Source organism: Lolium rigidum, chromosome 6 (genome assembly GCF_022539505.1).
Source record: "Lolium rigidum isolate FL_2022 chromosome 6, APGP_CSIRO_Lrig_0.1, whole genome shotgun sequence".
Classification (NCBI taxonomy): domain Eukaryota; kingdom Viridiplantae; phylum Streptophyta; class Magnoliopsida; order Poales; family Poaceae; genus Lolium; species Lolium rigidum.
Genome location: NC_061513.1, coordinates 359,054,827 through 359,126,915, shown reverse-complemented (window position 1 = coordinate 359,126,915; position 72,089 = coordinate 359,054,827). Strand labels below are relative to the sequence as shown.

General features: G+C 44.7%; 2 protein-coding genes across 2 annotated transcripts; both read left to right on the top strand.

Annotated features, from left to right (window-relative positions):
* The first annotated feature begins 16,080 nt into the window (after positions 1 to 16,080).
* LOC124665021 (proline-rich receptor-like protein kinase PERK1) lies at positions 16,081 to 24,607 on the top strand. The gene is made up of 10 exons (XM_047202419.1): positions 16,081 to 16,600; positions 17,172 to 17,690; positions 18,295 to 18,381; positions 18,483 to 18,553; positions 18,805 to 18,881; positions 19,085 to 19,232; positions 19,386 to 19,547; positions 19,667 to 19,972; positions 24,025 to 24,393; positions 24,581 to 24,607. The coding sequence occupies exons 1-10, from the start codon at positions 16,081 to 16,083 to the stop codon at positions 24,605 to 24,607; spliced, it is 2,286 nt and encodes a 761-aa protein (XP_047058375.1).
* A 5,763-nt stretch (positions 24,608 to 30,370) lies between these two features.
* On the top strand, positions 30,371 to 34,271 carry LOC124660710 (ras-related protein Rab7-like). The gene is made up of 7 exons (XM_047198527.1): positions 30,371 to 30,528; positions 30,644 to 30,670; positions 30,769 to 30,868; positions 33,069 to 33,215; positions 33,297 to 33,377; positions 33,597 to 33,742; positions 33,861 to 34,271. Exons 1-7 carry the CDS (start codon positions 30,476 to 30,478, stop codon positions 33,931 to 33,933), a joined length of 627 nt encoding a protein of 208 aa, XP_047054483.1. The 5' UTR covers positions 30,371 to 30,475; the 3' UTR covers positions 33,934 to 34,271.
* The last annotated feature ends 37,818 nt before the right edge of the window (positions 34,272 to 72,089 follow it).

Below are 72,089 nucleotides of genomic sequence, written 5' to 3'. Positions count from 1 at the left end.
TTCCTATGCATAGGAATCTTGTACACAAATAGATTCATGAAGAACAAAGTGACAAGCATAAGAAGATAAAACAAGTGTAGCTTCAAAATTTTAAGCATATAGAGAGGTGTTTTAGTACCATGCAAATTTCTACTACCATATTTTCCTCTCTCATAATAATTTTCAGTAGCTTCATGAATAAACTCAACAATATAACTATCACATGCAGCATACTTTTCATGATTTCCAAACACATAATTTTTATCAAGTTCAAGAATAGTGGAATTAAAACTTTCAAACTTACTTTTATTAATAATGTAACAAGGTAGTTGATCAATCTCAAGAGATATGGGACTCCTAAATAAAGTCAATACTTCTCCAATCCCATTTTCATTAGTAGCACAATTAATATTGTCAAGTAACATAGGACCATCATCTAGATCTTTATCATAAACATTTGCCAAGCAAAATTCTTTAGTACCATGCATTTCGACATCAGGCACAAACAAAGCATTATCATAAGATTTATCAAAGTAGCATGGATTATCATAAATAACAGTAGCATAATCATTCTCACAAGTATTACTCATAGGTACTATTTCAAGAGAATCCATAGGAACATAACATTCAACCTCTTCCGGTAAGCATGGAGGACAATCAAATAGTGTAAGAGATAAAGAGTTACTCTCATTAGAAGGTTGGCATGGGTAGCTAATCCATTCTTCCTCCTTTTGTTCGTCGCTCTCCTCTTCTTTTTCATCCAATGAGCTTTCGGGTTCATCAATTTCCTCCTCTTTTTCATCCAATGAGCTTTCGGGTTCATCAATTTCTTCTTCCACCGGTTCTGCAAATTGTGAGTGCATTCTTGTGTATTAATGTGTCTCTCTTTATAATCAAGGATATAAGGATTCCTACTTGTAGCATTCTATGCAAGAATTAAGGATAGTAGAGACATAATCTTTAAGGCCCTTACAAACAACACAAGTTTCATAATTCTCAACCATGAAGGATTCTATCTCGGAGGCTCCCATAAATAAGACAAATTGTTCTACCTCTTCGAACCCATAATGAATATAGCAATTCCGATTATAGTTCTTAATTAAAAATTCCTCACTAAAGCCACATTGAAATTTAAGATGTTTAGTATCCTGTTGAGAGCAACAGTTTATATCATGGCGTTCAAGCAAGATTTTAGCAATTGTATTCAATTTTTCTATCATAGCACTCATTATTTTACCAGTTCTTGATTCTCTATAACAATTATAACATTCTATAAGCTCCAAGTAGGTTGTAGGTTCTCCCATAATAGCAGTTTTTAATTTTTTGATTTTTCAAATTTTTATGGATTTTTGGGTATATGAGGAAAATAAAACAAGACAAAAAGTAACTAGGCAAAAGTAAACTAAGCAAAATAGTACTAGACAGAAATAAACTAAGCACAAATAAACTAGACAAAAGTAAACTAAGCAAAACAAAATAAAATAAAATAGAGAGAGAGGTGGAGTGTACTCCCCAGGTGAACTTATGAGTAGAGCTATGCCTCCCCGGCAACGGCGCCGAGAAAATAGTCTTGATGACCCACAAGTATAGGGGATCGCAACGAGTCTTCGAGGAAGTAAAACCCAAATTTATTGATTCGACACAAGGGGAGGTAAAGAATACTTATAAGCCTTAACAAGCTGAGTTGTCAATTCAGCTGCACCTGGAAAAGCACTAGCAACAGGGGTGATGTGAAAGTAGCGATGGTATGAGAGCAATAGTAACGAGTAACACAGCAGCGATAATAGTGATATGAGAGCAATGGCACCGGAAAACGAGTTGACATGTAGAACAAGTATATGATGATGAAAGATGGACCGGGGTTCCCAGCTATCTACACTAGTGGTAACTCTCCAATAACAAGTGTTGGGTGAACAAATTACGGTCGGGCAATTGATAGGATTGAAATAGCATTAAGACAGAATATCAAGATCATTAATCATGTAGGCATGTTTTCCAATAATAGTCGTACGTGCTCGCAATGAGAAACTTGCACAACATCTTTTGTCCTACCAGCCGGTGGCATCCGGGCCTCAAGGGAAACTACTTGGATATTAAGGTACTCCTTTTAATAGAGCACCGGAGCAAAGCATTAACACTCCGTGAAAACATGTGTCCCTCACATCACCGCCATCCCCTCCAGGTTGTCCCGATTACGTCACTTCGGGGACATTGGTTCCGGACAGTGACATGTGCATACAACTTGTAGATACAATCTAAGCAATAAGTATAGAGCTCAAATCTAAGATCATGCCACTCGGGCCCTAGTGACAAGCATTAAGCATAACAAGATTGCAGCAACAATAACTTCATAAACTTTGTAGATAGACAATCATAATGTAACAATCCATCGGATCCCGACAAACATGACACCGATTACATCAGATGAATCTCAATCATGTAAGGCAGCTCATGAGATCATTGTATTGAAGTACATAGGGGAGAGAATACCAACTAGCTACAGCTAGAACCCGTAGTCCATGGGGGAACTACTCACGGAGCATGATGGAGGCGATGGCGTTGATGGAGATGGCTTCGGGGCACTTCCCCGTCCCGGCGAGGTGCCGGGACAGAGACTTCTATCCCCGAATTGGAGTTTCGCGATGGCGGCGGCGCCCCGGAGTCTTTCCGGAGTTTCGTCAAGAGTTACGGTGTTTTTAGGTCGAAAGGGATTTTATAGGCGAAGAGGCGGCGCGGGGGGCACTGGGGCTCCCCACCACGAGCCGACGTGGGCCCGAGCCAGGCCGCGCCGCCCTATGGTGTGGTGGCCCTCGGCCCCTCTCCGACTCTTCTTCGGTGTTCCGGAGCCTTCGGGAAAAATAGGAGGTTTGGTCTTCGTTTCGTCGAATTCGAGAATGTTGCCCGAACAGCCTTTCCGGAACCAAAAACGAGCAGAAAACGAGAACCGGCACTGTGGCATCTTGTTAATAGGTTAGTTCCGGAAAATGCATGAAATCATCATAAAGTGCAAGCAAAACATGTAAGTATTGTCATAAAACAAGCATGGAACAACAGAAATTATGGATACGTTGGAGACGTATCAGGGCCCACCTCATAGGCCGGCGCGGCCCAAGGCCTGGCCGCGCCGCCCTGTGAGGAGGGGGCCCACAGCCCCCTCTCGCCTCCTTTTTTTCGCGTATGTCTTCGTCCCGAAAACCTAAGCCCCAGAGGATAGTCGCGAAGAGTCACAGCCACCTCTGCGGGGCGGAGAACAACAGAGAGAAAAGAGCTCTCCGGCGAGCTGAAATCTGCCGGGGACATTCCCTCCCGGAGGGGGAAATCGACGCCATCGTCACCGTCATCGAGCTGGACATCATCTCCATCATCATCACCATCATCATCATCATCATCACCGCCATCTCCACCGCTGCACCTCGTCACCGCTGTAACAATTTGGGTTTGATCTTGATTGTTTGATAGGGGAAACTCTCCCGGTGTTGATTTCTACTTGTTATTGATGCTATCGAGTGAAACTATTGAACCAAGGTTTATGTTCAGATTGTTATTCATCATCATATCACCTCTGATCATGTTCCATATGATGTCTCGTGAGTAGTTCGTTTAGTTCTTGAGGACATGGGTGAATTCTAAATGTTAGTAGTGAATTATGTTGGTTAGTATTCAATGTTATGATATTTAAGTTGTGGTGTTATTCTTCTAGTGGTGTCGTGTGAACGTCGACTACATGACACTTCACCATTTATGGGCCTAGGGGAGTGCATATTGTATTCGTTTGCCAATTGCGGGGTTGCCGGAGTGACGAAACCTAAACCCCCGTTGGTATATCGATGCGAGGAGGGATAGCAGGATCTCAGAGTTTAAGGCTGTGGTTAGATTTATCTTAATTACTTTCTTGCAGTTGCGGATGCTTGCAAGGGGTATAATCACAAGTATGTATTAGTCCTAGGAAGGGCGGTACATTAGCATAGGTTCACCCACACAACACTTATCAAAACAATGAAGATTAATCAGCTATATGAAGCGAAAGCACTAGACTAAATTCCCGTGTGTCCTCAAGAACGTTTGGTCATTATAAGTAAACAAACCGGCTTGTCCTTTGTGCTAAAAGGATTGGGCCACTCGCTGCAATTATTACTCTCGCATTTTATTTACTTGTACTTTATTCATCTGCTATATCAAAACCCCCGAATACTTGTACGTGAGCATTTACAGTGAATCCTTCATCGAAACTGCTTGTCAACACCTTCTGCTCCTCGTTGGGTTCGACACTCTTATTTATCGAAAGTACTACGATACACCCCCTATACTTGTGGGTCATCAGCAGCTCACAAGATCTAACATGATAGCACAATGAGGAGAAGACAACCATCTAGTTACTGCTATGGACCCATAGTCCAGGGGTGAACTACTCACACATCAATCCGGAGGCGATCATGGTGATGAAGAGTCCTCCGGGAGATGATTCCCCTCTTCGGCAGGGTGTCGGAGGCGATCTCCTGAATCCCCCGATATGGGATTGGCGGCGGCGGCGTCTCTGGAAGGTTTTCCGTATCGTGGCTCTCCGTACTGGGGTTTTGGCGACGAAGGCTATAAGTAGGCGGAAGGACAGCGTTGGAGGGCTGACAAGGGGCCCACACCATAGGGCGGCGCGGGCCCCCCTCTGGCCACGCGGCCCTATGGTGGCGGCGCCTCGTCGCCCCACTTCGTATCCCCTCCGGTCTTCTGGAAGATTCGTGGAAAAATAAGACCCTGGGCGTTGATTTCGTCCAATTCCGAGAATATTTCCTTTGTAGGATATCTGAAACCAAAAACAGCAGAAAACATCAACTGGCTCTTCGGCATCTCGTCAATAGGTTAGTGCCGGAAAATGCATAATAATGACATAAGAGCATCTCCAGTCGCGTCCCCCAAACCGTCCCCCAAAGGGATTTGGGGCGCGCCGGACAAAAAAAGAGTTCCAGCCGCGTCCCCCAAAGCCCATTTTTGTCCGGCGCGGCCCGATACGGTGTCCGGCGCCCCGAGCCCGTCCCCGTCCCACAGGGGACGCTCCGGGGACGCCGGACACAACGAAAAGCGAGGCCAACCGACGCGGGCCCGACCCGTCGGCGGCACGGAAGGCTAAAACCCCGTCGCCTACCTTTGGTCAAGCGACGTTAATGGCGTCCCTGTTTTCCCAGGCGACGCAGGGACGCGTCTCGTCGTGCATGGCCGCGTGGCCGTCCGCGCCGGAGTTATTGCGTGCAACCACTCGTTGTCGCCGCTGTTTTAAGATGCCCTGCAGTTATCGCCGCTCACCATAATCCTTCTCGTCGCCGCCTCCTCCCCCCTCCCAGATCCTCTCCTCGCCGCTCAAAAAATGTCGAGCTCGTCCTCCCGCAAGATCGCCGCGGCGAACGGCCGGACGCGGCAGCCTCACCGTGGCGGAGGCGTGGGCGCCGTACCACGCCCGGTATCCGGTCCCCGCCGGACATGCGGCCGCCAGCGGCGGCGGGCTGGAAGATGGCCGTGAACGGCATTGGCGTTCCGCCGCCGCCGAAGCCGAAGACGGACCAATGGAGGGACGCCATCAAGGCCCGTCGGGCTCAACTCACCGCCGAGGAGCGGTTGGATCCGACGTGGGCGGTCAACGACAACGACGCTCGGTGGACGACGTACTTCCGGGCGAAGTAGGACGTCGAGATGCACAACGACCGACAACCTCGTCGGCGGCCCCAACAGCTGGAACAGGGAAGGCCGCGCCCTGTTCTGGGGCGTTCCGGGGCGCACCCTCGAGAACGTCATCTGCGGCCTCCGCAACAGCGCTCCAAGGCTGGAGATGCCATCGTCGCCGCCGCCGTATCCTCAATGGCAGCCGAGGAGGACGACGTACTCGTCCTCCTCGCACTCTTCTTCCTCGGGACCGGCGCGATCGACGCCGTCCTCGTCGTACCGGTCGGCACCCTACACCGTCCCCAAACGGGAGGTCAAGGAGGAGCCGGCGACGCCCGTCAACACGAGGCGTGGCGGTAGCGGCAGCGGGCGGCAGCAAGGGAGGCGCGGCGGCGCCCTCCTCATCCCGAGCCGGAGGTGAAGGAGGAGCCGGAGGAAGCATCGCGGCGGTGCTGCCGGCGGAGTACGAGCGGCAGCAGCGGCTCATCGCCGGCAGCCGACGACCCCGAGGACTCGCCTGGGGCTGCGGGCAGCGTTCTTGGCGTCCATGGACGACAAGGACGCCCGGAGGGGCGACCTGGACGCGGCGATCGCCATGTCCATCCGCGACCTCGGCAAGCCGCCGGTGGACCTCACCGACGACGGCGACGCAGACCAAGCGGCTTGGTGAAGGACGAGCCCGTGGACGAGCCCGTCGACGAGCGCGTCAGCGGGAGGTCGTCACCGACGAGATGTACAACTTCCGGCAGTACTACGACGCCTCCGGCCGCCGCAAGTGGTTCTAGATTAGGTTTAGTTTTAAAGCTAGTCAAATTTCGTTCGAATCTATGTAAGTTTGGACGAATCTAATCGAATCTAGTTAAGTTTAAAATTTGCGAAATTTTGTTTGGGGGACGCGACTGGGGAGCGACGTCCCCCAAACGCGGCACGAACGAAACACGTCCCCCAAACGCTCAATCCGGCGCGGTTTGGGGGACGGTTTGGGGGACGCGACTGGAGATGCTCTAAAGTGTGTATAAAACATGTGAGTATCATCATAAAAGTAGCATGGAACATAAGAAATTATAGATACGTTTGAGACGTATCAAGCATCCCTAAGCTTAGTTCCTACTCGCCCTCGAGTAGGTAAACGATAACAAGGATAATTTCTGAAGTGACATGCTATCATAATCTTGATCAATACTATTGTAAAGCATATGAGATGAATGCAGCGATTCGAAGCAATGGTAAAGACAATGAATAAACAACTGAATCATATAGCAAAGACTTTTCATGAATAATACTTTCAAGACAAGCATCAATAAGACTTGCATAAGAGTTAACTCATAAAGCAATAGATTCTTAGTAGAAAGCTTTGAATCAACACAAAGGAAGATATAAGTTTCAGCGGTTGCTTTCAACTTCAACATATTTATCTCATGGATAATTGTCAACACAAAGTAATATAACAAGTGCAATAGGTAAACATGTAGGAACCAATGCACACAGTTCACACAAGTGTTTGCTTCTAAGATAGAAAGAAGTAGGTAAACTGACTCAACAATAAAGTAAAAGATAGGCCCTTCGCAGAGGGAAGCATGGATTAATATTTTTGTGCTAGAGTTTTTCATTTTGAAAACATAGAAACAATTTTGTCAACGTTAGTAATAAATCATATGTGTTATGTATAAGACATCTTATAAGTTGCAAGCCTCATGCATAGATTACCAATAGTGCCCGCACCTTGTCCTAATTAGCTTGGATTTACATGGATTATCATTGCATAACATATGTTTCAACCAAGTGTCACAAAGGGGTACCTCTATGCCGCTCGTACAAAGGTCTAAGGAGAAAGATCGCATTTGATTTCTCGTTTTTGATTATTCTCAACTTAGACATCCATACCGGGACAACATAGACAACGAGATAATGGACTCCTCTTTAATGCATAAGCATTCAACAACAGATAATGTTCTCATAAGAGAATGAGGATTGATGTCCAAACTGAAACTTCCACCATGATTCATGGCTTTAATTAGCGGCCCAATGTTCTTCTCTAACAATATGCATACTCAAACCATTTGATCATGATAAATCACCCTTACTTCAGACAAGACGAACATGCATAGCAACTCACATGATATTCAACAAAGGTGTAATAGTTGGTGGCGTCCCCAGAAACATGGTTACCGCTCAACAAGCAACTTATAAGAAATAAGATACATAGCTACATATTCTTCACCACAATAGTTTTTAAGGCTATTTTCCCATGAACTATATATTGCAAAGACAAGGAATAGAATTTTAAAGGTAGCACTCAAGTAATTTACTTTGGAATGGCAGAGAAATACCATGTAGTAGGTAGGTATGGTGGACACAAATGGCATAGTTTTTAGCTCAAGGATTTGGATGCACGAGAAGAATTCTCTCTCAATACAAGGCTAGGCTAGCAAGCTTGTTTGAAGCAAACTCAAGTACAAAACGGTACAACAAAACTTACATAAGAACATATTGCAAGCATTATAAGACTCTCCATCGTCTTCCTTGTTGTTCAAACACCTTAACCAGAAAATATCTAGACTCTAGAGAGACCAATCATGCAAACCAAATTTTAACAAGCTCTATGTAGTTATTCATTAATAGGTGCAAAGTACATGATGCAAGAGCTTAAACATGATCTATATGAGCACAACAATTGCCAAGTATCAAATTATTCAAGATATTATACCAATTACCACATGAAGCATTTTTTGTTTCCAACCATATAACAATGAACGAAGCAGTTTCAACCATACCTACAGCTAAGAACACATGTGTTCATACGAAACAGCGGAGCGTGTCTCTCTCCCACACAAGGAATGCTAGGATCATATTTTATTCAAAAAAAACAAAAACAAAAACAAACAGACGCTCCAAGTAAAGCACATAAGATGTGACGGAATAAAAATATAGTTTCACTAGAGGTAACCTGATAAGTTGTCGATGAAAAAGGGATGCCTTGGGCATCCCCAAGCTTAGATGCTTGAGTATTCTTAAAATATGCAGGGATGAACCACGGGGGCATCCCCAAGGTTAGAGTTTTCACTCTTCTTGATCATATTGTATCATCGTCCTCTCTTGGCCCTTGAAAACTTCCTCCACACCAAACTCAAAACAAACTCATTAGAGGGTTAGTGCATAATCAAAAATTCACATATTCAGAGGCATAATCATTCTTAACACTTCTGGACATTGCACAAAGCTACTGAAAGTTAATGGAACAAAGAAATCCATCAAGCATAGTAAAACAGGCAATGCGAAATAAAAGGCAGAATCTGTCAAAACAGAACAGTCCGTAAAGACGAATTTTTCTGGGGCACTTAACTTGCTCAGATGAAAATGACCAAATTGAATGAAAGTTGCGTACATATCTGAGGATCATGCACGTAAATTGGCAGATTTTTCTAACTTACCTACAGAAGGGGCTGCTCAATTTCGTGACAGTAAGAAATCTGTTTCTACGCAGTAATCCAAATCTAGTATTGACTTTACTATCAAAGACTTTACTTGGCACAACAATGCAATAAAATAAAGATAAGGAGAGGTTGCTACAGTAGTAACAACTTGCAAGACTCAAATATAAAATAAAAGTGCAGTAGTAAAATAATGGGTTGTCTCCCATAAGCGCTTTTCTTTAACGCCTTTCAGCTAGGCGCAGAAAGTGTGAGTCAAGTATTATCAAGAGATGAAGCATCAATATCATAATTTGTTCTAATAATATAATAATAAGGTAACTTCATTCTATTTCTAGAGAAGTGTTCCATACCTTTCTTAAGAGGAAATTGATACTTAATATTACCTTCCTTCATATCAATGGTAGCACCAACAGTTCGAAGAAAAGGTCTTCCCAATATAATGGGACAAGATGCATTGCATTCAATATCCAAGACAACAAAATCAACGGGGACAAGGTTATTGTTAACCATAATGCGAACATTATCAATCCTCCCCAAAGGTTTCTTTATAGAATGATCAGCAAGATTAACATCCAAATAACAATTTTTCAATGGTGGCAAGTCAAGCATATCATAGATTTTCTTAGGCATAACGAAATACTTGCACCAAGATCACATAAAGCATTACAATCAAAATCATTGACCCTCATCTTAATGATGTGCTCCCAACCATCTTATAACTTCCTAGGAATAGAAGTTTCAAGTTTTAATTTATCCTCTCTAGCTTTTATGAGAGCATTTGTAATATGTTTTGTAAAGGCCAAATTTATAGCACTAGCATTGGGACTTTTAGCAAGTTTTTGTAAGAACTTTATAACTTCAGAGATGTGACAATCATCAAAATCTAAACCATTATGATCTACAGCAATGGGATCATTGTCCCCAATATTTTGAAAAATTTCAGCGAGTTTTATCACAAACAGTTTCAGCGAGTCTTAGCAGCTTTCGAGCAATTTTGCACGCTTTGCACCAGGAGTAGAAACATTGCCAACACCAATTATTTTACCATTGATAGTAGGGGGTGTAGCAACATGTGAAACATCATCATTACTAGTGGTGGTAATAGTCCAAACTTTAACTACATTATTTTCTTTAGCAAGTTTTTCGTTTTCTTCTCTTTCCCACCTAGCATGTAATTCAGCCATCAATCTAATATTTTCATTAATTCGAACTTGGATGGCGTTTGCTGTATCAAATGACTTAATATCTTTATCTTCATTAGGAATAACTTTCGATTTTAAAAGATCAACATCAGAGGCAAGACTATCAACCTTAGAAGGAAGAATATCAATTTTATCAAGCTTTTCTTCAACAGATTTGTTAAAAGCAGTTTGTGTACTAATAAATTCTTTAAGCATGGCTTCAAGACCAGGGGGTACACTCCTATTATTGTTTTAAGAATTCCCATAAGAATTCCCATAACCATTACCATTAGCAGAAGGATATGGCCTATAGTTGTTACCAGAATTATTCCTATAAGCATTGTTGTTGAAATTATTATTTTTAATGAAGTTCACATCAACATGTTCTTCTTGGGAAACCAATGAAGCTAAAGGAACATTATTAGGATCAACATTAGATCTACCATTCACAAGCATAGACATTATAGCATCAATCTTATCACTCAAGGAGGAGGTTTCTTCAACAGAATTTACCTTCTTACCTTGTGGAGCCCTTTCAGTATGCCATTCAGAGTAATTGATCATCACATTATCAAAAAGCTTTGTTGCCGCCCCCAAAGTGATGGACATAAAAGTACCTCCAGCAGCTGAATCCAATAGGTTCCGCGAAGAAAAATTCAGTCCTACGTAAAAGGTTTGGATGATCATCCAAGTAGTTAGTCCATGGGTAGGGCAATTCTTCATCAAAGATTTCATTCTTTCCCATGCTTGAGCAACATGTTCATTATCCAATTGCTTAAAATTCATTATGCTACTTCTTGATATAATTTTAGCGGCAGGATAACATCTACCAATGAAAGCATCCTTACATTTAGTCCATGAATCAATACTATTTTTAGGCAAAGATAGCAACCAATCTTTAGCTCTTCCTCTTAAGGAGAAAGGAAACAATTTTAATTTTATAATGTCACCATCTACATCCTTATACTTTTGCATTTCACAAAGTTCAACAAAATTATTAAGATGGGCAGCATCATCATCGAACTAACACCGTAAAATTGCTCTCTCATAACAAGATTTAGTAAAGCAGGTTTGATTTCAAAAAATTCTGCTGTAGTAGCAGGTGGAGCAATAGGTGTGCATAGGAAATCATTATTATTTGTGCTAGTGAAGTCACACAACTTAGTATTTTCAGCAGTACCCATTTTAGCAGTAGTAAATAAAGCAAACTAAATAAAGTAAATGCAAGTAACTAATTTTTTTGTGTTTTTAATATAGAGAGCGCAAACAAGACAGTAAATAAAGTAAATCTAGCAACAAATTTTTTTGTATTGTTGATATAAAGAGCAAACAAAGCAGTAAATAAAATAAAGTAAAGCAAGACAAAAACAAAGTAAAGAGATTGGATGTGGGAGACTCGCCTTGCAGCGTGTCTTGATCTCCCCGGCAACGGCGCCAGAAAAAGTCTTGCTAGCGTGTAGTCGACACACGTCCGTTGGGAACCCCAAGAGGAAGGTGTGATGCGTACAGCAGCAAGTTTTTCCTCGCAAGAAACCAAGGTTATCGAACCAGTAGGAGTCAAGGAACACGTGAAGGTTGTTGGTAGCGGAGTGTAGTGCGGCGCAACACCAGGGATTCCGGCGCCAACGTGGAACCTGCACAACACAATCATAATACTTTGCCCCAACTTAACAGTGAGGTTGTCAATCTCACCAGCTTGCTGTAAACAAAGGATTAAATGTATAGTGTGGAAGATGATGTTTGTTTGCGAAGAACAGAGAAAGAACGAGTTTGCGATAGATTGTATTTCGGATGTAAAGAATGGACCGGGGTCCACAGTTCACTAGTGGTGTCTCTCCCATAAGATAAATAGCATGTTGGGTGAACAAATTACAGTTGGGCAATTGACAAATAAAGAAGGCATAACAATGCACATACATATATCATGATGAGTACTATGAGATTTAATCGAGGGCATTACGACAAAGTACATAGACCGCTATCCAAGCATGCATCTATGCCTAAAAAGTCCACCTTCGAGGTTATCATCCGAACCCCTCCAGGTATTAAGTTGTAAACAACGGACAATTGCATTAAGTATGGTGCGTAATGTAATCAACACAAATATCCTTAGACAAAGCATCGATGTTTTATCCCTAGTGGCAACAAGCACATCCACAACCTTAGAACTTTCTCGTCACTCGTCCCGCATTTAATGGAGGCATGAACCCACTATCGAGCATAAATACTCCCTCTTGGAGTTACAAGTATCAACATGGCCAGAGCCTCTACTAGCAACGGAGAGCATGCAAGAACATAAACAACATATATGATAGATTGATAATCAACTTGACATAGTATTCCATATTCATCGGATCCCAACAAACACAACATGTAGCATTACAAATAGATGATCTTGATCATGATAGGCAGCTCACAAGATCTAACATGATAGCACAATGAGGAGAAGACAACCATCTAGCTACCGCTATGGACCCATAGTCCAGGGGTGAACTACTCACACATCAATCCGGAGGCGATCATGGTGATGAAGAGTCCTTTGGGAGATGATTCCCCTCTCCGGCAGGGTGCCGGAGGCGATCTCCTGAATCCCCGGAGATGGGATTGGCGGCGGCGGCGTCTCTGGAAGGTTTTCCGTATCGTGGCTCTCCGTACTGGGGTTTTCGCGACGAAGGCTATAAGTAGGCGGAAGGGCAGCGTTGGAGGGCTGACGAGGGGCCCACACCATAGGGCGGCGCGGGCCCCCCTCTGGCCGCGCGGCCCTATGGGTGCGGCGCCTCGTCACCCCACTTCGTATCCCCTCCGGTCTTCTGGAAGCTTCGTGGAAAAATAAGACCCTGGGCGTTGATTTCGTCCAATTCCGAGAATATTTCCTTTGTAGGATTTCTGAAACCAAAAACAGCAGAAAACAACAACTGGCTCTTCGGCATCTCGTCAATAGGTTAGTGCCGGAAAATGCATAATAATGATATAAAGTGTGTATAAAACATGTGAGTATCATCATAAAAGTAGCATGGAACATAAGAAATTATAGATACATTTGAGACGTATCACTTTACTGTCAGCTCGAAGACCCCGCAGGTGGACGGGACATACAGATCTATTTATCGACGGGGTCATAACACCCTATTGTTTGTGTCGGCAGTCAACACACACCTGATTCGTTCAACCATCTCCCGCATGACTATCCGTCACTAGGGTGAGGGCGTGGACGAGACATACTCGCCCACTCGAGCCTAACTATTGTCTTACCCATCATAGCTATCGAGCCATCAATTATGGGAGTGTGTGACTTGAATTATTCATTTGGCCATGCAGATAAAGAATCGGATCTGCCACATTAGAATTCACAACCAAAGGTGTCTCCGCATCCAATCAACACGTAAGTCTCCTACCCAAGAAGGATAGGCTGGTTCACTTGAGGAGAATATTTTCTATGATCATACCCCAATCATCTCATCCATGAGCAGGCTCCGTTTATGAAAAAAATTCATATAAATCAAAAAGATTTCCAACGCACAGCACCCTAAGGGTCAACTTAAGCCCCTTCCTTAAGGAAAGATCTTTTATTGTAATAGCGGTCAACCCCATGAACGCGTACCGCCTTGCCAATGAACATGGGGATGAACTTCCTGAACCTTGGAATGACATGTACTTGAAAAAGTACTACGCCTGACCGGTTTCCTAATAGAATTCTCATATTTTATTATGAGAATTCTATTAGGAAAAGTGGAGTCTTCTTGCAATAAAACTTACCACTTACATCTATTTTCTCCAAAATAATTGGTTTAAGGTTAGTAAATCCTATTACCAAAGAAAAAGAGAATGGAAGAATTCTTCTTATGGCATAATAAAATAAAGAAACCTTATAATTTTGTTTGTATAAGGTATGATACACCATATTATCGAAATCAAAATAGGGTATGTATGAGACAATTAATGACTTTGAAAACACGAAATAGCTGATGAGAGAAGTTATTGTTGAGAATTAGGAAAGTGGAATGAAATCTAGTCTTAGTCAAATATTTCATATCTCTTCTTGTCCATGCAGAAGGAAAATGATACAATTACAATTTGAGCTGAGCGGAAGAACGAAGTTATTCAAAAAGATACCCAATTTAACAAGTTGATTCTCTTTGGTAGGATCCCAATCCATAACACAACTAAAAGTGCAAAGATAGCTCGGTTGATCCTGGTCAAACATTTCATTCTATGAAGGTAAATGCGATGTTGAATTTGATCCGAAAAGAGTGCGGAGGAGGCAATAGAGGATGCCCTAGTTCGAACCATACTTTTTAATGGATTTCTTATGTGGAATACTAATGGATAGGAGTATAAGACCTCGTTGCTAAGTGTTACAAGATCTAGTGCACTGGAACTCGTGGTTATGGACCCGAATCCTTTAGTATGCAACATTGTCTTTTCCAAACGTACGAGTAGACCATAGAGCAGAGGACTGCTAGATCCGATCTTGCCCAATTTAGGAGTGATGCCAAAGTGACAGCTAGGATTATGACATATCCATCTCACTTATATAGGGTTCCTAGTTGGGCTCAACTCTTGAGGCTCATTAGGACTGTTGAGGTTATGCCTAATTAGGTATACCACGACATGACACTTGGCTTAGCAAGCATGGGTGGCCCATTGCGGTGGCTAAGGCAAACACATAATACATCCTTGTAAGATGTACTTTTGTCCATTACTTCCTCTATTTCAAAATAGTCTACATTCTAGCTTCAAAATTTGTTCTCAAATAGTTCACATTCTAGTTTTTAGTTAACAACAACACTGGAAACGGAGTGGTTTGCTCTTTTTATTGGATGTTGTTATTTTTAGTTTAGCTTAGATTAATTATTAACATATCTAAGTAGTACTAATAAATGAAACACTTATTTGCCTTTTTTTCTATACGTAGTATACTGAATTTTTAGCAGAACGTAATGATCCTCCATTGATGGGACGCAAACCTGGGTAGCTCGCCGACTCTCAGCATCTCATCGTCTAGTGCCACTACTAACCCTATCCTTGAGGACCCCCTGGATGGCACTATCTACATATTTGAGTAGGGCTCACAAGTCATTCTCCTCACATGCATTTTTCCACTCGCGTGACATACATGCCGCCTGACACGTGTCGTTTCCAAAACTGCTCCCCATGTCACCATGTGGCATCATCCTATGACAAAGTGGGTCCATACAGCCTTCCCCATCGCGGTGCAAACGCCAAGTCTTGAGCGGAAAGCAGCTGATTATGCGGGATCCACCGTCCTGTTAGAGCTCGCCCCACCACCAACCGCCGTATCACCTCTATACGTCCACCGCCCCTTTCACTGACACGCGGGATCAACTACACCGTGGCCCTCCGCCCAGCGGCGCGTGGTGGGTCGACGGCGGGTGGCGGAGAATATTGAGAATTGGGGTTCGCGGGACCGGAAAGCGCGGCTAGTCCGGGCCGCGTCAAGGTAGCGCCGCACGTTTACCGGCCACGGCCGCGCTGTCGCTCGCCGTGTCTGCAATCCTCTCCTCTCCTCCCGCTTTTATTCCGCCGTCGCGTCACCATTAGACTCCACTCCCCACCTCGATCGCGTAGCTACCTAGTGCTGCTACGTGCTAGTAGCACTTCTTCTCCAGCGAGTCGCAATCTCCGGAATTCCCCACCACCACCGCGCGAGAGTGAAAAGCGTCCCCTTCCTTTCCCGCTTATCTTTCCCTCCCCGGTGGTTTCTTGCCCAAGTTGGTGCAGCCAGCAGGAGCAGTGCTGCGGCACAGTAGTAGCAAGGAAGCAAAGCGAGCCAAGAAGGCGGCGGGGTTTCTGACGCCGCCTGCGCTCGCGCGGCGATGTCGTCGCCGCCCGCCGCGCCTGCGCCGGCTTCTCCGCCGACCAATCGCACGGCGCCTCCGCCGGCGGCATCGGCGCCACCTCCTGCCAATTCCTCAACCCCGTCGCCGCCAGCGGCCTCCGCGCCGCCCCCTTCTCCCCTGCCACCGCCGGCGACGCCCACGCCCTCCGCGCCGGCGCCGTCTTCCGGCAACACTCCCACGACCCCATCCACCCCTCCTCCCGCGACGCCATCTCCCCCGTCGACCACGCCGTCTCCGCCCTCCGACAGGTCCCCGCCGTCGCCCCCGGCGGCCTCGCCGCCGCCCTCGTCGAGCTCGGGGCTCACGACGCCCGTCGTGGTGGGGATCGCGGTGGGCGGCCTCATCGCGCTGCTGCTCGCCAGCCTGCTCTGCTTCTGCCTGCTCAAGAAGAAGAAGAGGCGGCACCACCCGCACCACCCGCCGCCCCCGCCGCCGCCCCACCACCTGCACTACTACGGCCACCAGCCGCCGCCGCCACCACCGCCGCACTTGAAAGGTGAGACAGCCACCCTTGACTTTCTCTCCGAGCAGATACAGATCTCTCTCTTTGTCTCACTACCAAGTCACATCGCTGTCGCTTGCAATTGTTTGCTCTTCTTGCCGTGACTTCTGACGTACAAGTGTGACTTACGTTCCTGTTTTTTTCCCCTTTTGAGAATCATTTAATCATCTTGTAATAATGTCTCTATGGAGATAAAAACATCAACAAATTCGGCAGAATATGTGTGTCTTAATTTGCGAGTCCTAAATATGGCTGATTTTAGAATACGGCAGTGATCATGTGGATTTTCATCCGTGTTTGAGATAACCCAAATCCTATTTGATAAGAAAAGAATACAATACGCACTAGGTCTGCATGTTGTGCCGTTGCTTTCTAAGGTTCATGGGATCTGTTTTATGTAAGCCTAATCTATGAGTAGTATTGTAAATGTGTTTACTTCAATCTCAAACTTTCTGCAATCATTTCTTCTTTATTAGATTCCGCAACAGGGGAATTCCTCTGTACTAACAGCTATTGTCAACACGAGTTACTCACATCTTTAAGTACCATCCTTGTTCTGCTGCAGGGGATCAATACGGTGGGGCGTACCAGAATTGGCAGCATAATGCCCCTCCACCACCACCACCTGACCATGTGGTGAAGATGCATTCGCATCCTCCGCCCAAACCGGCTCCTCCTCCTGTCAATGTAAACAGCAGCGGTTCTGGTTCAAATTACTCAGGTGGCGGTGAGAACCGAAACCCGCATTCGCCACTCGGAAACGCCCTCAGCTTCTCAAGGTCCACTTTTACCTATGAAGACTTGGCCGTGGCGACCGACCAGTTCTCTGACGCTAATCTTCTCGGACAAGGTGGTTTCGGATTTGTTCACAAAGGGGTACTTCCGGATGGCACGGAAGTTGCTGTGAAGCAGTTAAGAGATGGGAGTGGCCAGGGAGAGCGTGAGTTCCAGGCAGAGGTTGAGATTATCAGCCGAGTGCATCATAAACATCTCGTGACACTGGTTGGTTATTGCATTTCTGAAGAAAAGAGATTGCTTGTCTATGAGTTTGTTCCCAACAACACATTAGAATTCCACTTACATGGTATGATTTCTTTCTGTGTTTTAATCATTACCATGTCTTCTCTTTTAAAATGCCTTTTAGTTCTATCGATAGAAGTAAATTAGGACATCTTTTGTAAGTTTTGTTCTTTTTTTCGTAAATATCCTGGTTATTTCCTTTTTATGATTATCAGCTGCCATATGAGTTGTGAGCTAGTAAATATCCAGGTGAGTTACAAAGTTAGACCTATGATATTAGACAATTTTATTTACTTTTTGGCTATGAAAAAGAAACCTTGTTCGACTAAATTCGCAATTGATTGTTCAGAGAATAAAATAGCAGGCTGCCGGCCACTCCCTGAACTGTTAGAGAGTTTCATTAATGGTAACAATAAGCACAGTAGATATCAGGGTTAGCCCCACGTTTCTTCAACCTTTACCTTTTCTCAGATTTTCTCAAAAAGGACAATACTTTCTTATCTTTTCATGTAGATTCAGAAAGCATAGCTCTGAAGCTCATGTCGAAACAATCTGCATTACCTGTGCACATAACTCCTTTCATGCAAAACATCTGCTATACTCATTTGGTCTATATTCTCTTGAACATTTTTTTCAGGCCTTAAGGATTATTTTCACTTTCTTTTCAGGTAGGCGTGGACCAACCATGGATTGGCCTGCAAGACTACGTATTGCTTTGGGTTCTGCGAAGGGATTGGCATATCTTCATGAAGACTGTGAGCTCACACCCATACCTAGTTGTTATGCTTTTTAGTTTTCTTTCACCAAAAAGGTATGTAGCTGTTTGTCTCATGATTTTACTATTTTTATTTCACAGGCCATCCTAAGATCATTCATCGCGACATAAAGGCAGCAAATATTCTTATGGATCACAGATTTGAAGCTAAGGTACTATATGCATTTCTTTTTGTTCCATTTCTATGTAAAATGCCGTGCCTTCCTTTTCCCCCGGTCCCAACTAAGTAGCTGGTACAGGAGTGTAACCCTGAATGTCAAACTAGTTGATATAGGTAAATTCAGAAACTGATTACAGTTGCGATAAACTGATGTCTAACCAATCATTATAAATAGAGTCAATATCAGCATACTGATACAGACTGTTGGTTGCGTAATTCACAAAGTATACCTTCATTTTACAGGTGGCAGATTTTGGACTTGCAAAGTTAACTCCTGATAATGACACCCATGTTTCCACCAGAGTAATGGGCACCTTTGGGTAAGTTCAACCTTCCAGTGAAACCTTATCTTTTTTTTTTGGCGTGGTGGTGTTGTGGGTAGTGAAATATTATCTCAAATGCTTGAAAATATAGGCTCAATAAAGATGGTATATTTAGTAAGCAGTCGATAGGTTGTAGCAACTAACATGCAAGATCTGATGCATGAAAATTACTGCCCTGATAATCTTGACCTTGCCTTTAGGTACCTTGCACCAGAGTATGCTTCTTCTGGCAAGCTCACTGAGAAATCAGATGTCTTCTCTTTCGGAGTAATGCTTCTTGAGCTAATAACTGGGCGCCGTCCTGTAAGTTCAAAACAAGCGCATATGGATGACAGCTTGGTTGACTGGGTAAGTGAAATTTGTTGTCCGCCGTGCTGTTACTGCAGGGTCAACTTATTTCTTGTTGTAGTTTTACTCATTTTATTTTCACAGAAGGGTCTATTTGGAGAAGGAGTATTTCTTGTTCAATTTGTATTTGATGATGTCCCTTTCTCCCTGCAGGCAAGGCCTTTAATGACGCAAGCACTCCAAGACGGTAATCACGATGCTTTAGTTGATCCCCAGCTGGGGACGGAGTTCAATGATAACGAGATGGCAAGGATGATAGCCTGTGCAGCTGCATGTGTACGCCATTCTGGTCGGCGACGTCCACGAATGAGCCAGGTACATTCTATGCCGGTTTCTTCTTTTGTATCCTAGTCTCGTCAACACAATTCATCTCTCTACTTCGACCTCATTTCTGTTGTGTTCTGGAGTGAAGCTAACCTCGATGTAACAAACAGGTTGTTCGGGCCTTGGAAGGCGATGTATCACTTGATGATCTGAACGAAGGCGTTCGTCCTGGCCACAGTCGGTTTATGGGATCACACGCAAGCTCCGAGTACGACACCAACCAGTACAACGAGGACCTGAAGAAGTTCAGGAAGATGGCACTTGGTACCAGCAGCTTCCAGAGCAGCCAACAAACACCGTCCAGCAGCGAGCACGGCCACCAGGACCCGTCCACCGCAGGCAGCGATAGCCATCATCACACGCAGGAGATGGAGATGGGGACTAAAAAGAGAGACGGCGGCAAACCTGAAGCTTCAGTTACATGACCCCTTTCTTTTGCTGGAAAGTTTCATTGACAGGAAATGTGTAAATCCCCATCTTAGCCGAGTTGACATAAGCTGCTAGCTGACTTGCTTGCACCGAACAAAGAGAACATATGTTGTTGAGATATATAGTTTTTTTGTAGCCGCGTCTATGTTCTTTTATATCGTCACCGATTCATGCAGTGTCATTGGCATTGTTTTTTTTTTTTTGGTCTACCCTCCATCTCCTGAAGATTGTCTGAGATTTATCAAAATTTGGATGCATCTAGATTTAAATTTTGATAAATCTCAGACAACATTCATGGGACGGAGGTCTTACATTGGCTGTCGTCTGGCATAGTGTTATGCTTGGAGGAAAATTCCTAGCGAAATGGAAAGAAAAATATTTTTAGCATGACGTGTGGAAGGTTGATTGTCCCTCAAGGCCACATTTGGCACAAGAGCTTTTCCTGTGTTTGCATTGTATTTTCCCAGCACAACCGAATACTCCTGAAAACTCTACAGGGTTGTTTGGCAGGCCAGGCTTGGACGGGCTTAACACCAGCAACTAGCTGCAAACTCATCGACAAGGCTAGTCGATTGTTATTCCCTGACATACTGGTGTTGTTACTCTTGCCGATGTTGAATGACTGCTTTAATGGTTGCGCGCGTGCACGCAGCCTTGGTATTGCGGCTCAAATTAAAATTATAGAAGAACTTTACAGGTCTATGGTTCATTATCTATTTTTAGCCGCCTTCAGAAGAGTACACGATTATGTTCTGGAAGAAGAAAATTTTTGAAAACCTCGAAGATTTCTTTTAGTCTTTATTTTGTAATAGTTGGAGCCAGCTCGTGTATCTCTACCATGTACTATTTATTACTATGAATATATGTGGTATTGATTGTAAAAAAAAACTAGCTGAAAATCCGTCGTTTCCAAGCCCAACCGAATACTCCCAAAAACTCTCCAGGGGTCGGTTGACAGGCTTGGACGGCGGGCTGAACGCCAACAACCACTTGAAAACTCCTTGTGGGGACGAATCTACGAGCATCTCCAGCCGCGCCCCTCAAAACGTCCACCAAACGGCGCCGGATAGAGCGTTTGGGGGACGTGTTTTGTTCGTGCCGTGTTTAGGGGACGTTGCTCCCCAGTCGCGTCTCCCAAACGCCGCTCCAAACTTTTTTTATAGAGTTTTCGAAAACACAACCATTTATTAAATATAGCATACAAATAAATATGTTTGCCGAGATTGTTTTTAAACGAAAATACAACAAACAATAAAACAACTAAACAAATGTAATAAATGGGGCTAGATCAACGTGTCGCGGCATTTGCTGATAATCCTTTGATCCTCCACATATGATCAACAAGAGCATTTTGAAGTTACTCGTGAACATTGCTGTCACAGATCTCTGCGTGCATGGCGAGAAAATCAGCAAAATCTGCAGGCAACTCATGATCAACCTCCGCAAGAGGGCCCTGACACTCATAGGGACCAACATGTCTCCTGACATGATTCTTGTGGTCATCCTCGATGATCATGTTGTGCATGATCACACAAGTCTGCATCACCTCCCACATTTGGTCGTGAGACCAGCTTAGAGCAGGGTACCGAACAATTGCAAATTAAGTTTAAAGCACACCAAAAGCCCGCTCGACATCATTCCTGCAAGCCTCCTATCGTGAAGCAAAGTGGCAATTCTTCTGACCTGATGGAGCCGAGATTGTTTTGATAAAAATGGGCCATTTTAGATATATACCATCGGCTAAATAATAGACTTTGGTATATTGGTGGTCATTGATCTCATAGTTGCATGCAGGGCCAGTCCATAGATATTGGGGGCCCTGGGGCAAGACCGTATCAAGGGGCCCTTTGTTCACATACAAGGACTTCAACAACATATTTTACTAACTATATTGCAAACAATGCACAAATTCATAGTCTCTAGTGCAAACTACATATTTTCTGTCGACTAAAAGAACTATATCATAATACGTAGTACTTATTTTTTATGAATTGCTCCTTATCTACTCGCCTATCTACTCCTTGTTTTCCTTTTATCAGTAGTGGATAAATACTTTCTAGGAGACACGTGATCACGCAAGTTGCATACAAAATGGCACGACCGGTGCAGATTAAATACTTGCGTCCTTGATAAGGCAAACGAGCCGCGGCATTGTTCTTTGATCCAAAAGTCGAGGAATCAGGAAACGATTGAAGGAGTCAAGTTTAAGGCATTAATTAATGAAGTTGTATTCCCAGTCAGAAAAGCGTTACACAATTCCTAGTGGTGCCTCGTGCGGACTACAGCTTAGCCTTTGTAAATTTTTTAGTTTTACTGGAGTAGTGGGCCCCGGCAGTAGAAGTTCATGGTAGTAAGAGCATCCCCAGCCGTTGGGCTCCCCAGGCCGAAATCCGGCGTTATTTAGCGCCGGATGGATGTAGTTTTTGGCCTGGGGAGGCCCATTTTTCCAGCCGCGAGCCAATGGACGCGCACCCATCGCGTGCATAGCGACGGCGCAGTCACCGGGAAGGGCAATCTTCGGAGTTCCCTCGACGCATTGAACCGTCGCGAAGTGGTCTGGAGAGCCGAAACGACTCGTCGGGAACGGTCGAAGTGGCCTCGATGCGAGAACCGCCGTAATGGAGCACGAACTCCGCGGAAGAGCAACCGCCGCTCTCTTCGTCGAGAGACCTACATATACGGTTTCCGACGGCCGACGCCATTCATCCGTTCTCTCGTCACCATCCTCCGTCAACCATGAGCGATCTCTCTTGGCCATCGGACACCGACGGCGAGGGGAAGCCGCCTGGATGGCGCCATTGGTGGGATAAAGCTGCATCGTCCAGCAGCGACGATTCCCCTCCGCCGGCCAGCGAGGACGAATGGGATGACGACGAGGAGGACGAGGAGGAGGACGAAGATGCCAAGGAGCAGGCCGAGGAAGAGGCCGAGGAAAAGGAGGAGGAAGAGGCCGAGGAAAAGGAGGAGGATGACGAAGAGGCTGAGGACACTGACGAGGAGGAGGACTCAACTTCCTCCGACGAGGAGGTGACGAGCCGGAAGCGTCGCCGCCACGACGATGAGGCAGGGCCATGTAGGAAGAAGAAGTAGTTTAAGTTTGTTTTAAAAAAATTATATGTAATTTATATGTTTATTCGAATTATATTCAAAATATATATAATCTATCTATGTTGCACCACTTGAGAGTTCAAAGCTTTCGTTCGACGAGGGTATTGCCGTAGATCGGGAAGACGAGGGTATTGCCGTAGATCGGAGGCCATTGTCGCCGACAAGTTGGGGCCACGCGCGCTTTCGTTTCATCCGGACTCCCCGAGCGCTCCCCGGGGGTCCGGGGATGGCGTGGGATCGCCGGATGAATTTAGGCCCAAATCCGGACGAAAACGAGGAACCGGGGGCGCGACTGGGCCGAATTACGCCGTCCGGATGGAAAAAACGCTCGCCGGGGGCCTGTTCGGGGGGACGAGTGGAGATGCTCTAACAGGTAGGGGTGGGCATTTTACCCGAAAACCGAATTACCGAACCGATTGAACCGAGACCGAAGCCGAAGTGACCGAAACCGAGATATTCGGTAGTACCCTCGGTTAGCAGTCCTAGAAAACCGAATTTATTTCAGTGAGTTCGGTCTAACAGTCGGTCCACCGAACTGACCGAGGAACCGACAACCATACCGCATCGGAGTCTTCGACGAGCTCCATAGAGGCGCAGAGACGAGGCGGCCGCGTTGACTCCCTCCTCTCCCCCTAACTTAGCGATCCCCTAATGAATTCATTCGCCAGAATCTCGGCACCGACTGATTTTCGCCCTCCTGAATGCGTGATTTCTTTCCGAAATGGATTAATCTTTTCCTTTCCCCAGTTCGGCAGTTCCTTATGGGTCTGTTTGTTTTTCGGACCGGGTGGAATGGAATGGAACGGTTTCATTCCATTCCATTCCATCACATCTCATTCTGTTCCATTTTCTTGTTCGGTTGGTTTGAGAAAGAGTAGAATGGAACCAGATGTAACATGGAATTAATTAGCCTAACATAGCAATTAATTAGCCTAATGGCCTGGAGAGGAACAAGGAGGAACGCCGACCGCCACGCCTCGGCAAGCACGGAGGAGCAGGGGGAGGGCTGCGCCTGGCCCGGCCGTGGCGCCGCCGCCCCTGGCCACGAGCACGGAGGAGAGGAGGGCTGCCCCTGGCCCGGCCGTGGCCGCCGCCGCCCCTGGCCGCGAGCGAGCGGTTCCACCTCGCCGCGCTCGGCAACCTCCGCGCCGCCGCGCCCGACGACCTCCGCGCCGCCACGAGGCCGGCGTCGCCGCGCCCGATGACCTCCGCGCCAACGCGCCTCGCTCCGCCCAGCAACCTCCGGTCGTCACGCCTGGCTCCGGCGGCCTCCGCGCCTTGCTCCGCCCGGCTGCACGAGGTGAGAGAGAGATTAGGGATGAGAGAGAGAGGATTAGGGAGAGGTGAGAGAGAGGAAAGCGGCCCGTTCCACTCGGTCCGGCCGATTTGGCCTGACGAGTGCATTCCGCATCTAGATAGAATATTCCATTTCGTGGAACCGTTCCATTCCATTTTTCTGTCTAACCGAACACGAGAATGGGTTCCAGGTGTGGAACCGTTCCATTCCATTCTAGCTGGTTCTGAAACCGAATGGACCCTATAAGAGCCGAGATCTTCTACACAGATGTGTTTGTTCGTCGTTCGAATCGTAACAAAAGCTAGACGCGGCCGCGGGCGACGGCGCCGTTCGAAGGAATTCCACATCGGAAGACCACGGCTGGTGTGGAAGACATCCACGCCTAACTCTGCTGCTAGGCTTCAAGCTGCAAGGTTTGTGCTCTCTTCACTGTAAACTGAACGTTAGTGATGGCCTGTTGGATTGCTTTTGATTCAGCTTTACAAGTAGCCTATGAATCTATGATTATACCGCTAGTTTGTAACGAATTGAGATCGACATTAGAAGTAGCCAATAGATTTTGCTGTTAGTGTATCCATTGTAAACTGAATTTTAGCGATGGCCTAATGGGGATTCATTTGGTTCAGTACTACAAATCTACAATCAGACTATTCTTTGTTCTGTACTGCTCGTATACTTTGTCACTGGACTTTTCTGTCTATGCATTAGCTTTACGCTCACTTAAGATGGTTCAAGGTCGTAAATACTTCAGTTTGGTGGTATGTTGTATACTTCAGTATGGTTCAAGGTCGTAAATACTTAAGATGTCCGAAATCAGATTTTCAGTTTGTTATCAGTTTGTCTATTTCAGCTTCCTGATATATTGTTACTTATGATAATTGTGTCAAATATTTCTTTTTTTAGATGTCGTCCGAGATGGAGAATATGGGTACAGCAAACACTGCTGAGGCAGGGTCCCAAGCTGTTGTACCTATAGACATGGACACTGCCATTGTTGTCGCTGGCGAGGTGAACGCAACAGAAGTAGGGCAGTCCAGCGGTGGTGGTGTTGAGGAGATAGCAGCGGAAGCAGGGCTGGAGGATGATGACAAGGTCAAGGAGGGTGAAAAGAAGGAAGCTCGAAAGAAGATGGATTCAAGATCTGAGATGTGGAAGCACTTCAAGAAGATCCTGATTGATGGTGTTCTGCAGAAGGGAAATTGCAACTACTGTAAGACCGACATCGCTGCTCACACCGTTATGAATGGTACATCTGCCTTGCGCAAGCACTTTAATGTTTGCAAGCGCAATCCTCATAAGAATTTAGGTGATGATAAGCAATCTGTGCTGCAAGTTAATTCTGGTGATAGTGTACATGCTTGGAAATTTGATCCTGAGGCTCTTAGAAATTCTTTTGCTGCAAGGATAATAGTGGATGAACTGCCATTTGCATTTGGTGAAAAATCTGGGTTTAGAAGGTTCATGACTGTAGCATGCCCACGTTTCTCAGTTCCATCTAGGAGAACCTGCACTAGGGACACTGTTCGCATATATTTTGAAGAGAAGGCTAAACTGAAACTTTTTTTAAAAGAACAATGTGAAAGAGTATGTCTTACAACTGATTGTTGGACTTCTCAACAACAAGAGAGCTTCATGACAGTCACAGCCCACTTCATTTGTAGCGATTGGATACTTCACAAGAAAATCATTAGTTTTTTCAAGGTTAAGGGTCATAAAGGAGATGATATTGGGAAACACTTGCAGAAAACCTTGATTGATTGGGGTGTAGAGAAGGTGATGACAATTACTGTTGATAATGCTTCTAGCAATGATGGTGGTATTGTTTACATGAAGAAGGAACTTAATAAAGCTAATAATAGCATAGCTGCAGGCAAATATCTTCACATGAGATGTGCTGCTCACATTATGAACTTAATTGTTAGTGATGGTCTAAAGGAACTTGAACTTCCAGTCAAGCGTGTGCGTGCAGCAGTTAAATATGTGAAGAATAGCCCAGCTAGGATAACTAAGTTCAAGGAGTGTGCTGACCTAGAGAAGGTTGAAACAAAGGCGTTCTTGAATCTTGATGTCAGCACTAGGTGGAACTCCACATATTTTATGTTGAAGGCTGCTGTGAGCTGTGAGAAAGTTTTTGTAAGGTACACCGAACGAAGATCCTTACTTTGCACTTGATCTACTTAGTGATAAAGGTAAAGAGAAGTGCATTGGAGTTCCAGATGAGACTGATTGGGAGAACTGTAGGAAGATGGCAGACTAACAGGCCTAGGTCAGGGCCCCTTCCTCCTGGGGGCCCAGGGCGACCGCCCCGTTGCCCCGCCCTATGGGCTGGGCCTGGTTGCATGGTGGAGCATGACCTTCCACTAGTTTGCTGAACATCGGAGACTGCTGCAACACGTTGATGTTATTGTGTGATCCCGCCTTGCCAAAGAAAAAATGTCAAATCCACATGTCATAATCTATCACAACTTCAAGCACCACACTGCAATATCCATGATGTCCTTTGTATATACCTTGCTAGGCAAACGGGCAGTTCTTCCATGACCGAGTGCATGTAATCGATGCTTTCAAGCATTCCGGGAAATCCTCCGGCAGTATTTTGTGCCATGATCCTTGCGATCTCTTCTTCGATTGGCCCTCTCAAGTAGTATTTGCCAAACTTTCCCACCACAGCTCGGCAAAACTTGTACATGCACTCAATGGCAGTAGACTCACTCATGCGAAGGTAGTCGTCATGTGTATCAGCAGGTACTCCGTATGCAAGAATTCTCATGGTGGCGGTGCACTTCTGTAATATCCCAGGTTTAGAGACGATCGAGGGGTAGAACTTAGAAAGGGATGTGCATTGCATCGTAAAATCTGGGGAGATTTCGCGCTTTTAAAAGAAAAACTGCATCGAAGGGGGACAAGTTTCTCTCTCGACACCATATAGGGTTAGGGTTTCGAGAGTGCGATAAACTTGGACCTCAATTAACTCAATTAGGGGTTTCGAGAAGAGAGGGGAACAAATTCCATTTCAACTTAAGTTGTATGATTGAATTGTAACATGTTGTGTTTGAATTTCAAAATTCAAACATTAAACAAGAATATTATAATCCAAATTTGGATAATGCAATAAACAATTGAATAAATAAGAATTTGAAACAATAGAAATTATAAGTAAAGCTCACTAGAGAAAACCTTGAGCTTTATTGATTACCACACAATATACATTGTCATTTACAATATTCCAATTGGATTATGAATATTACAATACATTACAGAAATTGAATAAATGGAAAAATAGAAAAGGAAAAATACAAAGAATGGAAACTTGCTTCACTACACTAAATCTTCATCTTGTAGTTCTTGATCAATCTCTTGAAGGAGAGATCCTTGAGCATCTCATCTATCCCTGGAAAGAAAAACAACAAAGATAAATAAGAGTTAGGCCAAGTGGCAAAGCCACTTGGCAGGTTAGTGTAGAAATGAGAAAATGGAGAGGGATAATCTCAACTCTGCCGAGCTGAGCATGCCAAAGCCCAAGTTCCAAGCCACACACACACAGGCAGCTCACAAGGTCAGCTGCATGTCTCACAGCACACTCAGTTCAGGGGAGAGGAACCCAGGAAGAGCACTGCTGTCGATCAAGGAAGTGATGAGGGAGACAGTATAAAACCTTTTCACCATCAAACCCTGGATTCTCATCGACAGGATCATCACCAGGGTATGAACACAAGAACAGGAAGAACACATAGCCAACAAAACCATCCAGAAACAGTTCCACCAAGAACTGCTGACTGTTGAGCAACAAATCATAGAGTAGATCAAGCACCAGCTAGCCAGGAGGAGCAGGGCAAGCACAGAAACCATCCAAAAGCAAAACCTCTACACCAACACCATTTTCTAGGAGTTGGAGTGAGGTATACCATTATCATGAGCAAACCAGATGGTTTTGTTCACTATTTGCACAACCATGAATACACAGACACACAAAAGGGTGGAATAAACCAGTATTGATCATCACTTGGTCATAGACCAAGAGTAACCTAGTGAAAATGGCAAAGATCAGGGATCAATCAAAGCCTATGACCATGGTTATGCCTTACAATATCATAAGCCTAAAGATATGCAAGATGCAACTTGATATGCATGAAGGATCAAACAGTCTTAGCATGTTTGTTAGTAAACCAGTCTACTCCCTTTGTTCCTTATTACTTCGTAGATAAGGTTTGGTCAAAATCAAGCTTTGTAATCTTTGACCAGTTATTAATAATACGATATCAATTTCTGTAAAATTGATATAAATGATGTAATAGTATATTGCATTAAAGTACTAATGATATTATTTTGATTTTTAAATAATAATATATTTGTATAATTGGTTAAACTTGGCAAAGTTTGACTTCAACCACACCTTATATGCGGAGTAATATGAAACAAAAGGAGCATCAACTTGCTCGAAACCAAGTATATTGCGAGCCTACTAAGCAAACTGGTCCTCAACAAGGCCTTGCAAATATAACACATGAAGCTAGATTAAAAAATATTTGTTACAAGTGCAAAGAACTCGGTTTCGTGACCATAAGAAATCCGTCTACGTTTAGCACAAAAACACAAATTCAAGCTGTGTATGTTACTGAATATGACGAGGAGACAGATGAAGAAGCTGCCCTCCCTAAGCATGATGCTGCTCTCAAACTATCTATACATTTTTTTTGAAGTGAACTATCTATACATGTTGAGTGTTAAGAATCCATTGTCGACAATCATAGGTTGGTCACCGCTACTTACCGCTTCGCAACAAGGGCAAGCATCTGACGCCGTAGATAATCAAACGAACGGCCTGGATGGACCTATCGGTCGCTATTTGAATTCCGACAAGACCACCTTTACACCTCCAGATTTTCCCTACCCGCTCTCTTGCTTATCGCGATTCTATCTGATATATAGCTCGGATCTGAGCGTGTAATGGTTATGTCTTCTCCTTGGGTTGAAACCCTAGTCGCCGTGTTCTGGCTGGCGAGACATGCCTCTCTGTAATCGCTGAATTAGTTAACCTCCATGCAAGATTGGTGCTGCTCTGAACTTTTCTGAACATTAGCTGTTCTTATTCTGAATCCGAGCTCGACCCTATCAGGAAGATAGCTAATGCCGAACGAGATGCCGTTGGCTTCAGAGAAGGAGCCAGAGAGATACACGCATGGATTCGTTGGACACCAGCCTGTATGCTGCTCTGCTCTCTCTCATTTTGTTTCTTGCTGGCTGAAGCATCCCTATGCTTCTGGTCTGTATCGCTGCAATCATGCAGCTTCAGTTAGTTAGTTGGGATATGATACACTCCAAGACAAAACCAGGTACTAGTACTCGCGTAATATTTAGCATTTGGTTGACGAAATGTGCTGGCCGGTTGCTGAATACTTGTACGGTGTTGTGTTTCCCGTTGTATTATGCCAATTATTATTTTACTGAACTGACATTAGGTGCCACATGCTTAGCGTAGCCCCAGAACAAAACACAGCTACTAGTGTACTACATCTTAGCTCGACTTCCTTGATGACATTTGTAAGTCGCGTTATTTAGAGATATATCGCGATGAGTCGGCATTTCGTCACTCACTCCTCAAATCGAAGAAAAAGACAGTCGGCACTACAAGTGCTTATGTTCGTTACTTAGACGCGGATGACCCGCGTCGCAGTAGTAATTGTAGGTAGAACATGTCCATCATCTGGACAAATTCTACATCTTAGTATAGTTTATGTATTCATGACAGATAACAAAAAGAGTATCTCCTCTTTTCTTTTTGACCTGAGTATCTTCTTTCTGTTTTTTATCAGACAAAAACAGTATTTGCTGCTTGCTAACAGTACGGCTGTTGGAGTTTTCAGACCTGGAAACTCAGTTGACGGAATAATCAATAACTCTTCCCGGCAGCGCATCCATCCAAACAAACAGGTGGAACAGCCTTCCATCAAAACGCCCTCTGGCTTTTCCGTGACAACGGACGGCTGCCACTCCAATCCCAAAGCAAATCAGAAACCGAAGCGCAAAATCTCCCGAGATCCTCCTCGCTCGGACCTCAACCCTCTCTCTCCCCAGATCCGCGTCCATGGGGTCGCGCCGGAGAATGCTCCTCAAGGTCATCATCCTCGGCGACAGCGGGTGCGCCCCTCGATCACACCTTTTCCCCACCTTTTTATCTTCTGTGTTTTCCGGGGTGATTTTCCCACTGTTTTCTGATCTCTCAATGCGTTTTTTCTTCTTTTTCCGTTGTTAGGGTCGGGAAGACGTCGCTGATGAACCAGTAAGGCCAAACCCGCAATCCCGCCTCGTCTAATAATCCGTCTAATTTCGGTCGTTTCTATCGGAGGGTTTCGCGGCTCTGAACGATTGTATGCGCAGGTACGTGAACAACAAGTTCAGCAACCAGTACAAGGCGACCATCGGCGCGGATTTCCTCACCAAGGAGGTGCAGATCGACGACCGGCTCTTCACCTTGCAGGTCAGGCGTTAACTTCATAGCTCAATCATTGCCTTCTACTAGTTTTTTTTTTCTGTTGGGCAGTGTGTTGTGTGTTCTTACAATTTTGAAGGCAATAATGGATTTTATGCTGTTTGAGATGTGTTGCATTTGCGCTCCTGTCAATGGAGTTAGATTGCCAAACCATGAGGCACTGATGGTTTTCTCTAGTGCTCTGATTTTTTTTAGATAGGCTCGACGATTATCGATGTATAGTTTGTTTATGACAGGCTAAGTAGGCTGCCACATGAGTGAGTTACTTTGGTCATATTAGTGACTTTTTTAGTTTGTTTTTTATTCTGAAGATTACTACTTCTTCAAACTCCCTATTGGCTTGCTTACTGGGGAAGTCAATGCAATGATCATTGACTAGAAAATAAACTAGTTTTTTTTTCTGTTGGGCAGTGTGCTGTGTGTTCTTAGAATTTTGAAGGCAGTAATGGATTTTATGCTGTTTGAGATGTGATGCACTTGCGCTCCTGTCAATGGAGTTAAATTGCCAAACCAGGAGTGAGTTACCCCGGTTTTGTTTATGACAGGCTAAGTAGGCTGCCACATGAGTGAGTTGCTTTGATCATATTAGTGACTATTTTAGTTTGTTTTTTATTCTAAAGATTGCTACTTCAGAAAACACCCTATTGGCTTGCTTACTGGGGAAGTCAATGCAATGATCATTGACTAGAAAAAAACAAATATGAAAAGAGGGGAGCTGCTTTCTACGCTCGCTCAATTGGGCATTGAAACATGTTGCCAGGTTTTAGCATGCTGGGGTCTATCCCGTGGGGTGTTTTGCATTTAGCGGGTGCCAATTGTAAACTCGTCCGAATTCAATATGGATCTCACCTATCATCATATCATAATTTAATAATTGGTTTTCTTCGTTTAAGAAAGAAGCTTGTAGAAGGTTCCTTATTACTTTGCCTAGCTAATTTGAGGGGCACATGTCATGATAAGTCCTGTTGATACACTACGTGGAGCATTAAGCACGATGCGTAATAAATCACATCAAGTCAGCTCTAGTCTGCAGTTCTGCACTGCCTATTATGGCGCAACTTCATAAAAGATGAGGACTAGGACTTAATTGCCCACAGGGAACAAAATAGAGACCTTGCATGAGAATTGCAAGTCAACAGATTTAGATAGAAAAGAAAGCTGGCGAATGCTGAAAACAGCGCAACACCAGCACGTTTGATGGAACAAAATTAAAACTGTGCAAGCCCATATGAAACATGACTAAGCTAACTCTTTGCATTGACCAAGGAAAACACATAGGTACTGTTACCTAAGTTTATGGACCATTTACTTAATCTTTAGTTAAGACTGAGATTTGAGATTTTTATGACCTGGCATTAATCATTATGTAGAGCTGTTATCTGCTGGTAATCAACATTCCTTTAAATCCGAACTAAATATTGATATTGAAAAATTCAGGCCATGACATCCTTTTTTATTGACCAAAACAGGGAATGTATGAGCCTGTTCGTGTGCATTGTTAGTGACATTCATCGCTTATTCATCATATTCAATTCAAGGATGTGGCCATATGGGATAGTCGAACTATTATTTTATTACATATACCTGTTTTCTTATTCTAGAAGACGGAATTGAATTGGTCTAATTTAGGACTTTCCAATCTATTTTTATCATGCATCTGTTTTTTGAGCTTTGCCTGCTAGTTCAATAAATAAACAAACAAGTGCAATGTGTGTTATGGTCTACTTGTAAGTTTTTTTATACTTAGTTTGCTGCCTTATTCCATTGCAGCTGGCTGAATTTATAGACCACATACTTGATGATTATGGATAACTGTTCAGTCATGATAATTCTAGAATATGCATTTCTGAGATGAGCTGAACCAGAGTATGTAGAATAATCTTTAGTACAAATGAAAACATTTGTACCTTTCTCATCTTTAAGTAAAGATGGGGAAGACAGTCTATATTGTGCTGTAGGTTTTGTTAATATTTGTCCAGGGATGTTACAACTTATTTTTTGTTATTCACATGATTCAGTGAAGCAACTCCAGATATTTCTGCTCTAGTTAACTAATCATTACTTTATGTCTGTAGCACGTTAAAATTTCATATCTTGCAATTATAGCACTAGAATGTATGGCTATCAACTTGGTTCCTTCTGAAAAATAGTTTCCACTCACCCACACTTGCATTTTCCTGAAACTCAGATATGGGACACAGCAGGACAGGAACGTTTTCAGAGTCTTGGCGTGGCATTTTATCGTGGAGCTGACTGTTGTGTTCTTGTATATGATGTCAATGTAACCAAGTCATTTGAAAAACTCAACAACTGGCGCGAGGAATTCCTAATCCAAGTAAGCCACTTGCTTAGTTCGAAATAATATTGAAGTGTACTGCATCATGTTGTATTGAAAGCTTGACTGTTCTTGTTACAGGCTAGCCCATCAGATCCAGAGAATTTCCCTTTTGTCTTACTTGGAAATAAGATTGACGTTGATGGTGGTAATAGCAGGACTGTAAGTATTTGTCATGATATTGTGCTATTCACTACTTCCTCCGTCTCATGATACTTGTCCGAGATTGTCAAAATTTGAATGTATCTAGATGTTATTTAGTATCTAGATACGTCCGAATTTAGATAAATCTCGGACATATTTCATGGGACGGAGGGAGTAGTATTTACTCTTGGTTTACTTAATATTGTATACTGATTTTGAGATAATTTGTTTTCTCAGGTCTCTGAGAAGAAGGCTAAAGCATGGTGTGCCTCCAAGGGAAACATGCCTTACTTCGAGACGTCTGCTAAAGAAGGCTTCAATGTGGAAGCTGCTTTCGAGTGTATAGCAAGGAATGCTATCAAGAATGAACCTGAAGAAGATGTGTACGTTTACTTCTTGAAGTAGATGCATTGTTTAGGCACAAAAATAATTTTTGCTTAATACAGAAATGCACTAACAATATTTTAGGCAGGTAGATTGATGCTTTGCTAAATTTTGTAGATATCTTCCTGATACAATTGACATGGGGGGTGCTGGAAGGCAACAGCGCTCGTCATCAGGCTGTGAATGCTAGAAGATATGGATCAAGTGATCTCCTCTGTTGGTTCTATTGGTACAATGATGCTTGCTCTTCGCTATCTGAGTTTGATATATTTAGTTTGAAAGCTGCTATTTGTATCAATCGCTACATATTGTTAGTCTCTCCAACGAAAATTGGAGAAATTGTTGATTAACTTATGATTCTTTGTACGAGCGCTAGATGGTATAGAGCTGGTATTATTTATAGTCTATGCGAGCTTTTGATTGTTGTGGTGCATATATATCTTGGAAGATCAGAATTTTTTATGAAGATTGTACATGAACAGTAGAGGGACCAAATCCTATTCTACCCATTTTGATGGTAGAGTCAGAACTGTATCTATATGGTTTGCATGTTGCCTACTTTTTGCTCCTTCGTTCTTGTCTTCTAGTGATGTACTCCCTTCGGTCGAAAATAAGTGTCACATATTTATCTATATTCACATATATCTATACGCCTTTTAGTGGTTATTATGGATACATACGGATCTAGTTAAATGTGCATCCATACTTTGAGTTAAGCGGAACGAGATCCTTTAACGGGTGAAAGAGAAAAGTCAGGGTGTGCTAGTATAAAATGAAGGCGGTGGGGTATGGCCGTGGATTCTAGCTGTAAGGTCGTGGGCCCAGACCTTGCCTAGTTTCGTGGAGCATGCAGGATGCCCATCTCCCCGGTGCTTAGCAGGCCAGCTAGGAGATGCCGCCAGAGGAGGGTTACTCCGGGCCGGTGAAGCGTAGCAGCAGGATTCGGGGGCGCTACACGGACAAAACACTTGTCCGCCAGCAGCAGCGTGCTCTGATGGTTCAGCTGGGCATTGCACGCGAGGGGGAGATCATCGGAGACGAAGCCCTCAATGCCTACATCGACCTCTTCACCAGGCCCTTCCGTCCGCAGCATCTCGACGTGGTTCTACGCCTCTTTAGATGGACTGCAGAGGACCTCCAGCTTTTAGTGGATGCACCGGTGGATTGCCCGATGTGATGTGATGTACCCAGAGCCCTTGTTTTATGCTTCGTTGACTCCCTAGTCTGCATCCGGTGGCCCATCTCATTGTAATAATGGATTTCTCTGATATTTGTGTTGCCATCTGGAATGCGCGTGGTTCAAACTCTGCTGCGAGACGACTTGTTGTATATCAGGCCATTTTGTCCTCTAGGCTGGCTGTTGTGTGTCTCCAGGAGACGAAGATGGCGGTTATCTCCGACTGCGTTGTGAGGGAGTCTCTTGGCCCCTCCTTCGATGGTTTCGACTACCTGCCCGCAACGGGCACACGTGGGAGAATCCTTCTTGCCTGGCAATCTGTCTTGGTATCGATATCCAACCCACATCTATCAGAGAACGCAATCACTGCTCGGGTCACAGTGGGTGACGGGGATGGCTGGTGGTTTACCGGTGTGTACGGGCCACAGAGTGAGGTGGATAAGCGGGCTTTCCTACAAGAGTTGCAAGATATCCGTGACTTGCATGCCGGACCATGGATTGTTGCAGGGGATTTCAACATGATAGTGGATGCAGCTGATAAGAATCAGGGTGTCCTACACCGACGCATGATGGGCAGATTTCGGCGCTCTTTTTCTGACCTTGAACTTAAAGAGCTCTACCTCATTGGGCGCAGATTCACTTGGTCAAATGAGCGACAACATCCAACCCTGGAGAGATTGGATCAGGTCTTCTCGACCGTGGACTGGGAGGAGCAGTTACCTGACGCGCTCCTGACTGCTATCTCTAGTGGACCTTCGGATCACTTACCGCTAATCCTGAGCTTGGCCCCAGATCTTCTTCGAGGGCGTAGATTTCAGTTCCAATCTTTCTGGCCGAAGATGGACGGCTTCCTGGACGTGGTCCAAGAGGCGTGGACAACACAACCATGGGAGCCATGCCCTTTCAAGAGGTTGGACCAAAAACTGAGGGCCACGACCAAGAGGGCTGGCGAGTTGGAGCTCCAAATTTATCGGGAGTGTGAAGATGCAAATCTTGATGACAACGGAGCTGATTCTACGTTTTGATGTTGCCATGGAATCCCGTGACCTTTCACCAGAGGAAAGGGCCTTGAGACGACTTCTCAAAAAGAAGCTTCTGGGTCTTGCATCCCTGGAAAGGACGATCGCAAGACAGCGCTCCCGCATTCTCTGGCTTCAGGAAGGTGACGCATGCACACGCTTCTTCCACTTGCATGCGAGCCACAAGAGACACACAAATTTCATCAGACATCTCATCGTCGACAATGTGCGCGTAACAGAGCACGTGGACAAGGCTGAGGCTATGGATAGCTTCTTTGACGACCTCTTGGGTTCTGTGGCAGACCGACCCTTCACCCTTGATTTGGATTTCTTGGGGCTTCCATCCTTCGACCTCCAACACATTGATGGAGAATTTACTGAAGCGGAAGTGTGGAAAGCAATCAAAGACATGCCTTTAGACAAGTGCCCAGGACCTGACGGTTTCTCGGCGCGCTTCTTTGTTGTCTGTTGGGGGATCATCAAGGAGGACATAATGGATGCCTTCAGCTCCTTGTCACGGCTCGATTGCCATGGATTCGGGGCTGTGAATGGAGGACTGGTAACACTTCTTCCCAAGAAGCCAGGGGCCGAAGAAGTGCAAGATTTTAGGCCGTCAGTCTCATTCACGGCATCGCCAAGTGGGTGGCGAAAGTTTTGGCGAACCGGATTGCCCTAGTTCTCCCGCAGATGGTGGGGGCTCACCAGAGTGCCTTTGTGCGTGGAGGGTGCTTGCATGACAATTTCATGATGGTCCAGGGGATGGCGCGCAAACTCCATAGCAGCTCCATCCCGGCTGTCCTCATGAAGTTGGACATAACCAAGGCCTTTGATACAGTGGATTGGTCGTTCCTCATGGATGTGCTCCGGAAACTAGGGTTTGGGGAAAGGCTCATCACGTGCTTCTGTGCTCTTCTTTCCACGGCCTCGACACGTGTCTTGCTCGACGGCACTCCGGGCTCACGGATTGCAAATAGGCGTGGACTCAGACAGGGCGACCCGTTATCCCCACAGCTCTTAATTCTGCTCATGGAAGTCCTACACCTGATGATCCAGAAGGCCGCGGATGAGGGATTGCTGAGCCCGCTGGCGCCATCAGGCTTGCGTCACCGCACATCCATTTATGCGGATGATTTCATCACCTTCATACGGCCCTCAGTCATGGACTTTCTGACTTTCATGGTGGTGATCGAGGATTTTGGGACACCTCGGGGCTCCACACTAACATCGCCAAGTGCTCGGTGAACCTTATCAGATGCACGGACGCCCACGTGGCCTTATTAGTGGAGCAGGAGTTACGGAGTCATGTGGAGCCTTTCCCTCAACGGTATCTGGGGCTTCCGTTGTCTTTGAGGAAGCCATCCGCGGCTCAGCTACAATACCTCGTGGACAACGTAGCCAATAAGCTGCCGGGATGGAAGGCGTCGCTGCTCGACAAGGGGGGCCGATTGGAACTCGTCCGGTCGACGCTATCTGCGATGCCTATCTTCTCCATGATGTCCCTCGACATACCGGCCAAGACCATTCTTGCTATTGAGAAGATCATAAGGGGCTTCCTCTGGATAGGCCGGAAAGATGTGAAGGGGGCCACTGTCTAGAGGCGTGGGACAAAGTATGCACCCCTAAGAAGTGGGGTGGACTCGGTATTCCAAATTTGAGGATGATGAATGTAGCGCCGAGGACCAGATGACTTTGGCTCCAGCGGCTAGATGAATCCAATCCGTGGAAAGAGCTGAACATTCAAGTTCCTAAGCTAGCGAGACATCTTTTCGAAGGAGCTACCTTCTCAGTTTTAGGAGACGGAGCATCCACGCTCTTCTGGTCGGATCGCTGGCTGCCTGGTGGACGGATTAGCGATATAGCCCCAAACTTGTTTGCTGCCGTGCCAAAACGCGCGGTCAAGCAACACCGAGTCCGAGAGGGATTGGAATGAGGGTGGCTTGAGGACCTATCCCCAGATCTAGGTTCACCTGCACTTTTGGAGCCATTCGATGTGGCGGATCGACTAGTACACGTCACCCTTGTCGAGGGCGTGGAGGACAGTTTCAGGTGGAGGTGGGAAAGTAACAACTCCTACTCCACCAGATCTGCTATGAGGGGATGTTCGGGGCCGGAGAGGACATGGCCGGCGCGCTGCAGATTTGGAAGTCGCGCGCCCCACCGAACTGCAGAGTGTTCATGTGGCTTGCAGCGTGGAATAGATGCTGGACAGCCGACATGCTTAGTCGGCGTGGGCTCCCACACTCGGCATCCTGTCCTTTCTGCGACCAAGGGGGCGAGACCCTGGATCACCTTCTCATGGGTTGCGTCCTGGGGCGTGAGGTCTGGTCTGTTTTCCTACGCCTGTGGGGTAAGCTCCACTGGATGCCGCAACCAGACACCACACTCGTCCGTTGGCTGCAACAAAAGAAGGGAGGCCCAGGAGGCGACCGGGATCTTTGGACGACGACGGTGCTGATATGCTGGAGTCTTTGGCGTCACCGAAATGACGTGGTTTTTGAAGGTGTGACTCCTTCAAAGGACATAGTGATCCAGAAGATCTCTGAGGATACGGAGCTCTGGCAAGCGGCTAGGCTGTTTAGAGGTGCACTTGCGCCGGTAGAAAAGTGGAGATGTCGCGAGTAGTTGCTTTAGCCGTGTGTGCTATCCCATCGGGTTAGCGTGTGCTATCCCATCGGGTTAGCGTGGAGTTGTACCTGTGGCATCTATGTCAGGGGTATTTTGTACTTTGGCCTCTTAGCCTCTTCTTCTATGAAACCGATATCCTTGAAAATTAGTATAAAATGAAGAAGCAAATTCAGTACACTATAGCAAACATTGTATATCTCGTACCTTAGCAAATTACTTTAAGTAGTTACTGTTTATATAGATCTTCTACACTAAAAAAAGATAGCTGGTCAGAATTTTGATTAAGTAATTATTTTAAATGGATACCACCTAATTATATTGTGCATGTTAATGTAGATTAAATTAGTCCTAATTATATGGATACGAAGACTGGAGGTGCTCATAGGGGTAGGGTGTGCGTGTGTGCGTTCATAGGGGTGAGTGTATGCGCGTGTATGTGAGCGCCTGCGTTTGTACTGTGTTTCTCAAAAAAAAAAAAAAAAAAGAAGAAGGAATGTAGGTTACCTGACTTTGCTCCTTGACGTTACAGAATCTGGTGCATTCCATGTCTGTATACTTGCAATTCCTTGCAACTTGGGACCCACTTGTTCGCTGTGTAGGCCCCCGAACCACTTGTGTTAGACTGAAAAATTTTCTGCATCGATCGTGCTTACTTTAGACGTTGTCAGGCATGAGCGATAACGTCTTTTTTTCTTTTTTTTACCAACATCTTCCGTCTTAATCAAACTAGAAGGCGCATAAATGTACTTAGTTAAAATGCTACGACACTAACCACTCTGCTTCCCCGTCAATGCGACATACGTTGGGCCATGGGCCGGTTTATGAAGCCCAACGAAGAAAGGGTCAAGCCCACAAAGGAGAAACCCAAGTTATACGAGAAATGAGGCGGGCTCTGACTCGGGGTAAAACGGGTACCACTACATAAAGACCAACCTCTACGAAGGGAAGTTGAACCACCAATTAATGACGCGTGGCAACACACCGCGTGCGCGCGTCCCGTACTCATGCCGTGGCCCGTACATGCAGCCCCGCGTCGCGTACTCGTCCCGGCGCCGCGTGGTACTCGTCTCGCGCGCAGGACGGCCCTAGCTACCCAATCAGATTGATCAATCGATCAGCTAGCGCGCCTCGCGGGGAGCTACGCGGCCACATGCGCATACGTACTCCCTGGCATGCGTCACGAGATGAATTGACTCATGTCCGCCTCCAGCTAGCTACCTTGTACGTGCCATCTTTTTTGTACACGTTATACTACGAACTACACCTACACTAAGTACAATTATATATAATACACGAGTACAATTACGTATAAGACACGAGTACAGTTACGTCAAGACACGAGTACAGTTACACACATGAATGAGTACAAGTACAGTCCTGCACATGTGTAGGTATAGTCGCGCACAAGGACAGGTACAGTCGCGCACATGAGTAGGTACAGTCGCACACACGGGTAGGTACAGTCGCGCACAAGGGCAGGTACAGTCGCGCACACGAGTAAGTACAGTGACGCACACGAACGAGTACAAATACAGTCGCGCACACGGGTAGGTACAGTCGCACACATGGGCAGGTACAGTCGCGCACACGAGTAAGTACAGTGACGCACACGAGACAGGTACAGTCACGCACACGAACGAGTACATGTACAGTCACGCACACGAGTAAAGGGAAAACTGCACCGAATACACTAAAAACAGAAGTACATACTAGTTCAAGCACAGGTACACTTAGGTATACACCACGAGTACAATCACACTAGTATTAGAAGTACGAAAAAAAAGTGTCTCGAAACCTATCAACATGGGATCTAGTTTTGAAGATCTCGACGCGAGGATCTCAAAATTGAAAACGGTTCGTAATTTGGACTTATGGTTCGCAAGATATTTCATTTTTAAAAAATGAATCTACAAAATAAAGGGAAAACTGGACCATTCTCTCTCCTCTCCTGTCCTACCTTGCTTCCCCTTGCGACACTTGGCAAGCAGGGAGACAACTTCCCACCAAAAATCTGGCACCACAACGCACCACGTGTCGCATGCGGAGAGACTTTTAGACCTTCGCGAAGGTTGGCCTTTTTTTAGAGAATTCGGGGTAAAACCATACACCGACCAGGTCGGTGGCTACCGGCCAGCGCACACCCCCTGGTCGGGTATGGGCTAGGCCCATTTGGGTCTGTTTAGCTTGTAGTAGTTCGTTTTTTTCTTTTCTTTTTTCTTTTTCTGGTTTGTTTTTCGTTTTTCTTTTCTTTTTTTCGTTTCGGTTTCGTTTATATCTTTTCGATTCGAAAATTTTAATTTTAAAAATTGTTTAAATTGAGAAAATGTTTAAATTCAAAAATGTTCAAATTTGAAAACCGTTCAAATCTGAAAACCGTTCAAACCGTTCAAATTTGAAATCTGTTCAAAATATTTTCAAATGTGAAAATATAAACAAAATGTTTAAATGTGGCAACCCCGGGATCAGGGTTAGACAAATACCAGATCTTCGTCTGACATAAGCCTAACCTCGAGCTCGAGAGACTACAGTGAGGGAATCGATAAGACAACAGTGACTCTACGACTCAAAAGAATATATTACAACTCTTAACAGAGTAAAATCCAAATTATTACACATTCAACAAGCAACGGAAGCAAATTATGTTATTCTAAATAACAAGATAGCAAAGGGCTTAAGAAGCCATAACATAAAGCGACGTCCCAGCCCATAAGTCGCAGTGCAGCTGCTCGGAAACTCCAAACTAACCATCGATGTTAACGTAGAAACCACCTTCAGCTGTAGCGACTTCATCTGAAACAAAAGCATGCAAAGCTGAGTACAGGGACTCAGCAAGACTTAATACAACCTTTTAGCAAAGCCGGTATGCGGGCTTTCTGTAGATCTTCTTTTGCGTAAAGCCAATTTTCCTTTGTAAGACAAGAGAGAGGAGAAGTTTGACTACTCAGAGTCTTTAAAAGGGGATAAGAGAAAGACATCTCCATCTCTAATGATCATCATCTTGTATCCACCAATCTTCATCATCTCGAACCACTATCCTCGGATCACCCCCTCAACACCTGGAGAAGGTATCCGTAAACACACATTGGTTGCGAAGTTTTACGATCAGGTTAATGTTCTCTATGATCTCCACGTCAGTTCCCAAGTCGTCCGTAACCGTGGACACGACTTTTCGAAAAGATTCATAACCCTGCAGGGGTGCACAACTTTACCCACACGCGCCAACCGACTCTTAATGCCAATATATATTAGCCCTCTTCCTTGGAGAGCCGGCAGAGGGTGGTCGACCACGACCTTTACCTTGCTGTCGCCGAGACCATGAGTCACGCGCTAAGGATTGTTCCGTCGTAACGGGTCAAGTCCCGAAGTCGGTCCTTAACGATGTGTACCAAGGTGGGTTTCCCCAGAGGCAGCAACCCCCAGCCACCACGACCACGCTTACCTGCCTGTTATGTACCTTTAACCCCCAAGCAAAATGGAATGCATGTGACCAGGTAACACGCAAACTATGTGACTCATGGAATCTACTAGGCAAGTTAGTGAGTCGAGAGGGTACCATAATAGGGCCTCGTGTGGTTGTACGCTCGGTCTTGGTTCAAGAGGCGAGAACTCGGTTCCTAGGGTCGGCGAAACGAAACAACCCACCACATCCCAATGTGGCCTCTCGTCCGAGCCTTTAATCATATTTATCATCATCTCTACACTTACCACGCCAACTCTGTCATGCTAGATTCATTTCATTGTAAGGCTCCGGTCCGAAGACCGGAGTAGTAGCGTAACAAACTAAGCATGGCTAAGCATAAGAGATAAAGGCTCTCGCGACGCACACATGCCAAACCTAGTTATGCTAGGAGCGAGTGGATCAGGGTATCGAGCCTACAAAGGTCGGACATGCAACAGATAGGGTAACTCTATCTATCGATAAAAGATAGTTGAATCGTATGCGATATGTAGGAACCACAGATAAAAGCATTTCAAAATCATAGATGAACCAGGTTAGGGCTTGCCTTGTCCCTCGGCGGAAGAGTACTGTTCTTCGGTGGTGTTGACGTCGGACTCCGGCTCAGATCCTAGCGCGAAGAACCAAACACCGGAAAGGGAAACAAACATTCACGACATGGCATAATGCAATGCGCATACAATATGAATGACATGTCATGTGAATGGAATCGAGTAACCCTAGGTGTATCGTCAAATTAAAGGGGTTCCGGCACCGGATACCGCCATATGAAAGGGGTTCTTTTAGGGTTTCACTACATTTGCAAATTTAATTGTTGCAATGATATATGAATTGCTTATAAACTTGTAGAGAATGTTTTTCTGAACATTTTGGTATATTATACATCTTTTTCTGAATTAATATGAAAAAGATATGAATTATACAGAATTCTGAAATTGCTAAATAGTGAAAACAGAAAAAGAAAAAGATTTAATGCGTCATGCTGACGTCAGCACGACCTTGAGCTCTCAGGTCGAGCAGCAATCGGCCAGCTCGGGCCGCAATCGGGCGCGTGCGCGGGGGCGTCGGACTCAGCTCGTCGCGGGGAGTCTGTTGGTGGCGGCGCCGCCCCGAGATGGTCGCCGGAGTGACGACCACGGCGAGAAGCACGGCGGCCAGGGGGAGGCGCACGGTGCGGGGCCAGTGGAGGGAGGAATCGGGGAGGGGAAGGGCACCACGAGCATCAGCAGCTCACCGCGAGCACGTGGAGGTTGACGGCTTCGTCGGAGGTGGCCGGGAACGCCGGCGAGAGGCGAGGTCCGGCGGCACGGGCTCCGGCCAAATCGGCCGATTCCGGGCGCCTCCGCTGGTGGGGCTTGGCTGAGGAGGACGGGGGCGACGCGGCGAAGCTGATGGTGTCGTCGGCTTCGCGCGGGGAGGCGCAGAACGGCGGCGAGCGGTGGAGGCCGGAGCTAGGGTTTCGGCCCGCTCGACGCAGAGAAGAGGAGAGGGGGAAGAAGGAGGCGAAATGGGGGTTCTCCACGGCGGCGGCGGCGCTTTACAGGCGCTCAGGGGCGGCGAGGCCTTCCTGGCCGCCGGCGCCAGGCAGCTGTGCCTCTGCCTGTCGAAGAAGACGAGCCTTTAGCGCATAACCCCCTAGGGTTTGGGGTTTTCTCTGGAAAAATAAAAACAGGGCCAAATTTTGATGATTTTAGGGTATTTTGACCCAAATTTGGAGGGGATTTTTGCACAAAATTTTGTTAGAGCAAAATACAACATTTGGAACAATGTTTCAAAGCATTTGAGTGCAAGATTTCTCAAATTTTAAATGCAAATGCATGCATGCTTATGAGCAACTAACAACATTTATTTGATTAACAAAGTGGTTCTGTTACAACTCTACCCCCCTTACAAGAATCTCGTCCCCGAGATTCCTAAGTTTTAGAAAAGAAGGCAGGGTACTCAGATCGGAGACGATCTTCTCGTTCCCAGGTTGCTTCTGACTCAGAGTGATGAGACCATTGAACTTTCAGGAATTTGATGGTTTGACGCCGAGTTTTACGCTCAGCTTCATCAAGGATACGGATAGGGTACTCTCGATAGGTCAGATCCTCTTGGAGGTCAAGTGTCTCGTGATCAACACCACGGATGGGATCTTTGAAGCAACGTTTAAGTTGGGAGACATGGAAGACGTCATGAACTTCAGGAAAAGTTGGAGGGAGTTCCAACTTGTAGGCAAGTGTACCTCGTTTAGCAAGGATGCGGAAAGGACCAACATAGCGAGGAGCTAGTTTGCCTTTTATACCGAAACGATGGACACCTCTTAAAGGAGTGACTCGAAGATAAGCTTGCTCGCCAACTTCATAGCGAACTTCTTGATGATGACGATCATAATTGCTCTTTTGACGAGACTGAGCAGCTTTCAAACGCTCTCGGATAATGCCAACTTGATCTTCTGCTTCCTTGATCATGTCCGGTCCAAAGAACTGTCTTTCACCGGTTCTCGACCAATTCGGAGGGGTTCGACATTTCCGTCCATAAAGAGCTTCAAAAGGCGCCATGCCCAGGCTAGATTGGAAACTGTTGTTATAGGAGAATTCAGCAAATGGAAGGCACTTTTCCCAATTCTTGCCGAAGGATATAACACGGGCTCTGAGCATCTCTTCAAGGATTTGATTCACCCTCTCGGTTTGACCACCAGTTTGAGGATGATAAGCTGTGCTAAAGGAAAGATTTGTTCCCATGGAGTTTTGAAGACTTTCCCAGAATTTTGAGGTAAACAAGCTTCCACGATCAGAGATGATCTTCGTCGGAACACCATGAAGAGAGACTATCTGGGATATGTAGAGATCCGCTAGTTGACTAGCACGAATACTTTCCCGAACAGGAAGGAAGTGAGCAACCTTGGATAGATGATCCACCACTACCCATATGGAATCATTTCCCTTTGGAGTTTTGGGAAGTCCGGTAATGAAATCCATGACAATTTCATCCCATTTCCATTCAGGAGTAGATAGAGGTTGAAGAGTACCAGCTGGTCTTTGATGTTCAGCTTTTACACGACGGCAAACATCGCATTCAGCTACGAAGCGAGCAATTTATCTTTTCATCCGGGTCCACCACAACCTTTGGCGAAGATCCTGATACATTTTTGTACTTCCAGGGATGAATAGATAGAGGAGACTCATGAGCTTCTTGAAGGATAAGCTCTCTTAGGTTCTTTTTCTTCGGCACCACCAAGCGGTTACCAAAGTAGACACCACCTTGATCGTTGACGGAGAAACATTTAGCATCTCCGCTAGCAATGTTCTCTTTGATCTTAGTGATACCCAAATCACGCTTCTGAGCGGCTTTGATCTGGTCTTCAAGAGAGGGTTTCACCTCTAAGTTAGCAAGGAATCCCTGAGGAACAACCTCAAGATTAATTCGTGCAAATTCCTCATGGAGGGCAGGTTGATATTGCTTGATCATCAGATTGTTGCAATACGACTTCCGACTTAGCGCGTCGACAACGACGTTGGCTTTGCCTGGGCTGATAGTTAAGACCCAAATCATAGTCCTTGATGAGTTCCAACCATCTTGTCCGCCTGAGATTCAGATCCGGTTGGGTAAAGAGATACTTCGGGCTTTGATGATCCCGAGTATAATTCACAACGATTACCGTAAAGGTAAGGTCGCCATTGCTTAAGAGCATGGACCACAGTCGCAAGCTCTAGATCATGAGTTGGATAATTGAGCTCATGTGGCTTCAACTCGTCGAGAGGCATAAGCCACTACATGGCCATCTTGCATCAACACACATCCAAGCCCTTGAAGAGATGCATCACGGAAGATGACAAAGTCTTTGCTTGTGTCCGGAAGGACAAGTACCGGAGCGATAGTCGGCTTTATTTTCGGTGTCCGAAAACTTTCTTCGACCTTTCTCGACCACTCAAACTTCTTATCTTTCTTCAGAAGATCAATCATTGGTTTGGCGATCTTGGAGAAATTCTCGATGTATCGACGGTAATAACCCGCCAATCCAAGAAAACTCCGAATTTCTTTGGCTGACTTAGGAATCTTCCAGTCAAGAACAGATTGAACTTTATCTGGAATGACTGCAACATCTTTTACAGAGACCACATGGCCAAGAAAGATGAGCTCTTGTAGCCAGAACTCACATTTAGAAAACTTAGCATAGAGACTGTCACATCCCGAAATTTTCTAAATTTTGGAATGTAAGATAAAAATAAATTAAATGCTTGATTGTTTGAAATTGATTGAAAATTCAAAAAAAATTAAAACTTTCGAAGTTATTTAAAAGTAATTTCCAAAATGAAGTTTTCACAAACCTTAGTTTCAAAAGATTTTCTAACAATACTCTATCTTGTTCGGAGGTTTTGAAACTTATAAAAATATTTTATTTGAGAAAAACATTAAATCCTAAAAAGGCACTATAGCCACATAGACATGTATGTCAAATTTTGATTTTATAAAGTTTATATTTTTGTTCCAAATTTAGTCTCATATTGAAGTATTTTTCATAACGAATCCAACGGTACCTCATTTGTATTTTTCCGATTATTTTTAAGCCTCCAAATATGTATTTCCAATTTTGTTTAAAAAGAAAAAAAAAACAAAAGGAGCGGCCAGGCCGAAACGGCCCAGCTCGCCCCAGCGCAGCCTAGCTGCCGCCGCGCGCGACGCCCCAGCCTCCAGCTCGGCCCACTCCAGCCCAACTCGCCTCCCTGCCCTTTTCTTTTTTTTTCCGGCCCAGCAGCGCCCAGGCCGCCCCGGCCCAACGCCCGCCTCGCCTTAGCCCCGCGCTGCCGCCGCCACGAGCGCCCAGCTCGCACCGCCTCTACTTCTATTTGTCTTTAGTCCCACATCGTTCCCGTAGGCAAAATCCCTCCAACCCCTAGCCTATATAAACACTTCAACAGGCATCCCAAAAACACACCCAGCCGACGCCTCCTCTCTCTCCCTCTGCGCAGCACACACGGACAGCTGCTCTTTCTAGCGCGCAGCGCTGTCCCGCGACGCAGCTTGGCGACGCAACATCTGCAACGCAACGCTATTTGGGAAACGTCGTGACTCGACGCATTCCTCTTTGGTAATTAATCTATTTCCGCTCTTTTTTCTAGATTGTCTTTAGTAACTTCGCAATTTTATTTCCTTAGACCTATACCTCCGTTTAGAATAGTGGTTCTTCCGTTAAGTTTGTAATTAGATCCTCTACAACTTTCATGTAGAAAGTTTTTACATCCGAGCAACTTGTTCGGACAACTTTTCGGACACCATTAGAATTGCACTCAATTCTGTTTAGTTTTGTAAAATTCATATCTTAAGTTCTATCCGTCGGATTTCGACAAACTCTATACCGTTGGAATCAGCAAGACCCGTAGATCATTTTAGACTTTTTGCATGTCAGTTTTGCCCACTTTATTTTCACGGTATCCATTTGATGCGCAACATCGTCTATAAAATAAATCCTATAAACTTTTTCCGAGAGATTCTTTTGGCGATACGCTTGTAATGGAATTCTCTACAACTTCTGTGTAGAAAGGTCTTCCATCCGAATAACTTTTTCTAATAACTTTTCGCGAAAAGTGTAGTCCTATGACTGGCTTCAACATAGTTCCTTTAGCCAAATTGATCCTTATGCTCATACCCATCTTTCAGGACCAGTTGTAATTCTTTATCATGTTCACAGATCATGCATAGCTTACCCCTGATTGTCTAGTTCATGTTATTTAAATAACAATTGAGTTATTTGAGTAAAGTGCGACATGTCCTAGTTTAGATTTTTTACCTTGCATTAGTAGGGTGGAGATACTCTACCCCATATCACATGTGATGAACTTTTGTTATCCATTAGGTTCCGCAAACCAAATCCCGATATCATTTTTGCCTATACAACCTCATGCCATTCAATTCTTCCACTTAGTTCGAACTATTCAATTTTTCAAATGAGTTAATTGAGTAATTCAATATGTCACAACTCCATACCCAAGCCTATGTGTAATTTATACCGTTTTGAGTAATTGTTGTCACACTTATTCAATAGTATTTGTGTTGCACTATTTGTCACCTATGTGACTCAATTCACATAAGCCGTTCCGAATTCTTTTCATGCTTTTGTAAAGCATAAATATTCTTCAATTATATCTTAGATTATCCAATTCTTTCTAATAATGTGACTTTCCGTCCAAACTCTCATCGCCATATCTTGCAAGCCAGACCTCATGCCACACCTTAGTACCATAGAGCAATTTCTGATTGTTGTCTTGTTTGATTATGATGTTGTTGTTGAATGGTGTGTTTATGTTGTGCTATATTCTATGTTATAGTTGTACGGAGAGGCACGTATTTTGATTAAGAGAAGTGAACGCGCTCCGACTACCAAAAAGGCAAGTGACATTCAAATCCTACTGTTTTAATTATGCATTAGTGTTTTGAAACTAGTATGCATAGTAGGATTTTGTTTTCAAAAGTAAAGTATTATGCTATGCTTAGCAAACCCTAGTAGTGTGTAGCTACTCCTGAACCTTTTGATAGGATACTTTATTTCTGCTCTGCAACATCAAATGCCAAATGTTGTTTCATTGTTTCGATTGTGATGGTTTGAAAAGTGAAAATTAACAACCCTTAATGAAACACCTGGGTGGATTGGTTGATTGGTGGGCGGCTGCTCAGGTCCACGCCCCGAGTGGGCTAAAGTGGTGAATCCCTGAGAGTGCGCATGTTGTAGAGTGCTCGCTTTTGACTGCACACCTGGTTTTCACCAGGGGATCGTGTGGGGGTTTACTACTCGTGAGGGGTTTTAAGCTTGTGAGTTCCACTTGTGGTTGGCCACCCAGGATTAAAGAGATTACTATGTCGTCCATGTTTTAGTTAGCTTCCAGTGCAGCCTTATGGTATTATGGGCTCTGCCGGGATTAAGTAAGTTGTGGAGGTTCAACTTGTGGCTAGACAGCGGGTGGAGGCGACGGCCAAGGGAACGGGTCTAGTGTGTATGGTTGAATTCTTCTTCTGAAAGATCTTGTCTCATTCTTCTCTTGGGAAGGGTGGGTCGTAAGGTGAAAGTGCACAACCTCTCGAGAGTTAAACCTAAGATCTTAGCCGTGTCCCCGGTTATGGACAATTTGAGCTTCTGGGCAGGGAATGTACGGAAGAATCTCATCATTGTTTTCTGAATGTATTTAAAATTTATATCAACCTTGAAAAAACTCATGGGAGATGTAACCATGTGATTATTCTAAAACCCATGGAGGATTTAACCATGGTGTGATTTCAAAATGTCATTCAAAGATTTTCAAAATGTTTTGTTTTAAATAAAATGTAGGATAAAATTGGCTTTATGCAAATTTGCCTAAACTCCACTTGCCAAATATCATGTAGATAGTCATGCCCAAAACCGCCACCATATAAGTGTCATTTGCCAGTACATCATTGTACTGACCTCCATTCGTGGGGCTGCATATTCAAACGTGCAGGATTTTCTGAGGAGAAGTACGTGGTAGGATCTCGAGTCTACATTCCAACATGATCTGCTCGTGGCACATGAAGATGATGAAGGCTCATTGCTGATTTACTTTCCGTTGTGTTTATTCCGAGCTAGTCCATGTGACTATGCAATTTGTAAGGTTTTATTGTACCCTCTGGATCAACGATGTAGTAATTTAATACTATTGCAATGATTACTATATTTTGTAATGTGTGTGCTATCAGTGATCCCGGGAATAGCACTATACACAGGTATCTTGCCTTTATTAAAAAGGTAGGGTGCTACAGAGACGATGTTCACGAAGCTTTGTCCGCACCAAACGCAAGTGTTCAGTGTGTTCTTCTTCAGTTTTGGAGTAGACCAGAATATCATCAATGTAGATAATGACGAATTTGTCAAGATACTCCAGAAACACAGAGTTCATGAGCCGCATAAAAGTGGCTGGAGCATTAGTGAGGCCAAAGGACATGACGGTGTACTCGTAAAGACCATAACGAGTCATGAACGCCGTTTTTGGAATGTCCTCCGTTCGGATTTTGATTTGACGGTAGCCTCGATCTCAAATCCATCTTGGAAAAGACTCGTGGCACCACTCAATTGATCAAAAAGATCATTGATTCGAGGTAGAGGATACTTGTTCTTGATGGTTACTTGCGTTAAGCGGCCGGTAATCAACAACCGGACGCGGAACATTGGTATCCCTCTTCTTGACAAAGAGTGCGGGACATCCCCAAGAAGAAGTACTAGGTTGGATGTATCTTTTCCCTTCTAACTCTTCCAACTCGCTTCTTCAGTTCAACCAACTCTTCTCGAGGCATACGATAAGGACGTCGAGAAACGAGGAGCGAGTTCCGGGAACCAGCTCGATGACAAACTCCACGCTTCGATCAGGTGGCATGCCGGGTAATTCTTCCGGAAAGACATCAGGGAAGTCACAAACCACCGGAACATCAGAAATTTCAAGCGGAGGTAAGACGTCAAGGGCATACAACTCAGCATCAGGAATATGTACTGTTGATGGAGGTGTTGCGGACGGAGACCAATACAGAATGGAGCTTCCGGAAAGATCGGTCAGAGTAAGAGACTTGGCTGCACAATCAATGACAGCTTGATATTTAGCTAGCCAATCCATGCCCAAGATGATATCGATGTCGGTTGAATTGAGGGAAATGAGGGGAATCGAAAAAAGAAGATATCCAATCTCGATTTTATTCCCTCGACTGACCATAGCGGTATACCAACTAGAACCATGGGAATGAACCATAAGAGGGGTAGACATAACTTCAAAAGGAATCTCATGCAATTGAGCAAACTCTTGGCATATGAATGAATGCGATGCTCTAGAATCAAACAGAACTATAGCTATAATGGAGTTGATTCGAAGCGTACCCATTATGACGCTTGGATCTGCTTCAGCTTCTTCAGCAGTGACATGGGTTAGACGACCCTGACCAGCAACTTGAGGCTTGGTAAACTTCTTGGGTGGTGGAGCACCACGAACAGAAGTATTGTGGGGGCACTCTTTCATGTAGTGACCAGGTTGACCACAGGTGAAGCACGCACCACTGCCTGGAGTACCCATAGCGGGACGATAGTTTGTTCCACCAGCATTGTGTGGAGGAGCACTTGGAGCTTGTGGACGAGGAGCATAACCGAGAAGACTTTGGTGCATAAGGAGCACGAGGCACGAGACTCGTATGGAATGAAAAGACGACGGCGCTGATTGCCTAATCCAGAGGACTGAGAATTATCTCGAGGGCGCTTGCGACTTTCCTCATAGTCCACCTTTCCTCTTTCTGCCTTCATAGCCTTGTTGACAAGATCTTGGCAGGTTGGGAAGTCCAGGAGATGAAGATCTCGACGAAGTTCAGGATCCAGTCCCTTGCGGAACAAGGCTTGCTTCTTGGCATCAGTGGAAGTTTCTTCGGGAGCATAGCATGCAAGACGATAGAAGTGACCCTGGTAGTCACAGATAGAACCACTGCCCTGCGTCAGCTTCAGAAACTCTTCTCTTTTCTCATCCATCAGACCCTCTGGAATATGATATGCACGGAAGGCAGCTTTGAACTCTATCCAAGTTACGACATGACCGGCAGGCTGCATCAACAGGAAATTTTCCCACCATGAACCAGCAGCTCCTTCAAGATGGTAGGTGGCAAAGTTCACCCAATCTGCTTGAGCAGCGTGGGCAACCTCAAGCTTGCGCTCGATGGTGCGGAGCCGGTAGTCGGCATCAAGTGGCTCGGTGGAATAACCGAACACCGGTGGGGTGAGGCGGATGAAGCTTCGGATCCCCACTTGTTCCTCATGACGCCGAGCCGTGTTCCGCTCAATCCTTTCAAGGAGCCTTATGTTGTCTGCACGGTTGGCTTCATACATGGCCATAAGTTTGACCATAGAAGGAGGAGGAGGAAGTTCAACATTCTCCTCGTGACCATCTCCACGGCCATTGCCACGGCCATGAACACGACCACGACCACGACCAGCACCACTTCTAGTACCGCCTGACATCCTGAGGAGAAAACAAAAACCATGAGACACAGATTCACCGGAAGGATTCAAATGAAGGATAGCATGTACCGAATGCAATGAGCATGCTAGAGAACAAGACATGTGATATGAAGATATATCATCGTATCGATCATAGTAGTTAAATAAGCATACAAGATGTACACACTAATAACCGACTCAAAAACCATGAAGATGGAATGCAAAGATGACATACCATCACCATATCGAATAAAGGCAAACAATTGGATGCTAAGCACCCGAAACAAGAATAAAGGAGCAATGCTTCAGCTGAACTGAGGCATTCTGGAAACTCTGAGACAAGCAACCAAATACGGAGTACTGAAGAAAAATAACCCAAACCCGTGTATCCTAGAGATTCGAATTGATAGGAAAGAAGTGAAATCTTTTTCCAGTCAAAACCAGGTAAGATGCCTCAGCATTAGAGTGACACTAGGTAAGGAGTAAAAAGAATCCTATTCAGAGTTTTGCAAGTAAACTTTAGCTTTCAAATAGTTTTCGCAAAAACTAGACTCAACATCGACCGATGAACAAGGATTTCCTACGAGCAGGTCCTACTCGATACCAAAACCCGTGGCACCCCGGGATCGGGGTTAGACAAATACCGGATCTTCGTCCGACATAAGCCTAACCTCGAGCTCGAGAGACTACGAGTGAGGGAATTGATAAGACAACGGTGACTCTACGACTCAAAAGAATATATTACAACTCTTAACGAGTAAAATCCAAATTATTACACACGAGAGGTCACCGACCCAACATTCAAGAAGCAACGGAAGCAAATTATGTTATTCTTAATAACAAGATAGCAAAGGGCTTAAGAAGCCATAACATAAAGCGACGTCCCAGACCCATAAGTCGCAGTCTGCTTCACGGGAACTCCAAACTAACCATCGATGTTAACGTAGAAACCACCTTCGGCTGTAGCGACTTCATCTGAAACAAAAGCATGCAAAGCTGAGTACAGGGACTCAGCAAGACTTAGTACAACCTTATAGCAAAGCCGGTATGCGGGCTTTCTGTACATCTTTGCGTAAAGCCAGTTTTCCTTTGTAAGACAAGAGAGAGGAGAAGTTCGACTACTCAGAGTCTTTAAAAGGGGATAAGAGAAAGACATCTCCATCTCTAATGATCATCATCTTGTATCCACCAATCTTCATCATCTCGAACCACTATCCTCGGATCACCCCCTCAACACCCGGAGAAGGTGTCCGTAAACACACATTGGTTGCCAAGTTTTACGATTAGGTTCATGTTCTCTATGATCTCCACGTCCGTTCCCAAGTCGTCCGTAACCGTGGACACGGCTTTTCGAAAAGATTCATAACCCTGCAGGGGTGCACAACTTTACCCACACGCGCCAACCGACTCTTAATGCCAATATATATTAGCCCTCTTCCTTGGAGAGCCGGCAGAGGGTGGTCGACCACGACATTTACCTTGCTGTCGCCGACACCATGAGTCACGCGCCAAGGATTGTTCCGTCGTAACGGGTCAAGTCCCGAAGTCGGTCCTTAACGATGTGTACCGAGGTGGGTTTCCCCAGAGGCCGCAACCCCCAGCCACCACGACCACGCTTACCTGCCTGTTATGTACCTTTACCCCCAAGCAAAATGCAATGCATGTGACCAGGTAACGCGCAAACTATGTGACTCATGGAATCTACTAGACAAGTTAGTGAGTCGAGAGGGTACCATAATAGGGCCTCGTGTGGTTGTACACTCGGTCTTGGTTCAAGAGGCAAGAACTCGGTTCCTAGGGTCGGCAGAAACGAAACAACCCACCACATCCCAATGTGGCCTCTCGTCTGAGCCTTTAATCATATTTATCATCATCTCTACACTTACCACGCCAACCTGTCATGCTAGATTCATTTCATTGTAAGGCTCCAGTCCGAAGACCGGAGTAGTAGCGTAACAAACTAAGCATGGCTAAGCATAAGAGATAAAGGCTCTCGCGACGCACACATGCCAAACCTAGTTATGCTAGGAGCAAGTGGATCACGGTATCGAGGCTACAAAGGTCGGACATGCAACAGATAGGGTAACTCTATCTATCGATAAAAGACAGATTGAATCGTATGCGATATGTAGGAACCACGAGATAAAAGCATTTCGAAATCATAGATGAACCAGGTTAGGGCTTGCCTTGTCCCTCGGCGGATGAGTACTCGTTCTTCGGTGGTGTTGACGTCGGACTCCGGCTCAGATCCTAGCGCGAAGAACCAAACACCGAAAGGGAAACAAACATTCACGACATGGCATAATGCAATGCGCATACAATATGAATGACATGTCATGTGAATGGAATCGAGTAACCCTAGGTGTATCGTCAAATTAAAGGGGTTCCGACACCGGATACCGCCATATGAAAGGGGTTCTTGTAGGGTTTCACTACATTTGCAAAGTTAATTGTTGCAATGATGTATGAATTGCTTATAAACTTGTAGAGAATGTTTTTCTGAACATTTCGGTATATTATACATATTTTTCTAAATTAATATGAAAAAGATATGAATTATACAGAATTCTGAAATTGCTAAATAGTGAAAACAGAAAAAGAAAAAGCTTTAATGCGTCATGCTGACATCAGCACGACCTTGAGCTCTCAGGTCGAGCAGCAATCGGCCAGCTCGGGCCGCAATCGGGCGCGTGCGCGGGGGCATCGGACTCAGCTCGTCGCGGGGAGTCTGTTGGTGGCGGCGCCGCCCCGAGATGGTCGCCGGAGTGACGACCACGGCGAGCAGCACGGCGGCCAGGGGGAGGCGCACGGTGCGGGGCCAGTGGAGGGAGGAATCGGGGAGGGGAAGGGCACCACGAGCATCAGCAGCTCACCGCGAGCACGTGGAGGTTGACGGCGTCGCCGGAGGTGGCCGGGAACGCCGGCGAGAGGCGAGGTCCGGCGGCATGGGTGATGTCTACGGGAGCTTCTATTCTTGTAGACAGTGTTGGGCCTCCAAGAGCAGAGGTTTGTAGAACAGCAGCAAGTTTCCCTTAAGTGGATCACCCAAGGTTTATCGAACTCAGGGAGGAAGAGGTCAAAGATATCCCTCTCATGCAACCCCGCAACCACAAAGCAAGAAGTCTCTTGTGTCCCCAACACACCTAATAGGTGCACTAGTTCGGCGAAGAGATAGTGAAATACAGGTGGTATGAATAAGTAGTAGCAACGACACCGGAAAAGTGCTTTGCCCGGGACGATAAACAAGCGGTAGTAACGCAGCAGTAGTAACGCAGCAGTAGTAACGCAGATAAAACAAGTAAACAAGCAGCGATAGCGATATTTAGGAACAAGGCCTAGAGATTAGACTTTCACTAGTGGACACTCTCAACTTTGATCACATAACAGAATAGATAAATGCATACTCTACACTCTTGTTGGATGATGAACACATTGCGTAGGATTACACGAACCCTCAATGCCGGAGTTAACAAGCTCCACAATTCAATGTTCATATTTAAATAACCTTAGAGTGCAAGAAAGATCAACACGACTAAACCAAGTACTAACACAGCATGCACACTGTCACCTTCACACTATGTAGGAGGAATAGATCACATCAATACTATCATAGCAATAGTTAACTTCACAATCTACAAGAGATCATGATCATAGCATACGCCATTCATAACAGTGAGTAAGTATTCTGTGAAATATAGCCTAAGAGACCCACACGGTGCACACACTGTCACCTTTACACACGTGGGACAAGGAGTCTCCGGAGATCACATAAGTAAAACTCACTTGACTAGCACAATGACATCTAGATTACAAGCATCATCATATGAATCTCAATCATGTAAGGCAGCTCATGAGATTATTGTATTGAAGTACATAGGAGAGAGATGAACCACATAGCTACCGGTACAGCCCCGAGCCTCGATGGAGAACTACTCCCTCCTCATGGGAGCAGCAGCGGTGATGAAGATGGCGGTGGAGATGGCAGCGGTGTCGATGGAGAAGCCTTCCGGGGCACTTCCCCGCTCCGGCAGCGTGCGCGAACGGAGACTCTCGTCCCCGGATCTTGGCTTCACGATGGCGGCGGCTCTGGAAGGTTTCTGTGGGTTTCGTTCTTCGTCTCAGGGTTTTCGCGACGGAGGCTTTAAATAGGCGGAAGGGCAGCCTCGGAGGGGGCTGGGGGGCCCACACCATAGGGCGGCGCGGCCCCCCTCCGGCCGCGCCGGGTGTGGTGTGGGGCCCCCGGGGCTTCCCTCCGGCGGCTCTCGGGTGTTCCGGAAGGCTCCGGAAAAAATAGGGACCCGGGTCTTGATTTCGTCCAATTTCGAGAATATTTCTTTACTAGGATTTACGGAACCAAAAACAGCGAGAAAACGAGAGCTGGCTCTTCGGCATCTTGTTAATAGGTTAGTTCCGGAAAATGCACGAATATGACATAAAGTGTGCATAAAACATGTAGGTATCATCAATAATATGGCATGGAACATAAGAAATTATCGATATGTCGGAGACGTATCAAGCATCCCCAAGCTTAGTTACGCTCGTCCCGAGCGAGGTAAAACGATAACAAAGATAATTTCTGAAGTGACATGCCATCATAAACTTGATCATACTATTTGTAAACATATGTAATGAATGCAACGATCAAAACAATGGTAATGACATGAGTAAACAAGTGAATCATAAATCAAAGACTTTTCATGAATAGAACTTCAAGACAAGCATTAATAAGTCTTGCATAAGAGTTAACTCATAAAGCAATAAATCAAAGTAAAGGTATTGAAGCAACACAAAGGAAGATTAAGTTTCAGCGGTTGCTTTCAACTTGTAATATGTATATCTCATGGATAGTTGTCAACATAGAGTAATATAACAAGTACAATATGCAAGTATGTAGGAATCAATGCACAGTTCACACAAGTGTTTTCTTCTTGAGGTGGAGAGAGATAGGTGAACTGACTCAACATAAAAGTAAAGAATGGTCCTTCAAAGAGGAAAGCATCGATTGCTATATTTGTGCTAGAGCTTTTATTTTGAAAACATGAAACAATTTTGTCAACGGTAGTAATAAAGCATATGAGTTATGAAAGTTATATCTTACAAGTTTCAAGTCTCATGCATAGTATACTAATAGTGCCCGCACCTTGTCCTAATTAGCTTGGACTACCGGATCTTTGCAGTGCACATGTTTTAACCAAGTGTCACAATGGGGTACCTTCATGCCGCCTGTACAAAGGTCTAAGGAGAAAGCTCGCATTTTGGATTTCTCGCTTTTGATTATTCTCAACTTAGACATCCATACCGGGACAACATGGACAACAGATAATGGACTCCTCTTTAATGCATAAGCATGCGGCAACAATTATTATTCTCATATGAGATTGAGGATATATGTCCAAAACTGAAACTTCCACCATGATTCATGGCTTTAGTTAGCGGCCCAATGTTCTTCTCTAACAATATGCATGCTCCAACCATTAAGGTGGTAGATCTCTCTTACTTCGGACAAGACGGACATGCATAGCAACTCACATGATATTCAACAAAGAATAGTTGATGGCGTCCCCGGAAACATGGTTATCGCACAACAAGCAACTTAATAAGAGATAAAGTGCATAAGTACATATTCAATACCACAATAGTTTTTAAGCTATTTGTCCCATGAGCTATATATTGCAAAGGTGAATGATGGAATTTTAAAGGTAGCACTCAAGCAATTTACTTTGGAATGGCGGATAAATACCATGTAGTAGGTAGGTATGGTGGACACAAATGGCATAGTGGTTGGCTCAAGTATTTTGGATGCATGAGAAGTATTCCCTCTCGATACAAGGTTTAGGCTAGCAAGGTTATTTGAAACAAACACAAGGATGAACGGTGCAGCAAAACTCACATAAAAGACATATTGTAAACATTATAAGACTCTACACCGTCTTCCTTGTTGTTCAAAACTCAATACTAGAAATTATCTAGACTTTAGAGAGACCAAATATGCAAACCAAATTTAGCAAGCTCTATGTATTTCTTCATTAATGGGTGCAAAGCATATGATGCAAGAGCTTAAACATGAACACAACAATTGCCAAGTATCAAATCATTCAAGACATTTCACCAATTACTACATGTAGTATTTTCCAATTCCAACCATATAACAATTTAACGAAGAAGAAACTTCGCCATGAATCACTAAAAGATAAGAACACATGTGTTCATATGAACCAGCGGAGCGTGTCTCTCTCCCACACAAGCATTTATTCAAACAAAAACAAAAACAAAAGCACACAGACGCTCCAAGTAAAGTACATAAGATGTGACCGAATAAAAATATAGTTTCAAGAGAAGAAACCTGATAATTTGTCGATGAAGAAGGGGATGCCTTGGCATCCCCAAGCTTAGACGCTTGAGTCTTCTTAGAATATGCAGGGGTGAACCACCGGGGCATCCCCAAGCTTAGAGCTTTCACTCTCCTTGATCATATTGTATCATACTCCTCTCTTGATCCTTGAAAACTTCCTCCACACCAAACTCGAAACAACTCATTAGAGGGTTAGTGCACAATAAAAATTAACATGTTCAGAGGTTACACAATCATTCTTAACACTTCTGGACATTGCATAAAGCTACTGGACATTAATGGATCAAAGAAATTCATCCAACATAGCGAAAGAGGCAATACGAAATAAAAAGGCAGAATCTGTCAAAACAGAACAGTCCGTAAAGATGGATTTTATTAGGCCACCAGACTTGCTCAAATGAAAATACTCAAATTGAATGAAAGTTGCGTACATATCTGAGGATCATGCACGTAAATTGGCTTAATTTTCTGAGCTACCTACAGGGAGGTAGACCCAGATTCGTGACAGCAAAGAAATCTGGAACTCGCGCAGTAATCCAAATCTAGTACTTACTTTACTATCAAAGACTTTACTTGGCACAACAAAACTCAAAACTAAGATAAGGAGAGGTTGCTACAGTAGTAAACAACTTCCAAGACACAAATATAAAACAAAGTACTGTAGCAAAATAACACATGGGTTATCTCCCAAGAAGTTCTTTCTTTATAGCCATTAAGATGGGCTCAACTTGTTTTAATGATGCACTCGCAAGAGATAGTATTTGAAGCAAAAGAGAGCATCAAGAGGCAAATTCAAAACACATTTAAGTCTAACATGCTTCCTATGCATAGGAATCTTGTAAATAAACAAGTTCATGAAGAGCAAAGTAACAAGCATAGGAAGATAAAACAAGTGTAGCTTCAAAAATTTCAGCACATAGAGAGGTGTTTTAGTAACATGAAAATTTCTACAACCATATTTTCCTCTCTCATAATAACTTTCAGTAGCAACATGAGCAAACTCAACATTATAACTATCACATAAAGCATTCTTATCATGAGTCTCATGCATAAAATTATTACTCTCCACATAAGCATAATCAATTTTATTAGTTGTAGTGGAAGCAAATTCAACAAAGTAGCTATCATTATTATTCTCATCAAGTGTAGGAGGCATAGTATAATCACAACAAAATTTACTCTCCATAGTAGGTTGTACCAAAAGACCACTATTATAATCATCATAAATAGGAGGCAAAGTATCATCAAAGAAAATTTTCTCCTCAATGCTTGGGGGACTAAAAAGATCATGAAAACCAGCTTCCCCAAGCTTAGAACTTTCTATATTATTATCAACAATGGTGTTCAAAGCGTTCATACTAATATTACTACCAAGCATGCAAATAAGATTTCATAGGTTTTTTAATTTTCGCATCAAACCATCCATGTCTTAAATCAGGAAATAGAATAAGAAGCTCATTGTTGTCCATTATGCCAAACTAGTGTAAACAAGAAACAAAAAGATGCAATTGCGGGATCTAAAGGAAATAGCTTCGAGCACACACACAATGGCGCCGAGAAAAGTACTTTACCCGAGACCGGAGTATGAGTGCCTTTTACCTTTCCTCCCCGGCAACGGCGCCGAGAAAAGTGCTTGATGTCTACGGGAGCTTCTATTCTTGTAGACAGTGTTGGGCCTCCAAGAGCAGAGGTTTGTAGAACAGCAGACAAGTTTCCCTTAAGTGGATCACCCAAGGTTTATCGAACTCGGGGAGGAAGAGGTCAAAGATATCCCTCTCATGCAACCCCGCAACCACAAAGCAAGAAGTCTCTTGTGTCCCCAACACACCTAATAGGTGCACTAGTTCGGCGAAGAGATAGTGAAATACAGGTGGTATGAATAAGTAGTAGCAACGGCACCGAGAAAAGTGCTTTGCCCAGGACGAGTAAACAAGCAAGTAGTAACGCAGCAGTAGTAACGCAGCGGTAGTAACGCAAGAAAAACAAGTAAACAAGCAGCGATAGCGATATTTAGGAACAAGGCCTAGGGATTAGACTTTCACTAGTGGACACTCTCAACTTTGATCACATAACGAGAATAGATAAATGCATACTCTACACTCTTGTTGGATGATGAACACATTGCGTAGGATTACACGAACCCTCAATGCCGGAGTTAACAAGCTCCACAATTCAATGTTCATATTTAAATAACCTTAGAGTGCAAGAAAGATCAACACGACTAAACCAAGTACTAACACAGCATGCACACTCGTCACCTTCACACTATGTAGGAGGAATAGATCACATCAATACTATCATAGCAATAGTTAACTTCACAATCTACAAGAGATCATGATCATAGCATACGCCAAGTACTAACACGGATGCACACACTGTCACCATTACACCGTGCAGGAGGAATAAATCTACTTTAATAACATTGCTAGAGTAGCACATAGATAAATTGTGATACAAAACACATTGCAATCATAAAGAGATATAAATAAGCACTTCACTACGCCATTCATAACAGTGAGTAAGTATTCTGTGAAATATAGCCTAAGAGACCCACACGGTGCACACACTCTCACCTTTACACACGTGGGACAAGGAGTCTCCGGAGATCACATAAGTAAAACTCACTTGACTAGCACAATGACATCTAGATTACAAGCATCATCATATGAATCTCAATCATGTAAGGCAGCTCATGAGATTATTGTATTGAAGTACATAGGAGAGAGATGAACCACATAGCTACCGGTACAGCCCCGAGCCTCGATGGAGAACTACTCCCTCCTCATGGGAGCAGCAGCGGTGATGAAGATGGCGGTGGAGATGGCAGCGGTGTCGATGGAGAAGCCTTCCGGGGGCACTTCCCCGCTCCGGCAGCGTGCCGGGACAGAGACTCCTGTCCCCAGATCTTGGCTTCACGATGGCGGCGGCTCTGGAAGGTTTCTGTGGGTTTCGTTCTTCGTCTCAGGGTTTTCGCGACGGAGGCTTTAAATAGGCGGAAGGGCAGCCTCGGAGGGGGCCTGGGGGGCCCACACCATAGGGCGGCGCGCCCCCCCCTCTGGCCGCGCCAGGGTGTGGTGTGGGGCCCCCGTGGCTTCCCTCCGGCGGCTCTCGGGTGTTCCGAAAGGCTCCGGGAAAAATAGGGACCCGGGTCTTGATTTCGTCCAATTCCGAGAATATTTCTTTACTAGGATTTCCGGAACCAAAAACAGCAGAAAACGAGAACCGGCTCTTCGACATCTTGTTAATAGGTTAGTTCCAGAAAATGCACGAATATGACATAAAGTGTGCATAAAACATGTAGGTATCATCAATAATATGGCATGGAACATAAGAAATTATCGATACGTCGGAGACGTATCAATGGGCTTCGGCCAAATCGGCCGATTCCGGGCGCCTCCGCTGGCGGGGCTTGGCTGAGGAGGACGGGGGCGACGCGGCGAAGCTGATGGTGCCGTCGGCTTCGCGCGGGGAGGTGCAGAACGGCGGCGAGCGATGGAGGCCGAAGCTAGGGTTTCGGCCCGCTCGACGCAGAGAAGAGGAAAGGGGGAAGAAGGAGGCGAAATGGGGGTTCTCCACGGCGGCGGCGGCGCTTTATAAGCGCTCAGGGGCGGCGAGGCCATCCTGGCCGCCGGCGCCAGGCAGCTGTGCCTCTGCCTGTCGAAGAAGACGAGCTTTTAGCGCATAACCCCCTAGGGTTTGGGGTTTTCTCTGGAAAAATAAAAACAGGGCCAAATTTTGATGATTTTAGGGTATTTTGACCCAAATTTGGAGGGGATTTTTGCACAAAATTTTGTTAGAGCAAAATACAACATTTCGAAAAATGTTTCAAAGCATTTGAGTGCAAGATTTCTCAAATTTTAAATGCAAATGCATGCATGCTTATGAGTTATGAGCAACTAACAACATTTATTTGATTAACAAAGTGGTTCTGTTACATTAAATTCAAAAATGTTCAATTTGAAAACCGTTCAAATCTGAAAACTGTTCAAATTTGAAAACCGTTTAAATTTAAAAACCGTTCAAATTTGAAATCTATTCAAAGTATTTCAAATGCGAAAATATTGAAATTCGAAAAATGTTCAGATTCTAAATTTGTTCAAATTTTCAGAAAGTTCAGATTCAAATTTTGTTCATATTCAGCAAAACATAAATGAAATAGCAGAAGAAAAAAGAAAAAAGAGAGAAAAGTTACTGGGCCGGCCCAGTGCCTCCCGCCTTGGGTGTGCAGACGATCAGCTTAATGGGCCAAGCCCATATACGCCCGCGGGGGTGTGCGGTGGGTTCGCTGCCACAGACCAGCTCGGTGAATAGGAGCTCCCCTGACTCAGCAGCTTGGATCGAATCGGCAACTTAGAGCATCTCCAATCGTCCTGACAGCTCTTTTTTTAATCCGCACGGCGAAAAATGCTTTAGCCGCGCCTTCCATTTCTCGTTTTGGATTTGGGTTTTCATCCATCCGGCGAGCCCATATGATTCCCGGGCGTACTCGGGGAGTTCGGAGAAAACAAAAGCGTAGGAAACGTCGAGAAAACTTCTCGCGCGCCTGGTGGTCCCTGACTTGTCGGTGAGAATGGCCAATCGTCGTTCTCATCGCATCTTCTTCCGCACGCTGTAAAAGCCTGCTACCAGTCAGTCTTCGCCGGACGCGTCGCTTCGACTCGGCGAGTTAATGCCGTCGCCTCGAATTCACGCGCGGTTCCCTCTATTTATCGCGGAACTGCCGCGTCTGGCCGCATTCGCCCCCGCTGTCTCCCTACTCTCCCTAGCCCAAACTTCTCTCCCCAATCTCCTCGAGCGAGCAATGGCGGGCTAACGGCGACAGCACGGTGAACAACAGCTTCGGCCAGCGGTTGCTGCACCAATGGAGGCGCGACTGCTACACATGGCGGGCTACCCGGCGCTGCCGGACTTCGGCGTGCCCGAAAAGTTGGCGCCTGAGCGCGGGGGGCATCCCGATCCCGCCTCCTCCGGTGGGAGGCGACGCACTCGACGCCGAGATCGACGCCGTGCTCGTCACCCTTAGCGACGAGCAGCGCGTGGAGGAGCGCTTCTTCCCGGACAACTTCGCCGCCTGGAACGAGTTCTTCTGACGAAGGTATGAACGAGAACTCGCGGCGTACGACGGTCCTCCCCCTCCTCCAGCGCGCAACAACGCCGTCGGCCGCCGCTGGTGGAGCACGCTGAGCCGCACCCCGAGAATGTGCTCGCGCACATCGAGAGCGGCAATTACCCCGTCCTGGGGATGCCTCCGGCGGCGGCGGTGCCTTCCGTGTCGCGCCAACATGGAAGCTCCTGGATGCCACGCTGCATGGCATCGTCATCCTCGTCGAGGTCGGCGGCATGGTCCGCGATGCGCAGCTACGGATCCGCGCCTCCAGCGACGCCGAGGACGACGATGAAGACGGAGGTGACGTTGGAGCCGGCGTCGCCACCGCCGACCAGAGGGCGTAGCAGCGGCGCCCTCGTCATTCGCGAGGGGGTGCACGCCTCGTCGTCACTGGCGCGCGAGAGGAAGAGGGAGGCGAAGAAGGAGGGCGCAACGGCGGCAGCTGCTGTGTCTGACCTCGTCGCCGAGGAGGCCGCGCGGGCCGAGGAGGCGGCGGTGGCCGAGGTGATCGCGAGGTCCCTCCAAGACCTCGTGTCTACCGACAATGCCCTCCGCATGGATGCGGCCCTCGCCTGGTCCAGGCAGGACTGGGAGAGGGAGGAGGCGGAGTAGCAGTGGCGGCTGCTAGACCTGGCCGCCGCGAGGCGTCGCGCCGCGTTGGCCGCACAACCCGCCAGAGGCACGCCACTCATCAAGCTGGAGGACTCCAGCGAGGATGAGTGGTACAAGCCGACGCCGTCGCGCCACGCCTCGGTGACCCTAGGCAGGGGTCCAGCCGTTGGGCTCCCGGCAAGAGCGGCCAGCAAGTGCTGCCAACGCAGGACGACGGCGACTCCAGCGACAACGACGGCGGCGGTTACACGGCGTTCTACCGCCATTTTGGCATGCAGAATGGCGTTTTTAAATTTTAGTTTAGGTTTACCGAATTCAAATATATTACGAATTCGGCCTATATATGTAAAAACTCGCATATATATATATATTAAATATCTCTAAATTTCGCCTAAGTTTTAACGTTTTTCGTCTATTTCTGTTTGAATTCAAATACATTCGGTCTTTCCCCTGGGTTCGCCGCTGGAAAAATGAGCCTCCCAGGCCAAGTTTTACATCCATCCGGCGCTAATTAGCGCCGGATTTCGGCCTGGGGAGCCCAACGGCTAGATATGCTCTTAGCTTGGATCGAATCAGTTGTAACTGAATCCCTTATCTTCCGCTACTCTATCTTCTTCTTTCTCACACAATTCATGAACATTTTGTAAAACTCTGATGGTACCTTGCGTGATGCGAGGGAAATGACCGATCCTAGCAAGTGGTACCAAAGTCATCTCAGATAGAGCTAAAAAAAAGTCATCTCAGATACGGGAAATTTTTCCCAAAATGCGATTTCATGGATTTCCTGTTGATAAATCTGGACGACAAATTCGCACAAAACACCTTCGGTGTACCCTGATCGGTGCAACGGAAATCTAGTGAGTCACGACGATGAAATTCGGCCGGCTGAACCTTACCAAGCGAGTACAAATGGTGGAACTCTCGGTCGCCGATCTCCGCAACCTCCTCGCGGCCACCGCGGAGGCTAACAAGGTGACGATGGAGATAGGGCAAACCAAAGCCGCCCGCATCTCGGAGATCAACAAAGCGCTCAACAAGCTCGCAATCTCGCATCAAGACCTCGCCCGCAGCACCAACATGGTCGACGCTGTAATATCCCAGGTAATGGGGTTACAAAAATAGAGGAAACAGTGTGTGCATTGCATTCATGCATAGAAAATCTGGGGAATTTTCGCGCTTTAAAGTAAAACAGTCACAGTAACTGAAGTTTCACTTGACCTTGATGGAATTGAAGTAGATCATCAAGCCAAGTGCTATAAACCTCAATGTGACTTTGTTAAAACCTTGTTTTGGGAAAAGATGATTTGATCTAAGGGGTTAGATCAAATGGAATTAAAACCAACACAAGAACATATTAATCAAGGATCAACTACTTGGTCTTATTAAAGATCATAATATGGTATTCCTTGCCATAACATATGAACATCTATTCAATTGGAAATCAAGTAACAATAAAATGGAGAAAACATTCTTGACTTATCTCTTCCTTGTATTTAACAAATAAATATTCTTACCATGAACCTCATGGTATTTCTTGAACTAAACTCTTGAACTTAACACCAACAAAAGCTTATCATTAAACCCTAGAGATGGGAGAGGTATATAACCATCAAAGAGATAAGAAGCAAACTCTAAATTATTAATACTTAAAAGTTGAGCAACTACCTTGAGGCACAATTGAATTCACTTTAAAATTAAATACCAAATATAGCAAAACACAAGGACCTAAGTGCATAAAAGCCACACATTCTTATTGCAATCATAACTTATTAAATATGTGCAATATCACAAAACTAAATTCGTTTACATTACGAATTATAGTTCAAACTATTTGAATAAAATAAAATATGAGTACTTTAAAACTCATATGATCATGCCTTGGTGAAATCAAACATTATCATTCAAAATTGGGGTATAATCCTTATCTTTGACATTTTGATCCCAATAATAATAAAAATACAATCACATATGATATAGTGACTCAATCACAAGCATAAAATCATTCACAAGATATTTAGTAACAAAAGCCACTTGGCTATCCAAAAATAAATCACATGAGAGGATAATCTCAATGCCACATAGGATGAAAATATCTACATAGCTTGAATCCTAAGCTATGCCACCTCATGCTTAAGGGATTGCTATGGATAAGAGCATGACAACCAAGCACCTTACTCAACAAATTAAAGCAAGAGTCATCCACCCATGTGTCATGTTACTAGAGCATGCCCAAGCCTATAAAAGGAGCCTCACACTTCATCCATTTCATCATCTTGCACCTTGATGCAAGAAGACCAACACATTGAGCCACTCCATAAAATAGTTAGGATCAAGATGAATCAGCTAGGAGGTGGAGGCATGCCACAAGATGCGGGTTTATCAGATTTCCCGAAGAACAAGCTACGGAAGATAGCAAGGTAGAATTCTTAGGCAAACCACATGCTTAGATAATCATATCATCATTCCTTGAGCAGAAACCTAGACTATAGTCCAAGTCCTGGTAGAGTGAGAGGGGTAATTGGTATAACCATATCCAAATAAATTTAGTGCTACTTTAGGAAGTCCATACCATGCATGATCATCACCATAGGGTAATGATCATAAACCTTAAGAACTTGAAGTAGAAGCCATTAGGAATCAGTTAATCATGTCTAATCATGACTATGCTTTGGAATTATTTAATTACCAATTGAACCTTAATTGGTTAAGAAGATATAAACTAGCACATAAAATCATAGAGGAACTATTAGTAAACCTAAACCCATTTCTAATATATTATTTGGAGAAACAAATGACTAATAACAAACCTTTGTATAGTTCAACCTTTATATCAATCTCAATGATATTGATTGAACCATCCTATGAGTGGTGAGGAAGAGCAACCCTAGCTAAACTAATGTGGTGATAAATAACATATAGAACCTTTGCCATATCTCAAACTAACTTGTGAATTATTTGATAATCCCAAGTAAAACCCTAAAACCATATCTCAATTATTGGTGTGTATCACTTGGGTGATCACAAATAAAACCTAGGCCATAATTGAGAGTTAAACCATTTGCTAGTAGATGAATATAATTAGAACCTTAGAATTTCTCACTAGCTAAATCCTATAATTAAAACCATGTGAGGTGATCAACCAATTATCCTTTTTACTAAACCAAACCATGGGGAGAGTAGAATCTATATTTCAAGGTACTATTAAAATATGATAATAGTGCTAACCTTGAAATAGGATTTTAATAAACCATACAAGACCTTAATAAAGGAGTGTTCACATAAAATCATATGCAAATGAATTAAATTCTCAATAAAGAGATAAAGTCCTAATAAAATCTTCTAAAACACTTGGAGTATAATTATTAACTCTAACCATTCCAAAAGGGAGTGGTATTCCAAATGAAAAAGGAAATTAAAATGAATACTTAAATTCTTGCCTAAATCAAAATTGCAATAAGGTTCTCATATATGTTTGTTCAACAACAATGGAGTAATACATTTATCCTTTTAATAGTCCTAATGAAACTCAAATACTCTAAATACCTGCATGGTATTATATGAGTTAAATTTGAATTAAAACAGAATTATAAAACAGAATTAAATGAAATAAAAACGAGAAAAGAGAAAATAGAAAAGGAGGCTTACATGGACCTTACCGGATCGCGAGCAGCCTCAAAGAACTGGCCCAGCAGGAGTCCACCAACTCGGCCCAAATCGCAGCCCAAAGCCAGCCCAATACCCCTTCGTCTAAAAATATCGAGGACGAGCTCGTCCTCATCCTCTCCGTGTACTGGAGGCCAGCACGACGACGTGCTCGTCTTCTCCCTCGCGCTGGCAAGCCCTCCTTCCTCGACGTCGTGACGAGGCACGCGCCCGGCGTCGTATAAAGCTCCCGAAGAACCCTAGCTCGGGATTTTCCCCTCCTCTCGCTCGAATTCATCTCGGACGGAAACCTAGCTCGCCCGGTCACCATTACCGCCGGCGATTAGAGCACCCCCAAGCCAAGATAAGCACACCAGCGTGATCTCCGTCCTCGACTTGCTCTTCCTGCAAGAGGAATCGAGCTGCCATGATCGGAATCGTCCCCGACAAGCTTGCCTTCCCCGATGCCGGGAGCAAGCAATTACGGCGACGCCGACCACCATTGACGATGCCATCAAGCCCTGCGTGCTCCTGGTGAGCCCCTGAATCTCGTAACATGCCTATCCTGCTCGATTGCGTCCTCTAGCTTCACCGCATCACTCATACCGTGAGCTCTGCCGCTCGGTTCCGCCGCCGGCCGAGCTCCGGCGACCATTTGGTGGCGGCGCCACCACCACTAGGACCGCCTCCTCATTCTCTTTCCAACCGAGCACACGCACGCCCCCGCGGGAACGCAGAATCGCCGGCGTCCACCACCTCTGGCCGCCGGTGAGGTACCAGGCTGCCACATCGACGCCACGGTGGCCCTGACGTGGACTCTGGCCCACTGGTCAGTGTCTTCGTGGGTAAAAAACCCGGGTAGCTTTAGCTATTTCTGTTTTATTTCAAATTCAATTATTGCTGTAACTTTACAAATTCATATAAAATTCAATTTAAGTCAGAAAAATATAAATGAGATATCAAAATTCTTAGAAAAGAAAACTCTATCCAATAAAAATACAATATGAAAAATTTATTTTTAATAAAAATTCAATTGTTTAATACTTATTAAATGAGTCTTTTCTTTAATTCTAAATTGATTTAAAATTCAATAAATTTGAAAACCTTCTAAAATAAATAAAAACCAGTAAGAAAAATAAAGAAAACATTAAAGTTATTTTTCTTTATTTGTTATTTTGTTAAATCTTTATTAGTGGAAATTTAAACCCTAATTAACAATTATCTTAATTATTGATTCTTTAAAAATAATAATATGCCATAGTCCAATATTATTTTCAATTAAAAGTTTTTAACAACTTCAACTCCATAATCAAATGGTTACATAAAGAATTGCATCACAATTAGGAAAACCTAGTTCCATATTGAATAAAGAACACAACCTCATAATTTTATGTGGAATCCTAAAACCCTAAATTAATTAGGAACCCTAGTTCCATTATTACATGTGAACCCTAAATTGTTTCTAACCTAAAACCTAGGTTAGAACATGTGATCATGGTACCTACTTTCAAATCATAGAACCATAGAAGCAACTAAAAGACATACCTAGGTCCACATAAAATGTAGAACCCTATCACTAGCAATTTAGTATTCCCTGTATGCATATCTCTAAACCTAGTTGATCTAGTAGGATCAACCAAATTTAACCCCTAGCTACTACTGTCAAGACCATCATCCTTATTCATCCATGCTTAGCATCACACCATTGTGATGAACCCCAAATAGCAACTATGCTTATTATCTTGCATTACCTAACCATACTCCACTAAACCCTACTAGTGTAAGATAATTATTTATCATCCCACTTAGGAGTCAACTATTTCTTACTTAGTAAATCCAATAGCAAAACCTAGACAACCTTAAACCTAATTGATATACTTCTTATTACTTAAGAAGTATGTTCTTCAAAAGTTATTCTTTTGAAGTAAATAAAGAATCATCATCAACCACCGCTTATAAGGACCTATAAACCCTAGCTAGCTATTACCAATAAGATGAACCAATCTTGATAGCAACCATGTATAAATAATTGCTTAGGAAGCCTAGGCCTAACTCAACCTTACAAGCCCTAGGTGTTGAGGAATCCAACTTTGTTGGGATTCATCTACTACTTACTCCAAAGCAGTGGAAACCAAAGTAAACCATAGAACCCCACAACCCTAATTATCATACTTGTTCTTTATTAAAGAACATGTTCTTCAAAAGTTATTCTTTTGAAGTATATGATAATTAATCATTAACCATGCCATGTAGTGTTAAAACCAACCACTATTCATTACATGTTAAGATTATACCAAATGTTATAGTTGTGTGCTATTAATCTCATTGTTATTATATATTGAAGCACCTGTTCATGATACCATGTAACCACACCTGAATAAGAACCTTGTTTGTGAATCACCCTAAAAGTGCAACACATTCTAAACAAATCATTTCAATTTACTAATCCTAAATCATCGGGGTTAGGTCACGCTTAGAGCGATTGCATCTCATACTTATGCATTATTGCATCCTTGCCAATCTTTTAAACATCGTCCTTATCAGACGATGATGCTATTTCAGAATTTGGAGTTATTACGTATCGAAGACCTTGCTCGCATAATCTTGCAGTCAAGAAAGGCAAGTTCATCGCTTGCTCATGTCATTTGAGTATCTTTATCAAATTACTTGCAAAGTACTATGGTTATCACTATTGCATAAAAACCAAAACCACTACTTTCATAACTATGAATATGACTATGTGGTGGGCAATGGAACCATGGATTGTGTTGATATGGTGGAGGTTCCATTGCAAGGGTTAATATCCATCTAGGATTAAACAACAAATGTCGCCAAGTGATTCTTGTGCCGTAATACCCGTGTTAACCATAAGATCCGGAGTGGGACGGAGTAGTCAAAAGTGTTTCCACCTCTCGTTCATCAACGGATGCGCTTACCGTAGCAGCTTGTGTCTTGCGGAGCAACTTGAGGGTGGGGAGCCCCTTCTAATTCCCCACGGTATAGCAGTGCTTACCGTAGCGGTTGCGGCTTGCGGAACAACTTGAGGGTGGGGATCCCCTTCTAATTCCCCACGGTAATGTGGTCTATGATGGGTTGCGGCTACCGGCGAAGGAGTTTGGTTAACGAGTCCCAAACCGTTGTCGTGGTCGGGGTCCATCCTTAATTGGTGTAAGAGGACCGACGAGGACCCGTGGTCGGGGTATGCAACAAAGGGTGGGTGTTCGAGGTAGCGGAGGAACATGATTGGCTAGACCTTATACCGGGCCTCACACCATAGGAAGTGTGGACAAGCTCGCGACTTGGTTGGCACCAAGGGTAAGATCTCTTATGGGTAAAGCAACACACCTCGCAGAGTGTAAAGAACCGTGACTCGTCACTCCCTGTTCCGGATATGGAATCGCGAACGCCGCCGGAAAGGAGCTCCATGAAGTTCTAGTAAACCGGTGAAGGCTGACGGACATAGTTCTTCCGAATAAAAACAACCTCTTGAAGAAATGATTATGAAAACCTGCATTGGTATTAGACTTTCCGGTCTAATGCCGTAGCTAGTGCATTAAACACCTCTTTCCTATAATGAACTTGTTGAGTACGCTCGTACTCATCCCACTCTTAAATCCCCGCTTAGATATGGAGGCATCGAAGGAGGATCTACAAGTGCAACTCGAAGGCCGAGGAGTCAACAACTACTTCACGAGATAGGACCCTGTCAGAAGAGTCAGATACCACTTACATCAAGGAGAAAACCTAGTTTAGCTATAGAAAGGAACTAGCTTCCTAAACCTAGCTCCTATTTAGCTAGAATCTATTCATAGCCACAATAGCTAGTTAAATACTCTACAAATAGAGTTCGTGATAAGACTAGTCTACGAGTCGTTCTTCTGGAGTTTATTTGCAGTTTTACCTCATTGTAAAGTAGGAGGCTGTGATGATCTTATGTAACAGAGTCTGTGATGTAATTCTATAAACATGCCTTGGACCCGCATATGTTTCTATTGTACCACTCTGAGCGATATAATACTAGTGGAACGGTGTTTCATTGGTGTTATATCAGACTTGCATACTACACCATGCAGTGGTATGCCGGGTCACCACGAGTTGGTATCGTAGCAAATGCTTTGACCCTAGGATTAAAACCTTTTAAAGGAGACCTATAGGATTGGTAGTGTCTATAGGAAGTTGTCCTAGGTAAACCAGATACTTCTTATGACTTGAGATGGATATTCACTTGAGAATAATCCTGACACACTTGAGTCAACATTTCTTACCTAATTTACCAAGATAAAGTAAAGTTAGCTAGTTAATCCCAAACATATAGTACACAATTAAGTCCTTAGAACAATAGATGAGTAGATCACTGTTGGTATACAATACATGGTAGTCCAAAGAGAGGATACAACCAT

What these genes read in the sequence shown, in the direction of transcription:
- LOC124665021 (XM_047202419.1), top strand. Translation starts at nt 16,081, where the DNA reads ATGTCGTCGCCGCCCGCCGCGCCTGCGCCGGCTTCTCCGCCGACCAAT. An exon ending in ACCACCGCCGCACTTGAAAG is followed by an intron (nt 16,601 to 17,171) that starts GTGAGACAGCCA and finishes GTTCTGCTGCAG; the next exon opens with GGGATCAATACGGTGGGGCG. An exon ending in AGAGTAATGGGCACCTTTGG is followed by an intron (nt 18,882 to 19,084) that starts GTAAGTTCAACC and finishes CCTTGCCTTTAG; the next exon opens with GTACCTTGCACCAGAGTATG.
- LOC124660710 (XM_047198527.1), top strand. Translation starts at nt 30,476, where the DNA reads ATGGGGTCGCGCCGGAGAATGCTCCTCAAGGTCATCATCCTCGGCGAC. An exon ending in ATCATCCTCGGCGACAGCGG is followed by an intron (nt 30,529 to 30,643) that starts GTGCGCCCCTCG and finishes TTCCGTTGTTAG; the next exon opens with GGTCGGGAAGACGTCGCTGA. An exon ending in ACCGGCTCTTCACCTTGCAG is followed by an intron (nt 30,869 to 33,068) that starts GTCAGGCGTTAA and finishes CCTGAAACTCAG; the next exon opens with ATATGGGACACAGCAGGACA.